The 62,645-nt window shown below is 43.1% G+C and overlaps 1 protein-coding gene across 1 annotated transcript; it reads left to right on the top strand.

The window, feature by feature from the left end:
* Nucleotides 1-12,400: 12,400 nt before the first annotated feature.
* LOC132370144 (transmembrane 4 L6 family member 1-like) lies at nucleotides 12,401-46,618 on the top strand. Its single transcript, XM_059929897.1, has 5 exons — nucleotides 12,401-12,571; nucleotides 21,261-21,326; nucleotides 27,590-27,735; nucleotides 30,866-31,052; nucleotides 46,511-46,618. The coding sequence occupies exons 1-5, from the start codon at nucleotides 12,401-12,403 to the stop codon at nucleotides 46,616-46,618; spliced, it is 678 nt and encodes a 225-aa protein (XP_059785880.1).
* The last annotated feature ends 16,027 nt before the right edge of the window (nucleotides 46,619-62,645 follow it).

The following is a 62,645-nucleotide window of genomic DNA, read 5'->3' on the forward strand; positions in this document are numbered from 1 at the left end:
AAGGTATTTTGAACCCTGGATTCTCTACCCAGACAAACTATCACTTATGTTGAGGGCAGAATAAAAACATTTCTAGGCATTCAGAATTCAAAATTTATTTTTAATATGCCTTCCTGGGGAAGCTATTGAGGATATGCTCCAGCAAAACAAGAGTAAACCAAGAATTGGGGCTTCCCTGGTGGCGCAGGGGTTAAGAATCCGCCTGCCAATGCAGGAGACACGGGTTTGAGCCCTGGTCCAGGAAGATCCCACATGCCGTGGAGCAACTAAGCCCATGCACCATGACTACTGAGCCTGCGCTCTAGAGCCTGGGAGCCACAACTACTGAAGCCCGCGTGCCTAGAGCCGGTGCTCTGCAACAAGAGAAGCCATTGCAATGAGAAACCTGCACACCACAATGAAGAGTAGCCCCCGCTTGCCACAACTAGAGAAAGCCTGCACTCAGCAACAAAGACCCAATGCAGCCAAAAATAAAGAAGAAAGAAAGAAAGAAAGAAAGAGTAAACCAAGAATAAAGAAGATGTGAGGGGACATCCCTGGTGGCGCAGTGGGTAAGACTCCGCACTCCCAATGCAGGGGGCCCGGGTTCGATCCCTGGTCAGGGAACTAGATCCCACTTGCATGTTGCAACTAAGAGTTAGCATGCTACAGCTAAGCAGCCAGTGAGCCATAACTAAGGAGCCAACATGCCATAACTAAGGAGCCAGTGAGCCACAACTAAGGAGCTTGCCAGCCACAACTAAGGAGCCTGCCAGCCGCAACTCAGGAGCCCACATGCCACAACTAAAGGAGCCAGTGAGCCGCAACTAAGGAGCCCACGAGCTGCAACTAAGGAGCCTGCCTGCTGCAACTAAGAGCCAGTGCAACCAAATAAATAAATAAATTTTTTTTTTTTTAAGAAAAGAAGAAGATGTGGGCTCCAAAAAAACCAAAGCAGTGAGGAAGTCCCAGAGTGATGGCCATGCAGCATGTAGAGAGCAGTCAGCAGAGGATGGAGGGCCCTGGGAGAGGGTGTCTGGGGGAAATGGATGGAGGATATTTAATAGAACGCCTATTCAGATCAACACTTGGGAATAAATTAAGGATGTAATAAAAGCCAACAGTACCAGAAAAAGAAAGGAATTAAAGATGCTAGGAAAAACCTAAGAAGTTCTACAAGAGAGAAAATATAATCAGTACAAAATCGGACTCTGCACTAAGCAGTTAAAATGATCTTCAGCTCTTAAACTAAACCCGTAGGCAAAGCACAGATGCAGTTGTGGTTACAATACAGAATATAAATATCCATCTTGACAATATGGAAGTTCGAATGATAGAAGTTGGGAGGTGGAAGGCAGGAAGGAGAGCCAGAAGGAAGGGTAGAAATGCCCTAAAATGTCCCATTTTATAAAGTGGAGAGTCAAAAAAATGTCTATAGCTGAACAAGAAATAAAGTGGTAAGTTTACAGCAAAGTTTCAAAGGAAGCTGATAAAAGAAATAGAATAGTGATATAGTGAAATTAAAAGGTTGAGGGAAGGGGGATGGAGGACGGTAAAATCCTAAGAGATCAATGTCAAAAATTCAATAACTAGTTTCTAAAATTGGTGAATCAAAAAACAAGAGTATAAACGTTTGATTTAGAGAAATGGGAAGTAATACTACAAGAAAGAGTAAAAAGATTACAAGTGGCTGCCCTAGGGAAAAGGATAGGAGTTAGGAAAGGATGAGGAAAGAGACTGTGGCTTTTATTACCAGCGTTCTACACCATTTGATTTATTAAAACCAAGGTCAGTTATTTTATAAATTTATTTTAAAATTTTTTAAGCATTTTAAAGCTTCCCCTGGGATCACTGCCAAATTGCTCTTGGGCCCTAGCTTCATGTACAACCCCTAATTCTCACGGGCGGTGGTCAGGTCCTAGGGCCAAGAATTCCTTGGGCTCATCTCCCTGTCTTTTCATCCATCTTACTGTGAACACCATAAGCAGTGAAGCTTCTGTGATCTTCCATAGGTCAAGGGCTTTTAATAGCATTTGGTATTTATATGTTACCTTTCATCTGAGGACTGCAGTGCATGTTACAACACTATCTCACCATGTTCCCCCTCGTGGAGAGGTAGGAGGTAGGTGCTCTTAACCCCATTATACATATGGGAAAACCGAGGCAAAGTACTCTCATAATCAACCTGCTAGGTTGGTTCTAGCACTCAGAATGAAGGGAATAACTGCTGAGCCTCAGGACCCTTGTAAGGGATTCTGGGAGATTTAACCTGGATTTTTAAAGTCCTGGAAAGGATTCTTTCTGAAGACCCTAGTGAGTGGGCTTACTTATGGGCTTCATCTATTCCCTCTTTTGGCTGAGTGATCTGGGGCCAAAGAAGCGTGGAGTCACGGGGAGAAGGGAGTACGTCACGGAGAGCGGATGGGTATAGAGAAAAAAAGACCCCATTAATTCTGGGGAGTCTTACCCTTAGCTAAATAGATCGGAAAGTATTTATAGCGCTCCCTCATAGGTTTTTGGCTCTATGCTTGATGCCAGGGAGAATTCAAGGAAGAGTAGAACTAGCGCTCATTGATCAGTAGCTCAGAATTTACTTGGATTCATAAGAAATATGCACATTGAAAAAGAGGTAAACAAGGCTGGACTGGGAGGTAGGAACAGAACAGTAAGTGAAATAAGTTTTTAGGGGAGAGTGAGGTGAGCCAGGGCTGGAACAGTCATTTTTTTCGTCTTGAATTTCTTTACTGAGCACCTACAAGCACTCACCAGGCACCATGTTAGAGGCTAATAGGTAATATCCCGTTCCTGCTCTCCTAGGCTCATAGGCTCTCCCTATCTGGGGAGAAATGGTTGGCAGGGGCGTGTGGTTGGAAGGGGTGGTCAGAAAAGCCTCCCTGGGGAAGTAAGATCCATAAATTGAGACCTAAATAAAGCTTGGACATTGTGTCTGTGAATGGACAGAGAGTTTCTGGGCAGGAGGAGGGGACCGCCTGGCAGGGGAGGACCATGGAAGAAAGAGGCTTCAGGGAGAAAGAAGGGCTTTGGCTCGAATTTTAATAACTTTCCCTGAGGTCACCCAGCTTTCTTCTTCTAAGCCAGGACTCTTCCCTCCACTGATGCCATTTTGCCTAATCAAGTTTAAGAAAAGATCCCCTCTCCATCTCCAAATCTATCTTTCTCTTTTTTTCTCTTGCCTTGCCTACCTTGAACAATGGCATTGAGTGGTTATTATTCAAAAACATCTCCTGCCAATTTCAGTAAGTATTTGGTTTTTTTTTTTTAACTATTCCTTATTAAGAATATGTTGTGTTTATGTGACTTCATTGCCCACAACTGTTTCCATCCCACAAAGTTACATCCTGAATCTGACAAGGGACACCAATGTCTGGTCAAGGATCTACTTGCAAGATGATAGATATTATTACTACTAATAATTAAGTTACTATTAGTAAATATTTTACTAGTATAACTAATGTTATCAAAATCACCATAAATGCTTATACTATAATCATTACTAATAGTAGTAAATTTAACTATTTGTTTCATAAGAACCCTGAAGTGTTAATGGATTTGTTCACGAGCCCTCAGGAAATAGGCATGTAGTGTCACAGGCATAATTTTTGTTAAATTAATAGAATTAAAAACTAAATAAGAGAATCTATGTTCTGCTGCTCTTTTCATGCAGTTCTTACTTCACCAGGGTTTTACACTCACATGAGGTCTAGGCTGCCTCTAATAGTCGTATTTGATTACAAAAGAGTACTTCAAGTTCACTGAGAAATCTGATCTGATCTGTCCCTTGGAGGGACATATAATAGCTAGGAGTAGGCCTGTTAGACTCTAGGGTGCCTTCTGATATTTGCAAGTACTAAAGCACCCCAAAAGGTGATGTTCAGTCCAAATTTCTCTCTACTGAGCTTTGGAAAAGGAGCTAAAATAAATTTTTAAAACACACACGAAAGCTATTCAGTAACTTCAGTAGAGAGGCTGAGGTGATAAATTTTCATACTTGAATCAGAAGAGCAGTGAAATTGCAAATGGACATTTAGACTTTAGGCAGAGTCACGGGACCTCAGAGGTGTGAGGGAACCTAAAATCCATCTAATTCAACTGCCCACTTGATCTTCCGTTCCTTCCCGTGGCCTGACTCAGGCACGAGTCCAAGTTGGTGAAAAAAGGAAACAGGCTGGCTGCTCATGGGGCAAAACTAGAGAGGAAGTTCCTATCATCCTTTTTTTTAAAATAAATGAGTAAATAAATAAGAAAAGGCATTATATATATTCTTAATTTCCGATTTAATAATTGTCTAGTTTATTAAAGGCACACGAATCATACATGTGTAGTTTGTGCTTAAAAATCCCAAACAGGGCTTCCCTGGTGGTGCAGCAGTTGAGAATCTGCCTGCCAATGCAGGAGACGCGGGTTCGAGCCCTGGTCTGGGAAGATCCCACATGCCGCGGAGCAACTGGGCCCGTGAGCCACAACTACTGAGCCTGCGCGTCTGGAGCCTGTGCTCCGCAACAAGAGAGGCCGCGACAGTGAGAGGCCCGCGCACCGCGATGAGGAGTGGCCCCCGCTCGCCACAACTAGAGAAAGCCCTCGCACAGAAACGAAGACCCAACACAGCCAAAATAAATAAATTAATTAATTAATTTTTTAAAAAATCCCGAACAATAACTACTAAAAGCAAAATCACTATTTCTGAAGTTATTGTCAATATCGCCTCTCCAGTCTCAGTTCTGAAGATGAACAAACAAGACTGCTAGTTAATCATGAAGGATTGTACCTGTTTGTCTCTGCCCCCTCCTGGAAACTCCCTCCAAAAACACAGTAAAGTAATTGAAAAGGACAGAATAGGAGATGAGATCACAGAGCAAGAAATGCCAATGTATTCTGGGAAGATGGAAAACAGAGGCAAGCGTGGTGTCTAACTTCTTCAGAAGGGAGAAAGCTGAATTCTAAATATCTGCAGAGGAGGACACCAACATGAATCCCATGGAATCCAGCCCTACAATCTGGAAAGGCTCAGGAACCAGAGTTATCTGGTTTAGAAGGTGGAGGCGGAGGCTAAGCTGAAAAAATCTTGTGGTTCAAGCGTCCATCTAGGATCTCTGCATCCAGCCAGCAGACAATAAAAAACAAAGAGGATGGAGAATCACACATGAGAAGTTATCCTGGGCCAGGCCCGGAAGTATTGCACATCCCATGGGCCTACATTCCGCTGGCCAGAATGTAATCACATGGCCACACCTTCCCACAAGGGAGGCTGGGAAAGGTAGGCTACCTCTGTGTCCAGGAGGAAAAGGTTTTGGTGATCATATAGCAGTTCCTGCCACAGGCTAAAACTCTTCTAATTGATAGAGCACGTTATAAAGTTCAAGCAAGGAATTTTACCAATTTCGTTTCAGTTATACCTTCTTAGTGCTATTATGGGTGCTCACTGAACACCACATCCTTTGGTAAAAGGATAAACTACAACTCTTCCAGGGCTTATTTTGTGTGTTTAATAATAATATTGCATAGCGTTTACTCTGTGCCAGGCATGGTTTTAAGTACTTTATAGAGATAACAGAAAGATTTCGCTGATGTAATTATTAGCACAAACGCAAATATAAGCATAGCTCTGAGTTCTGTACAGAGTTCTCCCACGTTTCCAGTTTACTACATAAAATTACTTAATCCTCACAATAACCTCATGAGATAGGTGTTATCATCCCCATTTTACAGATGAGAAAACTGAGGCCTGGAGAGGCAACCATGTAACTGGTCCTGATCACTCAGCACCTAAGTGGCAGAGCTGAGATGAGAAATCAGCCAATCTGGTTCCAGAGTCTATGCTCTTAAATGGAAACACTGACGCAGAGAGTATGATTAAGGATTTAGTAGTCAGTGCTCCCTGGCATGATGTGAGTGGGTAACACTTACTGATCATGTAATCTGCATCAGGCACCGTCACATGACATTTTGTGACTTGTACCTTTCCATTGATAAGTAGGATTTGCATGTACCAGGAACCTTGCATCCTCACCACAGCCCTATGAGTTATGAGGGTTACAATCCTGTTATTATGATGCTCCCCATTTCAGAGATAAGGAAACTGAAACACAAGAAAGTTAAGCGCAAAGGCTCTGTGCTATGCAGCAGCATAAGACATGAACATCGTAAGAAATGTAACAGAGGATCAACAGGGCCTGGGAGGAGAGGAAGCTTGGACTGGACCCCAGTGAAACCACTTCCTTGGCTGTGCATTTACACCGTATCTTTAGAGGGATGGAACTGGAAATGTGGGAGAACTCTCTACAGAACTCAGTTAGAGCTAGGCGTCTATTTGTGTTTGTGCTAATAATTACATCAGTGAAATCTCTCTGTTATCTCTATATATTGTGATCAATGTCTGGACAGAGAGAACTGGACCACTGCAGTCAGGGTTCTGTTGACCCAGGAGGCAGACCTGATGAGCACATCACCCCCATGATGTGTTAATGAGTCTAACATTTGTGGGTGTGCCTTGTGTTTCATGTGCTGAGATATATTGATATAATCACAAGCACACATGAACATGTAAGTGATTATGTGGACAATATTCGGTTGTGAGTGAAATGAGCACACAGACACCTAGGTTAGAGTTCCACATCTTCCATCTATGAATTAATTGTAAGACCTCGGGCAATTTTTTAATTCTCTCTGAAGCTCAGGTTTCTCCTCTGTAAAAGAATACCTCTCTCACAGGGTTGCTATAGTAAATGTATTTGAAACTTTATAAATCAAAAAACTTGATTCAAGAATGTAAGTTATTGGGCTTCCCTGGTGGCGCAGTGGTTGAGCATCTGCCTGCCAATGCAGGGGACACGGGTTCGAGCCCCGGTCTGGGAGGATCCCACATGCCGGGGAGCAACTAGGCCCGTGAGCCACAATTACTGAGCCTGCGCGTCTGGAGCCTGTGCTCCGCAACAAGAGAGGCCGCGACAGTGAGAGGTCCGCGCACCGCGATGAAGAGTGGCCCCCACTTGCCGCAACTAGAGAAAGCCCTCGCACAGAAACGAAGACCCAACACAGCCAAAAATAAATAAATAAATTTATTTATTTATTTTTTAAAAAAGAATGTAAGTTATTATATGTATGATTATTATATTATATTATTATAATATATTTATTAATATAATATATATTATTATATTATATTATATTATATGTATGATTCACTTTGCTGTACAGCAGAAACTAACACAACATTGTAAATTAACTATACCCCAATAACAATTAAAAATTAAAAAAAAGAATATAAGTTATTCACAGGGAACTCTACTCAATACTCTGTGATAACCTATATGGGAAAAGAATCTGAAAAAGAACAGATACATGTATATGTATAACTGATTCACTTTGCTGTACACCTGAAACTAACACGACATTGTAAATCAACTATACTCCAATATAAAATAAAAAATTTTTTAAAAGGATGTAAGTTATTGTATGTATATATATATATATATATATATATATATCTATGTACAACATGCATACTATAACGGCCTGGTTGAAATTTTTATCTTGTTACCTCTGTCTGCCACAAACTGCAAGTGAGATTTCTCCATCTCTCCTTGTCTGTTCCTGGAAGCATATTCATCTAGGAATGAGGTTAATGCTGTGCTTTGGAGGATGTTTGCATTATTTTTGACCCTTAGGCAGTGTGCTCTGGTGAAAAGGCATCAAATAGTACAGACGTTTGCAGCCTTGAATAGGAGATCCTCCAAACGCCGCCTCTACCGGACTGACCTGGGGACCAGATAAAGTCACGCCTTTATCAAAAGTAGTTCCCTCCAGGCTTGAGGGACACTCTGTGGGTGACAAGCAGTGTGGCGGAGCCCAAGTGCCCAGAATGTACTCTGGTGGAAGAGCTCAAGGTCAGAAGGTAATCTCAGTACCACAGAAAGAGCACAAAAATGAGAACCATGAATTCTCTCTTGGTTTCCCTGACCTGAGGCAGGTCACATCTTCTCTGACCCTGTTTCCCCATTTGAATAATGAGGAAAAAATAATATCGGACTGACAGCCCCTTGGGGTTGCTGACAGAGCAGTCTAGGCACAGCATAGCAAAGCACTTTGCTGCCAAGGTGGGTTACCACTTACGATGCACTTAGGCTTTGGGAGCCAGGTATCTGATCATAGAATCACTTGGTTCTTCTTTCTCAGAGGTTTCACAGCACCCTGGGGGTCACTGTAGAGGAAAAATAAAACTTGGTAGATGACCAAAGGGAAATGTGCTCTCATGGGCAGGAAGGAGTGGCAGCGAAAGACCAAAGACAAAGAGGGCTTTCTCCTGCAGCTACACTGCTCACCGACTGGGAAAGCCGAGATGGAGACCGACCAGCGCCATTTGGGGCTCATCCCACTGGGAAACCGGGTAACCAGATTCCTGGCCCTGAGCCCCACACGGTTACACTTCCTCCATCTCTTGCAGCATCAATTTCACAGCGTCAGGGGCTGGAGGGATGGGTGAGAAGCGGGGGTGGGGGGCCACTCGACAATCCATTTCCTTTCCTTGGCTGGCTGGGGGAATCAGGTCTGGCTGGAAGACCAAAGCACAGCCAGGGGGGCGCACTGCACATCTATGTGAGACGCCATTAGCCGACAGCTCGGGGTCTGGAGCAGGGGAGCTGGAAGATGGAGAGGTGTTGAGGCCCTGCTGCAACCCTCCCCGCTCAGTAACCGGGACCTTCCCCACACGTGTTCACGCAGGGCTGGTGGGCCCTCCCCGCCCACCCACATCCCCTCCCCTCCTCCATCTCAGCTGGGTGGAAACACATCCGCCAGGGAAACTTTTCAGAGGTTATCAGGAATGACCCAGAGGGAGGAACGGAGCGCAGTAAGTGCACACGCCTTTGTGGCTGGGTGTCTGAGCCCTTCCCCTGGGGCCGCCTGGCGAGGGAGGAAGTGCTGGCTCTCACTGGGGGAATTTGAGCCACTTTGCCGAGACTGGGAGAGAGCAAGAGAGACGTGGGTCCAGACAGGAAGAGGGGAGCCCTCCGCCCCTCAGAGCTCAGCGTGCTGTCGTGCTGAGGGGCCTCAGAAGGACCTGGAAAGGCCTTCAGACTCTAAAGAGACAAGAGACCTCCTCACAGGGGGCCTTCAGGGAAGAGAAGATGACAGCTGTGATTAGATGCAGAAATTGTCCTGGTGCCTGGGACCTATTGCCGCCCAACGTCTATTAAGTGTTCACTTTGAGCCTCCTGAAAAGTGGAAGGATCCAGGGCTCACCCAGAAACTTCCAGCGGCTGAGCTAGATTCTCTGGAACTGCAACACTGCTGCTGGCCTGGCCGGGCCGGGGTGCCTTGCCCAGGGGAGGCTGCCCACTGGGCCTGTGCCCAACCCCCGCTGACCAGGTACTGGGTGGACGGGTATGTCTGTGTGTTTCTGCTTGAGATTGGGCAGGACTGGTGTTGAAAGCCAGTCCCCACAGCCTGGAGCTGCACAGCTGGCCTAAAACCTCAGTGCAGCAAAACCATGCTGAACAAACCCAGACTTAGGGTGTCATTGTCTGACACATATGAATACGATGATACAGGGAGCATGAGGCATGTTATTTGATGTGAAGTCTGTGATCAAGGAACTCAAGGGCTTGTGCTTGTCCCACCTGTTGAGGCCACAAGCTATGGGGACCGGACGGCCTCAGAAGACGAGCTGCCCCGTTACAAGCTCCTGGGTTCCTCGGAGCCTCAGAATGTCCAGCAGCAAATGAATAAATGAATAAAATAGGCATAATCGTGATGTTTCCGTCACTGAACTATTAAAGGATCGAGTGGGAGCAGGCCTGTGAACAGGATTGCGGCTATTTTTGCTGTGATTTCCGACTCCCTAGCTATATAACCTTGAACAAGTTATTTCAACTCTCTAGGGCTATGCTGACCAGAAAAGGGAGGGACTAAATTTCCACGAGTCCTTAGCAACTCTAACGTTCTCAGCCCAAGAGAATGACTGGCTTCTCACAGTTTTAATTAAGTGCTGTCAGCTGAAAAAAATGCACAACCTAAAATTTGAGAGTTATGTTTTACTCAGCGGACAAAACTGAGGACTTAAGCCCGGGAACAGCATCTCAGATAACTCTGAGGGACCGCTCGGAAGAGGTAAGGGGGGGAGCCAGGATATAGAGGAGTTTCTGCAACAAAGACCAGGTAGACAGAACATCAAAAGATGACTGTTAATGACAGAAAACCAGACATCTCAAGTTAAGGAATTTAGCGCTTTTCTAAGTATGGGAAGATGCAAAGTCTGGGCTCATTTAAACCATTCCTTTAATATGCACCTCAGCTATCTGGGGCCAGTATCCTGTGCTTCTCATCCTGAGTCTCCTCAGGGCCCATCATCAAGGGTGGCTGCAGTGGCTGACGGCTAGATGGGGGGCAAATCCTGCCTCCGTCCTCAGTTCCCTCAGGGCTCACCGTCAGGGTGGCTATAATGTGATGGCTTGATGGCTGCAACATCCTTTGTTTACTGATACGGCAGGTGGCATTTTTAGTTCACGGTGCCAACCTTGGATGCTACATGGTTCCCCTTTCCAAATGTGGCCACAGTCTCAACCCCTACTCCCTTCCCTCCTAAGAAGATCTGCAGTTTTCCAGGAGGGTGACCACTACTGTATTTGTTCCTGTAAGAGCTGGGATATCTAGGTGTCAAGGAGCAACAGGGGCTGTTGGCTTTGTGTCCTTTTGCAGGATGTAAGAAGGCTCAACAGCACTGGATTCTCAGTGCTCCCAGTTGTTAATCATCTGCCCTCACTGGGAATAACTAGAAGCGGACATGAGCAGACCTACATTTGAGGGTCGGCATTGACGTTTACGGGCGGGGAGACCCTGCAATCTTGTTTAACTTCTATAAGCCTGTTTCCTCTCAGAGTTAGGGAGCTATTAGCTCATGGGGATGTTTGAGGATTAAATGAAATGATGCATGCCGTGTGTCTGGACAAGTGGAGGTAGCTGTGTCTTATTGTTGCTCTTCATACGGTATGGGATCCCCGTAAGTGTTAAATTTTCATTACCACTACTCTCAGTGATCATAATGCGAATGAGGTCAGCAGTTTCAACCTCCCTCATCCAAACAGAGGCGGCGCGCCATTCAGGCATCAGCTTTCTGTAGCCCTGAACTTGGATATCAGATAGAAATAAGACCCCAGGCACTACCACCCTGCCTAAGCCATTGTCATTAATAACTTTAACTCTTCTGGGGGAGTAGAAAGCTAAGGCTGGACATTTCTCAATTTTGTCCCTGAAAAGAGGTCCCTGGCTCTGCAAATTGCTCCAGGTCCCCCTGTTCTCCACCCAACGCCCACCGTGGGAAGGGCCATTCGTGGCACCAGGCCTCTGTGTCTGGGAGCCGGGTAGTGAAGGAGCTGCTATTCAGGAGTCAGTTAACAATCTCAGCATGAATCTGAGTCAAGAATGGGCACAAAGGGCTGTGGGGAGAGCGCCACCCAACACAAAACAAGAGCCCTTCCCTGGGTCTCAGAGGAACATTCTGGAGCCCCTGGACCTCGGCGCAGAGCATCAGGGCTCACGCTGCTCAGGCAGCCTTCACCCAATAAACAAGATACTGAGTTTACTCCAAACTCATTTATGCCCAGGAGAAAAAACATGCATCATTATGCAGAGAAAAAACCAAGAGGCAAAACCTTTCCCTCTTTCCCTCTTTCCATGTGCCTCCAGCCTGGCTTCTCAGAAATCTCCAGGCTCAATAATCTCAACTGACAAAGACAGTGAGAGAGGAAATCTGCCACATAAATAAAAGGAGAGGCCAAGATGATTCAGATTCCCTTTAGTTCTTTCTTCTCCAGCTACCACACATTGACAGCCTTGTAGGAGAACATTTTGAAAATATTATTTTCATACCCTCAACAATTCCATAATGTGAGTGCTATTGTCAGTCCCATTTTGCAGGTGAGGAAATTGAGGTGAGAGATGTAAAACAACTTGCCCAAGGTCACACAGCTGCTAAGTGATGGAGCCACAGGGTTTGGATCAGGATCTAGTTCATAATCACTAGGGGAATTCCTCTGGGAGTGGATGAAAGAACCCGAACAGGGTAACAGCAAGTTCCTAAACATCACCTCAATTACCCTAATCCTTTAAAGAAAGCCTATTGAACATCTGCTAGAGCCGGATGCTGTCACGTTGATTTTACTTCCTTTAGTCCACGCACCGCCATCTGTAAAGTCAATGTTTTCTCTGCTTTACAAAGGAAACTGAGGCTCAGAGCGGTGAGGTGGCTGGCTCTCCAGGTCACACCTCTTACCAGTGGCAGAGCTGGACTCACCATCTTTCTCTTGGGGCTCTGAGGCTGATGCACTCTCTCCTGACTCTGCAGTGCCTGGAGCAGGCAGCTTCCTGGTGTTGGTTGTTTCTTTCTCCCTTCCAGGAAGGATTCACCATGTGTTCTGAGATGGGCTCCAGGTACACGGGCCTGCTGCTCTTGGCCTTGGCCATCGCCGCCATCATCGCCAACCTCCTGCTGTACTTTCCCAGCGGACAGGTGCTGGAGCCTGCCAAGATCACAGACTTGGTCTGGTTTTTCCACGGCTTTCTTGGAGCTGGACTCTTGGTAAGAATGAGGTTTAACTACCTTACCTCCTCCAGGTGAATGATGCCCCTAAACAAACTTCAAGTCACAGAGCAATTCATCTCCTCATGGGGCCACGCTCCTAGGGTCCCCAGAGCATGGCCGGCTGCTCCTCATCTGTACCCCACAACGCGTGATACATAAACACCCTCCGCACTGGCACCTTGTACTGCAAACATCTCTTTATGTGCCTGCTTCCCCCATTAGCTGTGAGCTCCTTAAGGATACAGTCCAAGTCTCATTCACTGTGGCCTCTAAATTACCTACCTAGCAAAGTGCCGGCTTAGCCTAGAGCTTAGTATGTGGTTGTCATGAAAGATATGCATTATGAAAAGCACAACAGCAGAGCATTTGTCAGGTCGTCAGGTTTCAAGATGGCCATCTCAAAAAATAAATTGTGTAGCTCCCATCAAGGCTTCCCTCAGCTAGATTATGGGGTTGGCAAGTTTTTTCTGTAAAAGGCCAGAGAGTGACTATTTCCAGCTTTGCAGGCCATGTGATCTCTTGTTTCAACTACTCAACTCTGCCGTCCTAGGGCAAAAAGCAGCCATTGACAATATGTAAACAAATGGGCGGAACTGTGTTCCAATAAAACTTTATTTATAAAAACAGGCAACCTGCTGGATTTAGCCCACAAGTTGTAATCCATTGCCCCCAAGGTAGACACTGAGTGTCTTTCCTTCCTTCCCACCTTTACTTTCATCTGGCTCCTCCTTTCCCAGGCATCCGGGGTCCCTTAGGAAAAGATCATGGGTTAATGTGAGACCCCAGTGCCGGGCACTGAACTCAGCAAATGGAAGGATGAATGTATGAAAGACAAAGAACCCTCAGAAAAAGGTGATCACTTCCCTTCCTGTTTCTCCTCCCCACACAGTAGTAGATGCAGTGATGTCTCAAGTTTCATCCAATGGCCACCTGCTCCTCCCATCCTAGCAGAGCTGGGCCTTCTCTTCCTGCCCAAGAGAACCTCTAAATCAGCAATGCCTCAGCAAAGGTTGTCTGTTTCTCAGCTCAGAGCCCTACCTAAGAGGCAATACAGACCTAGTTGTCTAACATACCCTGCTCAAATCATGAATCTGTCCTGACCAGCTGTGTGTCCTCCCTGAACTTCAGTAAAAGGAGAATCACACCATCTTACCAGGAGGTGGGGAGCATTAAATGAGATAACATACATAGAGAACCCCGCACATACCTGCAGCCAGTAAAATGCAATCTGTCCTCTTTCCTGGCCCAGATTACCAGTTCCTCCACCTCCTCCCTGGATCCAGCCAAGCACCTGTGTCCTGCCTCTTACCTACCTTGCTTATTTCTGCAGGACAGGTCTGCATTTCTCAGTTCCACCGCCAAGCAAATCATTAAACTCCCCTTAGCCTCACTCTCCTCATCTGTAGAATGTATAGGTACATCGGCACCCAAGTTCTCTCAAGATATAGATGAGCAAATTCAGTGACTATTGAAAGGTGTTGAGCAGCTTGAGGGAATTTAGGCTTCCTATTTGCAGAATCTCAGAATGTTCACTGAAAGAGAGTGACCCAGAGAGGACATTCCCTGGTCCTGGGGAAAGTAGAGTGGAGCCTGGCTCAGGCAGGGACCAGACACCCTGTCTGCATAGCATCCCTCCATACCAGCCAGCTGTCCAACCCTCTCTCCAATTTTCCAACACAACCTCCCAGGATTTCCTAAAAAGATGCTTACACTTGTATATTCACGGCGAAATGGGGATAAAATAAACAGGACCAAACCAGTCCATGCAGTTGGATAAAGTAAAAACCAGTGAGCCATCCCCTTTTCTCTTCTTTCTTTCCTTTTCCTTTTTCCTCCTTTTTCCTTTTCTTTGTTCAGTCCACTTTAGTGTCTACTCTATGCCTTCACTCATGCCTGGCTCTAAGACCAACTAAGGCAGTGGCCATGAGGTTGGAGAGAGGAAGGTGCATTTGAAAGGTGGAGTTGGCAGGATCTGAAGAGTGATGGAGGTAAGGGGGCACAAGGAGAAGTCAGGGTGGCTCTGGCATTCTGGCCTGAGCACCTGGGGAGATGGTGGAGGCGTTCCCTGGGGCAGGAACCTCGGGGGGAGGGCAGAGGCTGAGCTTTGTTCCACGTCCCCCCTGAAGGAGCAGAGGATGGTTGGGCTGGGACTGGAGACCTGGGGAGAGGCAACCTTGAGAACCACCATGGAGAGGTGATGTAAAACTCCGGGGACAGTGGGTTTGCCCAGGGCTCGTGAACTGACTGAGAGGAGAAAGAAGCCCAGGTCAAAACCCCAGGGAACCTTGCAAATTGAGAGTATGCAAAGGGAGGGGAGGGGAGGAAGGAGACTGAGAAAAACAGCTAGAAAGTTTCAGGCAAAGCGAAAAAGTGGAAAGTGAGAAAAGTCGGAAAAAAGAAGAGAGAAAGTTTCTAGAAGAAGAGAGGAATCCCAGTGTCAACTGCAGCAGAAGGGACATAGCTGGGACCTGAAAAGCATCTGGTACCCAGCAAGGTGCTGATGGCTCTTGGCTGGCGTGGTCCTGAGGGAGGATGGGGACCCCAGACTGCAGAGGCCTGAGGAAGGTGTGGAGGTGAGGAGCTGGGCTCTGAACGGAGGAAGAGAAGCCAATAGGCAGAGCTGCCTTCCTGATAACAAAAAAAAAAAAGGCCAGAAGGATCTCAAAAGCCACAAGGGACACTGCAGGCAATGACAAGCACACTGTCCATTTATCATCAGCTCCAGGCCAAACACTGTGTAAGGATATGGAAGGGAGAAATCCTGAATTCACAGTTCCTGCCCTTTAATAATCATTGTAACAGGCATTTGCACAAAGGTTTCGAGTGTATCAAATGCTTGTACACATGTTATTTCATTTGTGAGGTGGGATCATCACCTCCATCCTATGGGTAGGGAAATGAGGCCCAAGCAGATTAAGTCATCTGACTGTGGCCACACGGAGGGCGCCCAGCAGAATTAGGACTCAAAACACTCATCTGAGCCCAAAGCCTATAATCTCTCCATTTCTCCCATTTGATGCACACGTGCGCTTGCAACATGGGACACAGAGAAAAAGATGGCACGTGTGAAGCTAAGCCAGCAGAGCCCTGCTCTGTACATGCCCTGATGAAACGAGACAGGAAAGTGCCTGCGGGGGGCTGCTCCAGAAAGTCTGCTTTCCAGATGAGAGAGAAAAACCGGACCACGTGAGTCACTGTCTCCCCAACCTTCCTGCCAGGAGGTCAGCCACTCAGGGGCTGAGTTTATACACACAGGGCTCACGGCCATGGTGTGTAAAGTCACATCCAGCAGTATGTCATCTCCTAGGCGGGGAGGTCCCCTGCAACCTCCCCATATTATTGCTGGAAGGCAGCCTCGGGACCTCAGCAGACTAGTGGTCTCAGCAAAGCCACGGCCAAGAATAACAGCTCTCTGTTCTCATGAGGCCACAGGCCAACCCAGAATGCCTGGCGGGCTTCTGTGGTTAAAACAGGGCACCTGGGACAAGCATGACATAAACCGAATTGGTTGCTCTAGGGACTGAGACGCAGGGCTCCAGTTTCTTTCCGTATGTAACTAATGGCTGTTTTCCAGCAATATTGTTTGCAGACTTGGCAAGACCATTAGGAGGGAGAGGTTAGAACTAGTCCGTGGTGTGGTTTGGGATCACTTGAGGTCTGATTGGAGGTGGAAGGTCTGCAACAGATGGGGGTCTGCTTGACCCAGCAGAGATGGTCCCTATAGGTTCCTTCACCAAGGGAGATGGGAAAACACACAACTAATTCAGCCCAGTGGGGTGAGTACCTGCCACAGTGGAGGCCTGGAGTCTGCAGGAGAGGGAACAGTCAACTCTACCTCTGGGAACCAAGAGAGGCATACCAGAGAAACAGGTATCTGAGCTGTACTGTATAGAATTACAGAATCAGTAGGTATTTGCCAGGCAGAGGAGCATCACAGAGTAAGATGCATTCATGGAAACTGTGCAGTTTGGTGTGACTGGAGCAAGGGCTGCTTACGTGAAGAAGGGATAGGAAACGGTGCTGAAATGCAGACTTGGGCAACATTCCGTTTGACCTTGTGTACCATGCTGAAGAGCCAGCCCCTTACCCTTGAGTAGCTGACCCACAAATATTCATTGAGCATCTACTATGTGCTAGCACTGTTCTGGGTATTAGCGATACAGTGGAGAAAAAAAAGCAAACAAAATTCCTACTCTCCTAGGGCTTACAGTCTAGCAGAGATGAGAAAGATCATAAACAATCAACTGTGTGGTGATGTCAGGTGGTGAGGACTAGGAAGAAAATAGAGCAAAGGAATAGATAGACAGCAAGATACTGGCTGAGGAGGTGGTGTTTGAGAAGCCACTTGAATGAGTGAAGAATAGCCATGCTGATATTTGGGGGAGGAGCATTCCAAACAGAGGGATTGGCACATTCTAAGGCCCTGAGCTGGGAATGGGCTGAATAATTCCTAGATCCGCAAGAAAACCAATGTAGCTAGAACCACGTAAAAAAGATTTGGAAGAGAGAGTAGGAAATGAGGTCAGGGGAGAAATGAGCATCCACTAGAACTTTTAAGCAGGAGAGAAGCATGCCCAGGTGCCACCAAGCTATGACAATTCTGACTTGAATCCATCGCTTCATCCTGACCCCCATGTTGGAGCCTGGTTTGCTGGAAATGCCAAGCTATGCTCCCCAGAAGGTGCTTGGAAACACTCTTAGCACCCACCTCCTCCAGGGTGGTTCCAAAAGCTCTCATTTGTCAGGCCCAAACTTGTACCCTTGCCACACAATCTCCAGTTGACCCTCCCATTTGACTCAAGGGAGCTTTGGGCCTCCCAAAGGCCCAGGGTAAGACAGAAGAATCAGTAATTCCTGTTGCCAGAGAATCATCAGAACTAGGAAAAGAAACTCAAAAAAGGGAGAGCATTACCTCATCTCCAGGTTATGAGTGTACAGCAACCTGAGGCTCAAAGCTGCCCTCAGCCATCCCCCAGGGAAGCCAGGAGTCCCGGCCCATCTCTTCCTACCTCGGAGGTTCCCATCAACTCTATATCCCAGCACAGAGTTACCATGAGATAACTTTGAGAATCTGAGATTTTTGTGAAAATACTTCACTTAAAGAAATATATTTCATTGAATAAATGGGAAATACACACGCCCATCACACCAGTCAGGTTTCTCTAGAAAATTTTAATATGCCTCATTCGTGCAATAAACAGTGCAGGGTATACCGTCATTCAGTAATTTGCATGAGGTCCGCAGAAAGCACCAGCAGTTCTGATCTTTGTCTTCTCCTCTGGGGCTAAGAATTCAAGTATGTGACCTTGAATTCTTGAATGCATTATATCAGTGTAGGGAAGAAAGAAAATACAGCCGAAGACCAGGAAGGGAAAGGGAAAGAGTGGGCTGGCAGACCCTTAATAATGCTCTTCCTCTCCTCTCTCACCTCCTCAGCTCAAAAATCGTACTCTGTTTAAGGCATCTTGGAACTGAACATTTGAACTGGAAAGAATCTTAGACATCAATATTTTAACAGTTCTTATTTTATAGATTTTTTTGTGTGATGTCATTTCCTGCAAATGAAAGTTACCATCCCTTTATTCCTCATCTAGCCTTGATTTATGCCATCTCATTCAGCTTTAGGTTTTTTTGTTTGTTTTTGTTTTTTGGCGTGGCTTGTGGGATCTTAGTTCCCCTGACCAGAGATTGAACTTGGGCCCGAGGCAGTGAAAGCGCAGAGTCCTAAGCAAGTCCCTGGTTTCTTTTTTCTTCTTTTAAATTTTTAAAAAGATGTCATTGAAGTATAGTTGATTTACAATGTTGTGTTAATTTCTGCTGTACAGCAAAGTGATTCAGTAGTACATATATATAGTCTTTTTCATATTCTTTTCCATTATGGTTTATCACAGGATATTGGATATAGTTCCCTGTGCTATACAGTAGGGGCTTGTTTTTATAGAGTTAAAACAGAGATCCAAGAGTGGTTAGGCTAGATGCAGATCATAGAGCTAGTATACGGCATAGCCAGGTGTAGAATGCAGGTCTCTGGGCTCTCATCTGTTGACGCTTAAAAGATGCCCAAAGCAGCAGACAGAGGTGGCTCAGAGGGGCAGTGCCTTGGTGGGGTCAGTTCTGGCCAAGGTCTGATGGGCAGCATTGCAGATCAGGAATTCCATCTTGTCTGTGCACAAAGTAAAACCTCTCAGGGAATCTGATCAACACTAATCAAGCTCACCAAAGCTCAACTGATAAAAATGTCAGTGTATTTATCCCAAGGAGAACCAAGGAGAAATACTCCTGCCAGGAAAAGGGGTGGGGGGCGGGGAATGCAGGGCTTTCTCTCCCCTGTGTCCATGGCCGTGGTATGCAGGGTGGTGGGAGCCAAACGGAATTGGGTTTGAAACACACTCTACAGCAGGCCAGCTGAGAGATTTCAGGCAAGGCACTTGTCTCTCCAAGTCTCAGTTCCTCTCTCGGTGACATGTGGATATCAGTAGTAGCCACAACCTGTGGTTAGGATGAGCATTGTAGGAGATCATGTGGAGAGCACTCGGTCCCAAGCCCAGCTCATGGATCGTGCTCATTCAATGGCCACTGTAAGAGAACGGGAGCAAGGGATGCCTAACCATCACTGTACCTAGTGTTATGGAGTTGCCCCATTTCCACTAAAGAGAGCCGATGGTAAGGCAAACTCAGCACACTCTTCCCCAACACAGCAGACACGCACAGGCAAGTCCTAAAACCGTGGTTCTCCTTTTACTAGATGCTGTGTCACTGCCCTGGCGCCCATCAAGTCTTCCTAAAGTTTGCAGAACACCGGGGCGTTGGCCAGAGTTTGGCGCAGTGCCTGTCTGTTTTGCTTTACCAGGAATTGGATACCTTTAGGAGGGGTATGCATCCTCCCGTTCTCTCCACAGTCCCCACCACTCCCTATTGTCTCATACCAAGACACGTTTTCTTATTTAAAATTACCAGCTTGGGAATTCCCTGGTGGTCCAGTGGTTAGGACTCCACGCTTCCACTGTAGGGGTCACGGGTTCGATCCCTGGTCGGGGAACTAAGATCCCACAAGCCACGCGACTCAGCCAAAAAAAAAAAAAAAAAAAGTTACCTGCTTGGCCACTAAAGGCATGAGAGTTTGCAACTGCCACCACTACCTTAGACTGTCAGGTGAAAGAATACATCCGTGTAGGCAACAGTCATCTTTAGCATCAATCACATACCCATACATTCCCCAGGGTACGTCTTGGTCACCTTGGTGAGAAGTAGGGATTTCCCAGATGCCTGCATCAGCAAACACATTTACCAACTATCTCTCAGGGTGAGGTGATTTTTTTCATAAAGTTAAATTCATCCATTATGTATTTATTTCTTGCTCCTGACCCATGGCCCTATCATGCCCCTACCTTCCTCCTACCCCACAGTGCCAGAAGAAACATGGCGAAATGTCATCATAGATTTTACCACCATACCACTGAGTCCTGATTGATTCCATGTTGGGCACCGTGGTAGGCGCTGCTGAACCAGCACTCAGAACCCAGTGGTAAAAGGAGAATGAGCACGCTCAGTGCGACAGGATGGAGTGACTGGAAGGAAGGAACCATTCATTTTGCCAGGGGTGGATGAGGGGGTCACGGAACACTACAAAGAGGAGATGTATTGGTTTCCCATAGCTGCTATAATAAATTACCACAAACTTGGTGGCTTAAAACATCAGAAATCTATTCTCTCACAGTTCTGGAGGCCAGAAGCTCTCAGTAAATGTGTTGGCGGGGCCCCCTGTTCTCAGCTGTAAGGGAAAATCATTCCTTGCCTCTTGCAGCTTCTGGTGGCTGTTGGCATTCTTTGGCTTGTAAAGACATTACTCCAGTCTCTGCCTCTGTCTCCATATCACCTTCTCCTCTGTGTGTCTCTCAGAACTCCTTCTGCTTCTCTCTCATAGGGATACATGTGATTGCATTTAGGGCTCACCCAGATAATCCAGGATAAACTCCTCCTGTTAAGATTCCCAACTCAGGGACTTCCCTGGTGGTGGCGCAGTGGTTAAGAATCTGCCTGCCAATGCAGGCGACACGGGTTTGAGCCCTGGTCTGGGAAGATCCCACATGCCGCGGAGCAACTAAGCCTGTGCGCCACAACTACTGAGCCTGCGCTCCGCAACAAGAGAAGCCACCACAATGAAAAGCCCACGCACCACAACGAAGACCCAAGGCAGTCAAAAATAAGTAAATAAATAAATAATAAAGATCCCAACTCAATCATAACTGTTGTCATATAAGGTAATATTCACAGGTTCCAGGATTCAGAAGTGAATATATCTTTGGCGAGGGGGGGGGGGGGCGGGAAGCCTTTTTGTTCAGCCTACTACAAAAGATAACATTTGAATTGACCCTTTGTGGGTGAATAGGAGTTTATCTGATGGCAAAGGGTGAAGGGCATATTCAAAAGCCCAGAGACAGGAAGGTCCCAGGTCTCTCCTGGGGGCCCATAAGGTGTTGTGTCAAGAGGTCTCGATGGAGGAGAGGTGAGGCTCTGGTGGCAGGTCAGGAGCAGGGCATGAGGGCTCACGTACAATGTCCAGGACCTGTGTTGTGTCCTACAGGCAATGAGGAATCATTAGACATTTTTAAATAGCTTGAGTTTTGGAACTTTGTTCTGAAAAGGTAACATTCCCTTCATTACAAGAGCATCTTCTTTGCCACAGGTTATGGTGCCAGCACTGATGCTGTTGAGGGGAGGTGGAGAGGACTGCTGTGGTCACAGATGTGGGGTAAGTACTGTGGGGTCTACAGAATGTTTAGACTCCCACCCATACCCCCAAAAGGGCTTACTTCCTAGGCTGCAAGCTTTCTCTCTTCTGAAGGCCAGACTATTAACCCATTGACTATAGTCTAGTACTTCTAATACCCTCCTTTCATTTATTTAGCTTTATTGAAGTATAGTTGATTTACAATATTGTGTTAGTTTCAGGTGTGGAGCATAGTGATTCAGTATTTTTGCAGATTATACTCCATTACAGGTTATTACAAGATCATGGGTATAATTCCTTGTGCTATATGGTATATCTTTGTCGGTTATCTATTTTATACATAATAGTTTGTATCTGTTAATCCCATATGCCTAATTTGTCCCACTCCCCTTCCCTCTCCCCTTTGGTCATGAGTTTATTTTCTGTACCTGTGAGTCTGTTTCTGTTTTGCATATACATCCACTTGTATTATTTTTTAGATTCCATATCTAAGTGACTAATACTTCCTTTTAAAGTACAGTGATATTATGCAGGGCTCTCTCCAACAGTGATGAGGGTTATTGCATGAGATCCCAGGAAGAATGAGCCTGGAGAGGGTATAAAGAGAGCTGTTAACACGCAAAGCCTGTGAGCTCTGGTGGACCGGCCTGCCAGGGTTTGGTTGGTTGTTTCTGTCTGTCTGTGGGAAGGTCTAGGACCCTCCATCCTCTGGCTTTCTCATTTCCCTAATAGCCAGTAGATTAACACATCCTAGAACTGGGATTTGAGCAAGAAGGGAATTGGAGATTTTACTGTCAAAAACTCTTTCACAGATACTCTCTTACAATCGCCCCATGAAGAACAGAAGGCTGACACTCTGTAAGTGTATCCATTATGTATTTATGTCTTGTTCCTGACATGTGGCCCTCTTATACCACTGCTCTTTCTACTGCCCAACACTGCTGGAAGAAACCAATGGAAATGTCACCACAAATTTTACAAACTTGTCTACATTTGATGAATAGGAAAGGAAAAGCCCAGAGAGGCTGAGTGGCCTGCCCAGATTCGCATGGCTGTAATCTTAGAGCTGGAATGGACATATACGACTATTTACACAACTCCAGGAAGAGTATACGGTGCTTTCTTCAAGGCAAGGTCCACAGTTATCATCTACATACTCCCAGATGCCTGACACACGGTCGGCTCTCAAGACACACCCAGTGAAGTCAGGTCTGGCTGAGCTGGGACTCGTCTTGGTCTCCTGACCCCCAAGATCGTGCTCTTTCCCACATACAAACCTGCTTACCAAGGTCCCTGCTCACAGCAAGCTGTTCACTGTTCTTATATTCCTAGTTCATACACTGTCTCACTTCTTTTCTCCTCCCAGAGTCCCCTCTCCCAACCCTTGCAGTCCCCAGTCAGACCCTCCACAGAGACCTTAGCCACCAGGTCATTTGAGGACCATCTCCAAGGAGCTCCCTGAGTCATTCCATTCAACTCCAGCCAGCCCCTCCCTCACTTCCTGTGGTAAGAAAGACACAATATGGGCGTGTCAGGAATAAGAGCTCATGCTTTGAAGCAAAAGAGTCCCTCAGCTTTGCCCCAATTTAATGCACTAATATGCCAGAAGGTCGCCTCTCCCAGACACTTGCCTCACTGTCACACTCATTCACCCATCCAGTCAACACGTTTATGGAGTCTGTACACAGTACAAGGCCCTGTGTTGACCGCTGACTCAGGCATTAGAAAAATGACTATTCATTTATTCATCCAATCATACAACACTTACTGAACACCCACCACCAGGATGGCGAGTTGGTTTCATTTAGTTTCAAACAAACCCAATACCAATTGGTCAGTTGTTCTGTTTTGAGGACTGTGGTGCTTTTTCTTCTAGGGGAAGAGTGCTGAGATCAATTACTGATGTCTGCTGTGAGTGCAGACTAGGAGACTAGCAGCACACCTATATTACGTGCCAGGCAGTGCGTAGGCTCTAAGAGTTCAGTGATGAATAAGTTACATTTCCTGCTCACAATTTTGTAGTGTGTGATTTCATTTGTTACAATTGCAAATGGAACACCGATGTATGATAAAAAACCCTCCAGAAAGTAGGCATAGAGGGAATTTACCTTAACATAATAAAGGCCATATATGACAAACCCACAGCCAACATCATTCTCAATGGTGAAAAATTGAAACCATTTCCTCTAAGATGAGGAACAAGACAAGGTTGCCCACTGTCTCCACTATTATTCAACATAGTTTTGGAAGTTTTAGCCACAGCAATCAGAGAAGAAAAAAAAATAAAAGGAATCCAAACTGGAAAAGAAGAAGTAAAACTGTCACTGTTTGCAGATGACATGATACTATACATAGAGAATCCTAAAAATGCCACCAGAAAACTACTAGAGCTAAACAATGAATTTGGTAAAGTTGCAGGATACAAAATTAATGCACAGAAATCTCTTGCATTCCTATACACTAATGATGAAAAATCTGAAAGAGAAATTATGGAAACACTCCCATTTACCATTGCAACAAAAAGAATAAAATACCTAGGAATAAACCTACCTAGGGAGACAAAAGACCTGTATGCAGAAAACTATAAGACACTGATGAAAGAAATTAAAGATGATATCAACAGATGGAGAGATATACCATCTTCTTGGATTGGAAGAATCAATATTGTGAAAATGACTATACTACCCAAAGCAATCTACAGATTCAATGTAATCCCTATCAAATTACCAATGGCATTTTTTATGGAACTAGAACAAATCATCTTAAAATTTGTATGGAGACACAAAAGACCCTGAATAGCCAAAGCAGTCTTGAGGGAAAAAAACGGAGCTGGAGGAATCAGACTCCCTGACTTCAGACTATACTACAAAGCTACAGTAATCAAGACAATATGGTACTGGCACAAAAAACAGAAACATAGATCAGTGGAACAAGATAGAAAGTGCAGAGATAAACCCACACACCTATGGTTAACTAATCTATGACAAAGGAGGCAAAGATATACAATGGAGAAAAGACAGTCTCTTCAATAAGTGGTGCTGGGAAAACTGGACAGCTACATGTAAAAGAATGAAATTAGAACACTCCCTATCACCATACACAAAAATAAACTCAAAATGGATTAGAGACCTAAATGTAAGACCGGACACTATAAAACTCTTAGAGGAAAACATAGGAAGAACACTCTTTGACATAAATTACAGCAAGATCTTTTTTGATCCACCTCCTAGAGTAATGGAAATAAAAACAAAAATAAATAAATGGGACCTAATGAAACTTCAAAGCTTTTGCACAGCAAAGGAAACCATAAACAAGACGAAAAGACAACCCTCAGAATGGGAGAAAATATTTGCAAATGAATCAATGGACAAAGCATTAATCTCCAAAATATATAAACAGCTCATGCAGCTCAATATCAAAGAAACAAACAACCCAATCCAGAAATGGGCAGAAGACCTAAAGAGACATTTCTCCAAAGAAGACATACAGATGGCCAAGAAGCACATGAAAAGCTGCTCAACATCACTAATTATTAGAGAAATGCAAATCAAAACTACAATGAGGTATCACCTCACACCAGTCAGAATGGGCATCATCAGAAAATCTACAAACAGCAAATGTTGGAGAGGGTGCGGAGAAAAGGGAACCCTCTTGCACTGTTGGTGGGAATGTAAACTGATACAGCCACTATGGAGAACAGTATGGAGGTTCCTTAAAAAACTAAAAATAGAATTACCATATGACCCAGCAATCCCACTACTGGGCATATACCCTGAGAAAACCATAATTCAAAAAGACACATGCACCCCAATGTTCATTGCAGCACTATTTACAATAGCCAGGTCATGGAAGCAACCTAAATGCCCATCAACAGACGAATGGATAAAGAAGTTGTGGTACATGTATACAATGGAATATTACTCAGCCATAAAAAGGAATGAAATTGAGTCATTTGTTGAGATGTGGATGGATCTAGAGAGTGTCATACAGAGTGAAGTAAGTCAGAAACAGAAAAACAAATATCGTATATTAACGCATGTATATGGAACCTAGAAAAATGGTACAGATGAACCGGTTTTCAAGGCCAAATTTGAGACACAGATGTAGAGAACAAATGTATGGACACCAAGGGGGGAAAACCGCGGTGGGGTGGGGATGGTGGTGTGCTGAATTGGGCGATTGAGATTGACATGTATACACTGATGTGCATAAAATTGATGACTAATAAGAACCTGCAATATAAAACACACACACACAAAAAAAATCAAAGAAAACCTACTAATACTAAACTTTCTTTGGGTTATTTGTGTAGAAATAAGTTAATATAAATGTTTCAGACATTACATGAAATTTCTAAAAATCTTATATGTTCTGGTATAATGTTATAAGTCAGAATTCTAGTTATTACTTTAAAATGTATATCATCTCAGAAATAACTAAATTTCCTTGTCAATTGCATTATTATGAACTTTCATCAAATCTTTAACCGTGGTCATTTTTAAGCCTTTTGTCATTTACAGACAGTTCTGGGTGTACTCTGATGCTTTTGCAAATATGTTCCTATAAAAGGGTTTCATCTTCAAGGAATTCATGGAAAAGACTCTGACAAGTACAGGTTTCTGGTAACTGATTGTACTGCTGAACTGAATGAATAAGCATTTTCAGAACTCTAATGAAAAACTGATGAACTCATAAAAGTGCTAACAAAAGATCAAGATGAAAAAAAAATTAATTACATGGGACTGAGTGAACTAATGAGGATGATTATAATTTTTGTGACTTTCTGCTTGAATAAAAAAAAAAACTCTTAGAGGAAAACATAGAACACTCTATGACGTAAATCACAGCAAGATCCTTTTTGACCCACCTCCTAGAGAAATGGAAATAAAATCAAAAACAAACAAACAAATGGGACCTAGTGAAACTTAAAAGCTTTTGCACAGCAAAGGAAACCATAAACAAGACGAAAAGACAACCCTCAGAATGGGAGAAAATATTTGCAAATGAAGCAACTGACAAAGGATTAATCTCCAAAATATACAAACAGCTCATGCAGCTCAATATCAAAACAACAAACAGCCCAATCCAAAAATGCGCAGAAGGCCTAAATAGACATTTCTCTAAAGAAGACATACAGATGGCCAAGAAGCACATGAAAAGCTGCTCAACATCACTAATTCTTAGAGAAATGCAAATCAAAACTACAATGAGGTATCACCTCACGCTGGTCAGAACGGGCATCATCAGAAAATCTACAAACAGCAAATGTTGGAGAGGGTGTGGAGAAAAGGGAACCCTCTTGCACTGTTGGTGGGAATGTAAATTGATACAGTCACTATGGAGAAGAGTATGGAGGTCCCTTAAAAAACTAAAAATAGAATTGCCATATGACCCTGTAATCCCACTACTGGGCATATACCCTGAGAAAACCTTAATTCAAAAAAAGTCATGTACCACAATGTTCATTGTAGCACTATTTACAATAGCCAGGACATGGAAGCAACCTAAGTGTCCATCGACAGATGAATGGATGAAGAACATGTGACACATATATACAATGGAATATTACTGAGCCATAAAAAGAAATGAAATTGAGTTATTTGTAGTGAGGTGGATGGACCTAGAGTCTGTCATACAGAGTGAAGTAAGTCAGAAAGAGAAAAACAAATACCATATGCTAACACATATATATGGAATCTAAAAAAAAAAAAAAAAAAAGAAGGTTCTGAAGAACCTAGGGGCAGGATAGGACTAAAGACACAGACGTAGAGAATGGACTTGAGGACATGGGGAGGGGGAAGGGTAAGCTGGGGAGAAGTGAGAGAGTGGCATTGACATATATGCACTACCAAATGTAAAATAGATAGCTAGTGGGAAGCAGCCGCATAGCACAGGGAGATCAGCTCCGTGCTTTGTGACAGCCTAGAGGGGTGGGATAGGGAGGGTGGGAGGGAGACGTAAGAGGGAGGGGATATGGGGATATATGTATACGTATAGCTGATTCACTTTGTTATACAGCAGAAACTAACACAACATTGTAAAGCAATTATACTCCAATAAAGATGTTTAAAAAAAAGAATTGCAAATGGAGCAGATGAATGGACATAGGTCTTCTCAGCTCTAGTGCCCCCATTTTTTTGTGTGCATTTGGGAAGCAAAACAAGGATGCCCACCAGATCAATTCCCCTCTTCAGTTTGCCAGGAAACTCAAGATGGATCTTTCAAAAGGACCACCACCTCCCTCTGCATTGCTGCACTGAATTTCTGATTCTGTTCTATTTCAGATGCTGTTCCCTGTGCTCCTGGCCATACAGGGCACCGTGGGCGCCGTGTATTGTGTGGTCATTTCTTCCCTGGGTTTGCTCAGTGGCCCCCTCTGTGACACAGGCAGTGGAAACTACACCTACCCGTTCAGGAATTACTCCCTGGAGTGAGTAGCATTTATGGCCTTGGGTCCGTGTCTAACATCTAAAGATGATACCGTGATGACCACCAAGAGTGTGTGCTCTGAGAACTGACTATGCAGTAGTGGGGCCAGGTACCTCCATTCATACTTGGTGTCTTGCTCCTCTCTCTGTACCAGATTGACACTTTTATTCCCAAATCGCCAATCTCTAGAGGTGATTGGCCAAGGCAAGGTGTGCCCATGAATTAGGCAGTTCACCCAAGGTATTCAGTACAATACCTTGACTTCATTTGCCCCCATTATTAAACACAGGTGAGCATGTGCTGAGGGCTTGCTTAGTACTGACTAGGCGCTGTGATAAGAGAAGGGATTCCAAAAGAGGGATAAGACCACTTGCCTATTTACAACTTGCCTGTTCACAGTCTAACTGGGGAGAGAATAGTCAAATTTGGGGTTTGTTTTGTGACGATCTCAGCCTATCAATAAGCAATGTTGTGGTTGGACAAGGCCTTGTGGTTCTTATTATGATTGCAAGACACCCTTTAGCAAGAACCATCAAGAAACTTTGAAAAAATAAAGATTTCTTACATACAGGACCTGGATATTACACAGCACACCTGGGGTCACACAGCAAGGTCAGGGGGGAGGGGAGGTGGGGGTTAGGGAGCACAGGTGCGTGGGCCTGGGGTTCTGCTTTTATCGGGTTTGAGGCTGGGGGTCTAGTGTTTTGCAGGCTCACTCTTTACTGATGAACTTACAACATAAAAGCAGGAATTTAAAGCACAGGAATAGAAAAAATAAGTGGCCCAAAAGGTCAGTTATTGAAATCAACCAAGATCACTAAAACAAAGGAGCCTCAGTCAGGCTTTTACCTAGGTGTGAAGCTGGCACTGTGTTGATCTGAGATAGCCCTCTTTCAAGCGGATGCCTCACTATCAAAGCTTAAATCAGGCACTTGAATTACGAAAAGAAAAACCAACTGTCAGGGTTTACACTGCAGGGTTGCACAAATATCCTTAAATGGCAGCCCCTGTGATGCCCACTGATTTTCCTAAAGGAATAAGGAAAGAAACTCAGCACCACTGACTGAGAAAGACACTGCTTCTCTTCTCATTTCACGTTCTCTCCCTGGTAGAGCTCATCCATCCCCATGGCTTTCAGAACCCTCCATCTACCCATATAAATAATCCCCAAATGTCTATCTCCAGCCCAGATCTTTCTTCTGAATTCCTGACTCAGATACCAAATTACCTCTTTGAAATTTCCTCTTGCGAATTTCAGATCATTTCAATATTTAAATGTCCAAACCCTTGATGTTCCCTTGCCAATTTCCTCTCTGTCATCCCCAGCCCATTAGATGGCACCCAAAACCTGTGGGTCATTGATTATTCTCCCTTCTGCATCCCAAGTTCAATCCACCACCAAATCCTGTGAGTTCTACCTCACCAGTGCACCTTGAATCTGGCCGCTGCTCTTCGCCTAGTCTGTCATCACCCCGTTCCAAATCTGCAACACCCTTTGCTTCCGTGTCTACACCAGCCCTCCAGCAAGCATCCCAGCTCCATTTTCCCCTTCAATCCTTTCGCTGTAGATGAGCCCAGAAGGGCTTTGTAAAATGTAAAAGTACTCATTAAGGCCAAGAAATCTTTACATTTAGGGAACTTGCAATCTCATTGAGAACTCAATAGACGAGTATGGATATGGGTGAAGACAGAGATACCAAATAATATATAACTCTATGAAACAGGGCCTGAAAACCTATTCCGTTTTCTCTTTGTCCAACGAGAACCCTCTGATTCCAAATATTCCTTAGAGTTTTTGCTTGCCTGCTGTTTCCTCTTATAATGCACTGCGTTCCCCTTGGCTGCTGCCTCCTTCAAGGCCAGGTGACTCCATCCTTCCCCCATGAAACCCTCTCCAGCTACTCTAAACCTCTAGACCTCCCCGTTTTATGATAATAATTATAAATATATCGCCCACAGTGCCTACTGCATGGCAGACACTGTGCTAATATCTAATCCTCCCAACCCACTCGATGGTATTGATGTTATTTTTTAGCCCCATTTTACATATAAGGAAGCTGATATACAGAAACACTTAGGAAACTATTGGGGCCAGGGAAGGCTGCATATTGACACATATATCAATCAATGGTATATTGATTATTTTGAGTGAAAGTTACTTAAGAAAGAGATGATGCAAGAAGCCCATTCTGACCCTCCTCTCCTGTCGCCCTGAAAGCAGGAAATAAATCTCTCATATGAAAGGTGCACTCCCTACATCTGGGGCTAGAAGGACACCCTTATTGCCAGAGATAGAGAGTTCAGGGCCAAGGAGTCTGTATGAACAGGTCTTGTTACTTCCTTAATTTACTACCAAGCTCGAACTGTTTAGATTCTTTACTAATTAAGCACCCAAACCTAAGTTTCTTTGTCCTGTCAATTTCTCTCAAATTTGTTTCTTTGTCGGAAGAGTGTAAAAGCTGCCTCCTTTGGGGAATTCCCTGGTGGTCCAGTGGTTAGAACTCTGTGCTCTCATTGCTGAGGGCCTGAGTTCAATCCCTGGCTGGGGAACTAAATTCCCACAAGCTGCGTGGGGTGTGGCCAAAAAAAAAAAGCTGCCACCTTTGGCCACTACTTTAGGTCTCATTTCTACGAGACCTCCAGGGGCATGCATTAAATTTTGTTTCTCTTTCTCCTGTTAATCTGTGTTGTGTCAATTTTATTATTAGTCCAGCCCCAAGAACTCAAGACATGTAGAGGGGGACATTTTACTCCCCCCGCCGACAAAGCTTATCAAGAACTTCCTAGTGAAGAAGCTGGAGTTAGGATCTGGGTCTGTGGGACTTCAGAGCCCGAGCTCTTAACCAATCCTTACTGCCCCTGAGATCTTTAGAGCAGTTCAAATCTTGCACCACACAATTTCCCGCTTCTTCCTGGCTATGTCTATACCCACAATGCCTTGCTCAGATGCTGTGCTGTTACAGGGAAAGATGGTGTGTTCGACCCTCGACCAATGGGCAGTCATGAATGTACTATCCTTATGAAGATGAGAGCGATGTAATAGACTAGTGCCTCTCACATGCTTGTAAATGGCAGCTCTCTCCCTTTCCTGTCTCTCAAAGCCAGGCTAATTGTCTCCCCTGTCCTGGCAGGAACAGCTACTTACTCAACCAGCCCACCTGGGCTACCTGCCAAGAGCCTGAGCACATCGTCCTCTGGAACGTGGTCTTGTTCTCCATCCTGCTGGGGATCGGCGTGGTAGAAGCTGTCCTTTGCCTCAGCCAAGTCGTCAGTGGACTCTGTGATATCTTCTGTGGCACATGCGTCCGAAAAGGACAGGTTGGTGCTTCTAGAACCCAGGAATGTTCAAGTCATTTCCCCTGACCTGTTTTTCACATCTCCCTCCTGCCCCAACCTCACACTCCCAGAGGTAATCCAGTAACCAGGAAGTGCCTTTTGAAATGTCGAACTTCATTTGCCACTTGGGTCTTAATTTTCTTTCAGGTGACCATAACTGGCTTATGACCAGCCTAAGAAATCACAACTGATTGGCAGAGTTCCCCAGCTTCAGAAGGACTGGATTTGGTGAATATTTCAGTGATATCATATGGTATTTGTCTTTCTTGAAACAAACACTTTTAAGAACTCAATCTACCATACAAGCCATGGCAGTTCCCAAAGAGGCATCAGATAGGGTTTCTGCTTCAGGAAGCTTGCAAGCTAATGGATCTTGCATAGCTGACTGCTTCCACAGATGATATCCAACTTTGTACAAATAAGAAAAAAAAGCAAATGCTATACAGCTTGGTAAGTAAACAGAGCCAATGGCAAATTTTTAAAAGGTGCCTTCTCCTCCAGGTTGATGCCCATTTGGGGTGGAATAATGTTCCCCCCAGAATTCGTATTTAACAGGAACCTCAGCAGTGACCTTATTTGGAAATAGGGTATTTGTTGATGTGATTAAAATGAGGTCATACTAGATTAGGGTGGACTCTAAATCTAATATGACCAGTGTCCTTGTAAGAAGAGAAGAAACACGCACAGAGAAGGCCGCATGAAGATGTAGGCAGAAATTGAAGTTATGCTGCCACAAACCAAGTGATGCCAAAGATTGCTGGCAACCATCAGAAGCTAAGAGAGAGACATGGTGCAGATTCTCCCTCTGAGACTCCAGGACCAGCCACATCTCGATTTCAGACTTCTAGCCTCCAGAACTATGAGTGGATACATTTCTGGGGTTGTTTGTTTGTCTGTTTGTTTGTTTTGGCCATGCCATGCAGTTTGCAGGATCTTAGTTCCACGACCAGGGATTGAACCTGTGCCCTCGGCAGTGAAAGCACAGAGTCCTAACCAATGGACCACCAGGAAATTCCCAAGTTTCTGTTGTTTTAAGACACCCGGTTAGTCGTAGTTTGTTACAGCAGCCCTCAGACACCCATACACAGTCCCACACCAGGGCGCAGGCGAGCCGGGCACAGGCTGGATCTCAGCCCCCCACTCAAGCTGGACCACTGCCTTGTACAGAAATGTTTATCCTACTCAAATGAAGGTAGCCCTGCTGATGTCACAAATGCCCGGCTGCCCTGCTACCCCAGGCTGTTCCTTCAGCTTCCCTTTAGCCCTCCCACTGACACAAAGCAGATATACAACCCCCAGAAAGAGAGGTACCCAGAGCCCTGCAATGAGCCCAGAACTGAACTGGCGCCCGAGACTGTTCCCTCAGCCCTGACAATGCTGAGATTGTCATCCCTGTAAGAAAACTGGGCTTAGGGAGGGGTAGTCTTTAAAGTTGGTCCGTCAGATTGAATGGCCCTATATGGCCCAAATACTGTTTCCCTGGGAGGGAAAAAATCCAAAGCAAAAAGTTTTATTAGCTTTTCCCCATTAAAACAGCCTCTGTGTAAAGTGATAGATTTGAAGCAAGGGAGGAGAAAGGTTTTCTGCCTCTGGCAAAAGTCCCTCTTGTGGTTCTTCCTTTGGTGAGTAAAAGGAACTTGGAGTTAAAGACACCAAAGTACAAACATTCTGTGGCCAATAAAGTGGGCCCCAGCTCATAAAGACAACAGAGTTCGGCTAATGTGCTCCATCAAGGGCTTTGGAGGGCGGAAAGAGCCAACATTTTAAATGTAGGGCCAGCTATAAAATGAGTCATGATTAATCCACTAAAAAAGTGTTTATTGCCAAATGAAAAATAAATTAAAATACATCTGAAATTAAATAGAAACAGTTGATTTTTGAGGCTGACTTAGGTCTACTTCAGCTACATGACAATTATTTCCTGAGTTCCTACAATGTGCAGAGCAAAGTGCCTGGAGAAAGGAGGGATGGATGGGGCTCTCAGTTCTGAAAGAAGGGGTTTAAGCAGAGGGAATTTTTTCAGTGCACAACTACCCAGATGTAAGGCAGAAGCAGGGGAGGTGGTAATTTCCACTTCAATCTCTGTGTCTTCAAGCATATCCCATCTTTTTAAGTTCCTTACTTTCTCAAGAGAAACCACATGTTTTCCAGATCAGAGTTGACTGACATTGCTTTTTCCAAACTCATATTCTGGATGTTTACAGTGTTTATATAACATGGTGCATCTGTTACTGGAAATATGAAGAAAATAGCTCTTCATGGTGAGTTTAGAGATTCTTTACTCTTTACACTTTGCTATAGTATAACAATTTCCACATTTTCCAGAATGAGCACTTAGACTTTTAAAATTATAAAACATGTGAAAAAAGAGATTTTACCATTTTATGAAAATGATCTAGAACACTTATCTGTCTGCCATGTCTGGCAAAAAGCTCTTATAGTTATGACACTGACTTGAGAGAAACGTCATGGTTCAAAGGCTCATTGACAAACCAACATCCAGTATTTCTCCGAAGTCAAATGGGAAGAAATAATTTTAAAGGAGGGAGATGCCCTATAGGGGGGAAGAAAACAAAACTAACCTAAATAGCTTTGGAAATTTTGGAAACCTTGATTTGACTAGAAACTATAAGGCTAAGGACAAAGGGAATTACATATAAACACTGTACTCTAAAACTGCTTCTCACAGGGGTATGAGTTAACAATTATGAAACAGCTATGCATATATAATGGTGTTGAATGGTGGATGGTGGGAGCCAGGTTTCTCACTGTCATAGGGATAATTCCCACAGATAAGCAAAGAGGGAAGGCTAGAATAATCCATGTAGTACTGGATTAGAGTCAAGGACATCAATATAAACTCATGTTTGGCTTAACATAGATACAGATGGATAAATACAGAAATATGTGTGTATGCATGGGTTATTATACATATATATTTCCTGCTGAGAGAGCTAGAAGCAGTGACAGCCCAGTAGCAACGAGCACACCCAGTGCCAAGGTCTTGGTTTCTAATGCCATTCTCTACTAAAAGCAACTAGGGCTCCTTGAAGAAATGACTGATTCTAGGGGTGAGAATGAAGAATAAAGATGAGCTTGGAGCATATTGCTGTGCCAGAAAGCAAGGAAGTGCTCAAAAAACAAAAAGCAGGACATGAAAATAAACAAACCAAGGGGACACAGGAGCCAACCTGAAATGGCTCCCAAGGGCCAAAGCAGAAACAAATTGAGCAACAAAATAAATAACATAGTATTAGATTATAGCCCAAGTATAAAATAAATATCTATGAGTCAACGCTGATATAAATAAATGATTGATTAAATAAATAGGGAGAAAGAGACAAATCTTCCTTAGAGATAAATTTCAAATAATTTATATAGATACTCCTGTCTCTTTGAAATGGAGCTCAGTACCCCACCCCTTTTAGTGTGGACTGAGCTTCCAAAAAATAGAGTATGGAAGGTGGGGGAAAAGTAATTTTAGAGTGAGGAAAACTAGAAAATACCACTTTGGCCAGGAGACATTTTAATTGAGATTAACATCATCAGTGATAAATCATGTTGATAGCAAGTACTCTTGATATTATATGATAAGGGCACTTCAGCTGTGTGACCTCCCAAAATCCATAAACCTATTCTAACTATGAGAAAAATATCAGACAAACAAACTGAGGGGCATTCTGCAAAATATCTGACCAACACTCCTCAAAATTGTCAAGGTCATCAAAAACAAGGAAAATCTAAGAAACTGTCACAGCCAAGAGGAGCCCAAGGAGGCATGACAACTAAATGTAATATCAGATCCTAGGTGGGGTCCTGGAACAGAAAAAGGACATTAGTCAGAAAACTAGTGAAATTCGAATAAAATGCAGAGATTGGTTAATAGAAATGTACCAACACTGATTTCTTAGTTGTAACAAAGGTACCATGGTAATGTAAGATGTTCACATAAGGGAAACAGGGTGAGGGGTATATGGGAACTCACTGTACTATTGATACAATTTTTCTGTAATTCTAAAACTATTCTAAAATAAAAAGAGACATAGTATAAATTCATGTTTAGCTTAATATAGATACACATGGATAGTTACAGAAATGCAGATGTGTATATACGCATGGGTTTATTATACATACATTTGACCTTTTGTATCCACAGGTTTTGCATCCACAGATTCAACTCAGATTGAAAATATCTGGGAAAAAAATAACTCCAGAAAGTTCCAAAAAGCAAAAATTTGAGTTTGCTACAACTTTTTACATAGCATTTACATTGTATTAGATATGTAAGTAATCTAGACATGATTGAAAGGATACAGAAGGATGTGTATAGGTTATATGCAAATACTATGCCATTTTTATATAAGGGTCATGAGCAGCCTCAAATTTTGGTATCTGCTGGAGTCCTAGAACCAATCCTAGGCAGATACCAAGGGACAACTGTACATATATTTCCTTGCTCTGTATCTTGAAAGAGCTAGAGGCAGATACCCCAGTAACAATGAGCATGCCCAAAATTATTTGTTTCAAATAATTTATTATTTTAAATTTAAATTTTTATTAAACTTATTGTTATTAAAAAAGAAAAGAAAAAACAGCTAAATGGGGTTTTTTTTAAGTTTTTTTTTTTAATGTGGACCATTTTTAAAGTCTTTATTGAATTTTGTTACAATATTGCTTTATATTTTTGGGGTTTTGGCCGCGAGGCATGGGGGATCTTAGCTCCCCGACCAGGGATCAAACCCACACCCCCTGCATTGGAAGGCGAGGTCTTAACCACTGGACCACCAGGGAAGTCCCAGAAATGGGTTTCTTTAACTATGAGGCTTTGAGCTTCCCAACCTACCCAAGCTGCAGTCTAGGAGATGTAAAATTATCCAAAATTGGAAACAAACTTGTAGGGGAGCAAAATTTGCCACCCCAAAATGTCTTTTCGTCATGTGGATTATTTCCAGCTGAAAACAATCAAGGCCCAAAGGGACTGAGGAAGAGACTTTGACCTTCACCCTAACTTCCTAAAATAATTTAGATAGAGGGCCTGTTCCCAGAATAGAGCATCACCAGAGATATCTTCAAGGAATATGGTCTGGGGTGGTGGGGAAACTCTAGGCCGGGGCTAGAGATCAGAATCCACCCTGTGTCCCATTGTCTCTGCGTGGCCCAGCAAACATTTATTTACCAAACATTTGCTTTTCCATCTTCATGTGCATTACCTTCCTCCCCTTTGAAGTCCCAAACCACTATCCCCAACACCATATTTTTTCTTTAGCCGAAGATGATATTTAAGGTCAGGCTTTCAGCCATTTTGGTGAGATATTCAGTTTTCCTGGGGCTCTCCCGTATATACATGTTATTAAACTTTTGTTTCATTTTCTCCTGTTAATCTCTCTCCTATCAATTTAAATCTTAAGCCAGAAGAACCTAGAAGGGCAGAGGAAAATTTCTTCCTTCCCAACAGATTCAACTAGCTTTCCCTGTGTTTGAGTATCAGACCTTATCCACAGATGGCTAAAATGAGTAAGACACAGTCGAGAAACACAGGGATTTTTATGTAGGGACCCTGACTTGGCCTCTTCCTCCAAGGCTATGCCGAGAATAGGTCTAAATAAATTACTTCATGTCTGAGAGAGTGGCATGGACATATACATATATATATATATGTGTGTGTGTGTGTGTGTATATATATATATATATATATATATACACTACCAAATGTAAAATAGATAGCTAGTGGGAAGCAGCCGCATAGCACAGGGAGATCAGCTCGGTGCTTTGTGACCACCTAGAGGGGTGGGATAGGGAGGGTGGGAGGGAGACGCAAGAGGGAGGATATATGGGGATGTATGTATATGTATAGCTGATTCACTTTGTTATAAAGCAGAAACTAACACACCATTGTAAAGCAATTATACTCCAATAAGATGTTAAAAAAAAAAAATTACTCCATGTCATGGAGACAAGGACCAGGCCACCCGACCCCTGATAAACCAGCAATTCAGCCCTAAAGTGACTGAAGACATGGGTTCAAGAACAGAACAGCAGAGTCCAATGGATTCCTTTATCTTAAATGTTTTCTTGCCTTAACACATGCTGTCACACACCCACTGTACCCTCTTACCCTCCATGCAAACAATACTCTGAGAATAATTGGTAACCCCTTGGTTTGGACTAGGTGTTCCCTCCACCCCTGGACATATCTCGTCATGGCACCCATCTTGCTGTCACACAGGATTGCTCCACCCAGCTGTGATTCAGGATGTACCTTATGCACCATATTCTATCATGCCCAGGGCATAATGGTTCTCATTAAATGTTTAGTGAATGAATAAACAAAAGAATGAATGAGTAAACGTTCCAAACCTGCAAAGGGAAGGAGTTCCGGAAATGTAATTATACAAAGTAGTATATACAGACAGAATGCAAAGCTCTTTAAAAGCTCAGCTTCCTTCTTTTTTCTCTTCCCCCCTTTCATCACCCTGGCCCAGGTGCTGAGGTTCCTAAAAGGAAACAAAGCCAGTTCTGGGCAGAGTTTCATTTTGCAATTATAGTTGAAATGTACTCTGTCACTCAACCACCACCCATCACCTGGGATTTATATGAAGTTCTTAGCATGGGCCATACTGTTCTAGAGGCAGCCCTGTGAGACTGTGTGATTGATAATAAGAAATAGGTATTTCGGTCTTTCTCCATTTCTGGCACAGAGCTTCTAAAACCCGTGGAATTTCCTAAGGGATAAAAGCGATAAACGTGCCTTTTGTTATTCATCACAAGACTCTCTCAAACCACAGCTGAGTTTGTGTTAATGAGGTGACTTTTGGAAAGCCCCTCAGGTTGGTTCCTGCCAGGGGAACCAACCAGGATTAGAGGGTTGAAATTTTCAATTCCACCCCCAATGCCCACCCCTGACCTCCAGGAAGGGAGAGGGGCTAGAGACTGAGTTCAGTAACCACTGGCCAATGGTTTAATCAATCATGCCTATGCAATGAGCCTTCCAGAAAAAAAACAAAAGAAGAAGGTTCAGAGAGCTTCCGGGTCAGTGAACACGAGGCGGTGCTGGTGGGAGAGTGGTGTGCGCAGCCCAGAGGGGCCATGGAAGCGCCACAACCCTGCCCACATACCTTACCCCGGGACTCTCCTCCATCTGGCTCTTCCTCGGTTATATCCTTTATAATAAGCAGGTAAGCTAGTAAGTAAACTGATTTCCTGAGTTCTCTAAGCCAAACTATCAAATTAATCAAACCCAAGAAGGGTGTATAGAAATGTCTGATGTATAGCCAGTAGTAGGAATTACAGGCAACAAGGGGAGGGGATGTCTTGTGAGACTGAGCCATTAACCTGTGGGATCTCATGCTATCTCCAGGTGGTGTCAGAACTGAGTTAAATTGTCAGACACCCAACTGGTGTCACAGAATTGCCTGGTGTGGGAAAAATGACCATACATTTGGTGATGAGAGTACAGAAGCGTTCAGAGTATCGTATGGAATAGTCTGAAGGAAAACAGTGAGTGTGTTTTCCCTTTACAAGTATAACACACAAAAATCCTCTAATGATAACGTCTGGGACCTTTGCATAAGCTGAATCATTTCCAAAGCCCTTTTCCTATACGGTCGTATCTGACCCTAAAATAGTCATGTCTCATTGTCCAAGGACAAATGGTTATCAGCATTTTACCAAGAAGGAAGCCAAGGCTCAGAGGTGGTTGCCCAAGATGAAGCAGACATGAGGCTCAAAGGTGAACTTTTGACTCCAAGTCCATGGTTCCTTACATGGAATCTCACAGATCAGAACCTGGTTGAAAAGATAAGACCAGTACCAGAGAAAGACCCAGAGAGGAGAGAAGCTGGAGCTGGGGAAAGGAAGGCCATTCCAGGCAGAGGGGACAGCAGCAGCAAAGGGAGGAAGCTGGACATCTTAAGGCCTCTAGGAGGCACACGAAGGAGGCCAGGTAATAGGGACAGTGGCATAACGCTATGCATCCCTCGGAGTGGAGAAACTCGTCTATTTGTGAACTTGGGAGGTATGAACTCTCCCACAAAAGCAAAGCTGAACTCCAGAGCCAAAGTGCCTGTGACCAACACGAGGTCTCAGCAGTGGTTTTGCCTTCTGACATATTGGATAGTTCTAAGAATTTACTAAGATTATGAAGAAGAGCATCTTTACAATGGAAACAAAAGTAGGATTAAGAAGGAGGTTAAAATGATAAGAAAAGGATAATGTTGCACATTCTAATGGCTGAGACCTTTGACAGTAGGAATGATTCTCAAAATCAAAGAAAATTCTGCCACATGTGAGGAGTGCTATAACCTTGCAAACACATGGCAACCAGCAAGACATGAGGAAAAAGGAGATGAATGAAATAGACAGCTTTTGAATATGCCGCTTGAAGATTAGCATGAACTCTGAATATGCATTAGACTAATGTAATTAGAAGTAGGCTAGGACTTATTTATTAAGTCATTCCGTAAATATTTGCTGAGCATCTACTATGGGCCAAGAACTGTTCTAGACACTGGGGGTAGAGCAGTGAACAAAATGAAGTCCCTGCCCTCATGGAGCTTTTTGTTAGTAAGGAGAAATGAATGACAAACACATTTATTGGTGCTGTTAAGTATTATGGAGAAAAATAACAGGGCAACTGAATCAGGGAGTAATGGTGTGGGCAAAGCAAAGGCATGTTGGTATTTATTTATATTCAGTGGGTGGAAAGACCCCTCAGACAAGGTGGCTTTGATCAGATAGCTAAAGGAAGCAAAGAAGTGATTCTTTGAGATCTACAAGTTTAAACACAATGAAAATGCTGCCAATAAAACTTTCTGAAATTTAAAAATTTTAACTATTTAATTTTTGTTTAAATTTTGTTAAGTTTTTGTTAATTTAGTTGGGGGGAGCAATGGACTTATATTACAAGACACAAAAGTACAGTAGGTTCAAAGCCCCCAGGAATGTTGTCACATCAAAAAGACCTATAAACCGCAACATGAACGGACCTAGAGAATATTGTGCATAGTGAAATAAGTCAGACAGAGAAAGACAGATACTGTATGATATCACTTATATGTAGAATCTAAAAAATACAACAAACTAGTGAATATAGCAAAAACAGAAGCAGACTCACAGATATGGAGAACAAACTAGTGGTTACCAGTGGAGAGTGGGAATGGGGGAACAGCAAGATAGGCATGGGGGATTAAGAGATACAAATTACTATGTAAAAAATAGATAAGGAACAAGGATATATTGTACAGCACAGGGAATTATATCCATTATCTTGTAATAACTTTTACTGAAGTATAATCTGTAAAAATACTGAATTACTATACTGTACATCTGAAACTAATATAATATTGTAGGTCAACTATATTTCAATAAAAAATTTTAAAAGACCTGTGGCCGTTGTATGAACACGATAGCTGCTAGAGTTTTCTCACATTTACAGAGATTCTCAAGGACCTAGTTGTCTTGCTTGCTTTGCTTCTGCTTCATCCAACTGCCAATGGAGCAGAATCAGGTCGATTTGGGGAAAAGAAGCACGATAATACAGCCATCACTAATAGCTGACAAGTGTGTCTGATTTTAAAGCTTAAAATTAGTTCACATTTCTATTGGGTAGAAATAATCTGGGAAATACCAACTTAAACCCTTTTTGTCACTTTGGTCTTGAAAGTTTTGCTCGTTGCTGAGTGGTAAGTGGTGACAATTCATTTCCTTCTCATTTAGTCCTTCACAGAAAACAGAGGCATCTGCTTCGCCTTACAGAGGCTGCTGGTAAATCTCAAATGCTGGCATTTTCTGTAGCTTCTAATTAGCCATATGAGCGCTAAAGTTAGCCCATAGGGAGCATTCCTTCTCATTTGGAGAGCGTGTTGGTCATGCATCATGCTGGCACCAGCCTGCTATAATGACTCTCATAATTCAAATCCAGTGACATTTTTGTATGACGAGACAGCAGCAAAACAAACCAAGCTCAGAGGAAGTACAAAACCGGCCCAGCTGCCACCCCAGCTGGCCTGACTCCTGTCCTTCATGCCCAGGGGAAGTTGGATGGGCCTCTGGTGACCCTCTCACAAGTCAAATCAAGCACTCTGAGCTGGACTGTTCTGGGAGGAAACTGGGAACTTATCCTTTAATTACTTAATATCCTATAAGACTCTAGAATCCGTCCCATTCATCATGGGACATAAGCTTTGGGCTACTACCTGGCATTCTATCTCAGCTTCGTCCCTGACTGTGCGACCCTGGGCAAACTGCCTCAGTTTCCTTACCTCCTAGGAATGTTGTTAGGATAAAATGAGCTAAAATGGGAACCTACTGTGCATCAGAAACACAGTAAGCTCTGAATCGATGTTAGTTGGTGGTGTTGTTTCTGCCCCTCGTTAGTTCTTGCCTGACCTATTGCAGTGGCCTCTTCACTGGTTTCCTGCCTCCAGTCTCCACCTAAATCCATCCCACACATTGTTGCCAAAGTCACCTTTCAACACAGAAGACTGATTCTAAAACCCTCCAGTGATCCCCATGCCAAGATACAGCCAGACTCAGGCGTGTGACCTATCAAACCCTCTATCATCTGACACCTCTGCCCCTGTGCCATGCTGTATGCTCAGCCCAGAATGCCTTGTCTCACCTTGACCGCCTGCAAAACTACGCATCCGTTAAGATTAAACTTAAGCCTCATTTCCTCCGACCTTCTCCTGCCACTCCAAGCATCTTTTTCTTTGCTTCCTGTAGAACATTCGGTGTTGGCTTTTATGATGGCTCTTAACTGCATTATGCTGTCAATGTTGGCCCGGCATGCTTTCCTTCTAGACAATTTAGTTTATATAGACCACGAGAGAAAGGTCGGCTTCAAGGACTATAGAGAATAGCAGCGCAGACTCAATAGGGATGCTTTCACTCTGGTTTTCCAGCACTTCTGCCAGCTAGCAATGCAGAGGATACACACAATGCAATGTTATGCTCTCTCTGTGATGCTAAGGACTTCAGACTTTATTCTGAAGAGAGATAGTTGTAAGAAGGGGGAGTGAAGTGATCAGTTTTACACACCTAGCTAGAGAATTGAGAACTGATTGTAAGGAGCAAGACCGGAGTCAGGAGATAAAGGCGTAAGAGGTTGCGGTTCCCCAGACAGGAGAAGTTAACAGCCTGAACTAGGGCAGTGGCAAGGGGTTGGAGAGAAGTGAAGAGATATGAGAGAAATTAAGGAGGAAGAATGTGATGACGGTTTGTTTGGAAGCAAGAGTGAGGAAGGAGTTGACTGAAGATACTATTAATTGAGGTAGCCCAGAAAGTAGAAGTCTGTGAGAAGAGGATAAACTCAGTTTTTTAAAAAAAGGATTTACACAAAATCAAGGGTACATAATGATGCAAATGGACAGTGACACTCCCCAATTCCCACAGAGAATGCCCAAAGGTCAGGGGTCTCAGCAGACTGTGGGGAGAGAGGAATTTGCTAGGTCAAGGAAGCCCGGAAGTGAGGGTCTGCTGCCTTTTATTCAATTTTAGAGCCAGAACAAGAGTAATACAAGATCCCATCACTGGTTCTAATGTCTGGATGTCAGGTTCACAATATCCTGCTGCCCCAGTTATACAAGCCTTTTACTTGCACAAATGCAAGGTTTCAAGGTAGTAAGGTAGTAGGCCTGACCTTGGCTTGTCACACTGTGAATATTTTGCCCTATCTATCTATCTATCTACCTATCTGTCTATCCATCTATCAATAGATTAGATGGTAGGTGCTCAACAAATATTTGTCAGATAAATAAATCAATGGCATCTATAAATGAATATAATAATACCGACTTCATAAGGTTGTATAAATTTAATGAGATAACTAGGTAAAGGCAGACTACATTTTATACATAGAAAAATCCTGGTGGCATTTACTAGATATTTAAGTAAACATATTTAGCCTTACTCAAAGGGAACTAAAATATTTTATCATATTTATTCATTCAATCATTCATTATGTCTGTTGAGTATATACTTTGTATAAGACATATCGAGACAAAAACATATCAAAGAGACATGTAATCTAGTGACAAAATACCATGAATAAGAAAAAATAACAGGATGAGATTGATAGATGAGGACAGTTTTGTATATCAGGGAAGGCTTCTCTAAGGAGGTAATATTTGATCATGTACTTAAAGGAAATGAGGTATTATGCAGATATCTGAGAAAAAGAGTTCTAGGCTGAGATAACAGCACATGCAAAGGCCCTAAAATAGCAACAGCTATGGGTTGCATTTTTCTGTTTCTTGGCATGTCTAGTCATTTTTGTTTGGAAGCTAGATATTATGAATTTTACACTATTGAGTGTTGAATTTTGTTCTATAAAAGTGTTCTATAAAAAGTGTTTTACATTATTGAGTGTTGAATTTTTTCTGGCCAGTTTGACAAATTACTTGAAGTCCAGCTTGATCTTTTTGAGACTTGTTTTTAAGTTTTGTTAGTGTGGATCTAAAGTAGTCTTTACTCTAGGGCTATTTTAGCTCTATAAATATATGGTATTAGCCTTTTGAGATCTATACTGAATGCTCCAGGAATTCGGTAGTACTATCCCTTGACTGATTAGAACACAAACACCTTCCAGCTTTCCAGGTGTAAGTTCTGGGAATTTTTCAATTTCTAGGACTCTAGCCATTTTTTGCCTGACCTCATGGAGTTCTACCCTATGCACGGTTTGGTATTCAGCAACAGACACAAGGGGCTCGCTCCTCCTCTTCATTATTCTGATTTTAAAATGTTAGCAGCCTCAGCCTCTCCCAACTCCAATCTCTCCTCAGCTCAGCAGGGTCACCATGTTCTGCTTAGATTCTCCCTCCCTGAAACACAGTCTGGAAAGTACTTCCAGACAGCAAGCTGGAGTGGTCATAAGGCTCACCATGTTTGTTTCTAGTTCTCTGATTTGCAATTCTAAAAGTCCAGTCTGGCTGTTCTGTGAATAGAATGAAAGATAGCAGGAGTGGAAACATGAGATCAATTAGTAAACTACTAAAGTAGTCTGGGTAAGAGTAGAGTGGAGCAATGGAGGAAGTGAAAAGAAGTTAGATTCTGGATATATTTAGAAGGTATAATCCACAGGGTTTGCAGATGAATTATACATAGAGGTGAAGGAAAGAGAAAATTCAAGGATGATTCCAAAGTTTTTGTCTTGAGTAACTAGATAAATTGTGGTACCACTTACAGAGATGGAGAATACTGGGGGAGAATCAGCCTTAGGAACTGGGGAAAAGATGAAAATTTTGGTTTCAGGCATGTCAAGTCTGAGTTTCCTATTGGCGTCCCTGGGGAGATGATACATAGTCAGTTGGTTATATGTGTCTGGAAAGCAAGGTGAAGGTCAAGATTGAAGACATAAATCTGGAGTACAGAATGAACTTAAAGTCAGGACTAGATGAGCTCACCTAGAAAATGAATGTAGCTAAAGGACAGATTCAAAGCCTGAGGCTCAGGGGGCTTCAACACTTAGAAGCCAGCAAAGCAAAGTTATATATCCTCCACATTTTCACAATGTCATTTCCCAGTGACAGCTAAGATATGAGGCTTCCAGAAAGAAAAAAAATACAAGGCCCTTGTCTCAATGCAGCCCCAAAGAGTCATATCTTATGCCTAATAACTCCAGAAAGTACAACTACCCTCTATGGCCCACATGTGACTGAGACCCACCTAATCAGCCCATGAAGGACCAAGGTGAGTTTATAACTTAAGTACAGCATGATGTGGTGACAAATGCACAGGAATAAGCATCAAGAGATGTGAGTTCCTGTCCAGACAATGGCTCTAATTAACTGAACTCAAGCAAATACCAACCTCTCTAGACCTTAGTTTCTTCACCTATAAAATGAATAGATTGAACTAAGTGATCCTTAATGTTTCTTCCAGCTTTTTATTTTAAAAGTCCTAGAGAAAAAGTTCTAAGGACAAGGAGAGAGATATTTGTAATTCCATCCCCCACAAAAAGATCTGCCAAATGTTCTCTCCAAATGTTCAGGAACAAGCAGTGCCTCTTCATGTATCTAACTGCTCCTTGCACCCTATGCTTCCCTTCCAGAAAGGTGGTTACCCAGAGAGGACCCACCAACCACTACAGAGGGAGAGACTTCTCATTAGAGCTCTGAAGGTTTTCTAAGACTCAGGGTATCCGAGTGCAGTCCACACCACATCAACTACCATACCAGTTATTTGAACTGAGATGATTTAATATAAAGAATGGTTAGCTAGGGCTTCCCTGGTGGTGCAGTGGTTGAGAATCTGCCTGCCAATGCAGGGGACACGGGTTCGAGCCCTGGTCTGGGAAGATCCCACAGACCACGGAGCAACTAGGTCCGTGAGCCACAATTACTGAGCCTGCACATCTGGAGCCTGTGCTCCACAACAAGAGAGGCCGCAATAGTGAGAAGCCTGCACACCGCGATGAAGAGTGGTCCCCACTTGCCACAAATAGAGAAAGCCCTCGCACAGAAACGAAGACCCAACACAGCCATAAATAAATAAATAAATAAATAAAAATTAAAAAAAAAAGAATGGTTAGCTAAATGGAATATTACTCAGCCATAAAAAAGAATAAAATAATGCCATTTGCAGCAACATGGATGGACATATGGAATATCATACTAAGTGAAGTAAGTCAGACAGAGAAAGACAAATGTCATATGATATCACTTATATGTGGAATCTAAAAATATGATACAAATGAACTAATTTACAAAACAGAAATAGACTCACAGACATAGAAAACAAACTAATGGTTACCAAAGGGGAAAGGGTGGGGGAAGGATTAATTAGGGATTTGGGATTCACAGATATACACTACTATATATAAAATAGATAAACAACAAGGACCTACTGTATAGCACAGGGAATTATATTCAAAATCTTGTTATAACCTATAATGGAAAAGAATCTGAAAAAGAATATATCTATAACTGAAAAATTTTGCTGTATACCTGAAACATTGTAAATTAACTATACTTCAATAAAAATATATAAATTTAAAAAATTATCCTAAGTAAAAGAATTCAGATACAAAAAAAAAAAAAAAAGTTAGCTAGGTTTGAAGACCTGAAAAGGCAAAAAGAGAAAACTAAGATATAATAGAGGTAACAAGTGCAGGATGAAGCTTCAACCCCTAGGGTGCATAAACAAAGAGAAGAGGATGGAATGATTAAAACCTAGGAGCTTGGAGGAGAGGTGCCTTGGGGCTGGGATCCAGACCTCTGAGGAGGAGGCACTGGCCAACTGGAGTTGATGGCCCAGGTCAGGCGGGGAGAGTGTTGCCGTGAGGCTGATTCTGCAAACGTTGGGAAAACTGCAAATTGGATTCACCTGCTGATTGGAACAAACTGGCCCTGTCGAGGTGAAGAAGAAGCCTTGCTGGGGCAATGCTGAGAGGCACCAGAAGCAAGTAGATAGGGCCATGGCCATGTCCCTTTTTCCTCTTCCAGCCCTCCTCTAGCGCCCCCTACCAGCGCTACCCAGAGCAGCTGGCAAAGGTGCTTTGCCAAAAGGTGATTTGTAGAGCCCCAACCCCAGAGCCAAGTAGAGAAGAGTAGGCTTGCAGCTCAGAGACAATAGTTCAATAACTGACACAGTTATTTTGAAATTAAAAAACAATACTGGGTTTGTAGTCTATCGATATAATACATAATGTAGTATTTTTTTTTTTTACTTCGCTACTGAGCAACCTAGAGCTTCCTTTATTTATCATTAATGGATCTGAGTTCCTATACTTAAAGGTATGCTTTTAAGACCAGTAAATAAATGCTCCCCACAATACCCAGAAAGTATCTACTGGTCACTGTTCATTAGACATCCAATTATTCTGTCACCCAGTCAATTGTCTGAGTGCTTATCATATATCACCTGTTATTCTAGGCACTGGATTCTTAGCAGTGTGATTTGAGAGTCACCTGAAATGGAGTTCCTCTGAATTGGATAATGAAAGAAATGGTACTTTCTCCAGAAAATGTAGTTAAAATGTTGACTTGAGTTGGCATGTTGGTTAGTCCTCTAACCCCCTCCCAACACTATTCACAAATCCCTTCCTCCATATGGCCCCTTACATTCACATTCGTTATCCCACTGATCCACAAAACAGCTTGTGGAAAAGAGAGATATGAATATACCCATGTCTACAATTGAAGAAAGCAAGGCTCAGAGAGGTGGTCAATTCACATGCAGCTTTGTAAGAAGCTGAGCCATTATATTATATCCAAGTCTTCTGACTTAAAATCCAGAAGTCTGCCCACCACACCAGGACGTCCTTCGCACAAATGAGTTTATCAGATTGGCTGATGGTGTAAACTTTCTGGGGAAAATTCAGAAACTATTCCACACTCTCCCCAAGCAGGCACAGAGCACCTGTAGCTCCACATCATTATAGCCAACTAGCCCAGCCACCTCACTTGGCTGAACACAGATAGCATGTCATCTGAAATCCTACAGGGAGGACATGCTGGGCCGCCTGGCAACCCAAATGGCAAACTAAGGACAATGGAGAGCCTCACCAATGGTCATGATGAATAAAATCTGAGAACTGCCGGAAATGAAGGCCTGGGACACCCAGGGGGTCTTTCTATCAACAATGACATTGCTCAGCCAGTGAAAACAGTAAAAAAAAAAAAAAAAATATACATATATATATATATATATATATATATATATATATATATATATATAATTAATCTAATCCTGGGCCTGCCTTGGGCAAGTAAGTGCCATGGCTTCTGAGAGGTGCATGGAATTCTCCCAGGCATTGCCTCAGAGGTGCAAACCCATTCCCAGACCTGGTTTCTTAAGAATTCAACTTTGGTCCAAATGCCTAGCTCAGGTCCACAGGCCCTTCAGGAGAATGTTCACTGTAGCACTGAATTTTGACCTCTTTAGAGCTGGGAACCTTATTGTCGTTCTGTGTTTGGTTTTCATTTCACACCCCAACACCAACACACACACACTTGCCCCAAGTGATAGGAACTCCCATGCACTGACCATTATGTGCTCTGATTGGCACACAAAAGAGGAAGAAGAATGCTCCATTCCTCTCCTTTTCACCACCTCTATCCTTCCACCACTCCGCACATGAACATGCATGGCACCTCATAACTGCATACCTAATTAACAGAAGAGGGAATTAGCTGAACGAAGAAAACCAGAGCCAGTGAGGAAAGCCAGATGAGCCCCATCCTCATAAAGAAAGGAAACATTTATAGAGCTCCCATTATACATAAGGGACACTGAGTTAGGTAGTGAGGATAACACATCTCTGTATGATGTAACACACCTTTGATGTTCACAGGTTATTTAATTGCCCTCCATCCCCAAGAGCAGACAAACAGATCAACGAGAACTAGCAAAGCTCCTTGAAAAGCGGGGTGTGGCCTTTCATCTCAGAAATTTCAAAGACTCTTTGCAAACATTCATTAGGCCCAACCTCATTCCATAGGCAGTGGGTGGAAAACCCAACCCTAGCCATAAACTGAACTCTATATATATCTCTTCCAGCCCAATCACACAATCACCTCTCTCCAGCAGGGTCTGATTAAATATTTTGCTCTACTCATTTACTTCTTCTTCTATTCATCCCTCAGGGGAGCTAGCCAGGTGCTATCTTTACGAGGAAGTAGTCATGTTCCTACAGAGTGGTCTTCTCCTTTTCCAAGGAGTGTAGGATGATCACTAGGACAGAAGATACAAGAAAGAGTAGCAGATACAAACTACTATATATAAAATAGATAAACAAGGTCTTACTGTATAGCACAGGGAAATATATTCAATATCCTGTGATAAACCATAATGGAAAAGAGTATGAAAAAGAATATATATACATACATATATGTATAACTAAATCATTTTGCTGTATACCAGAAACTAACACAACATTGTAAATCGACTATACTCCAATAAAAAAAAATTTTTTAAAGAGTGTCAAGGATCAAGGTGAGTCTCTGGCTTTTCTCCTCAGGGCATTAGGTCATCCCCAGAAGCTAAAGAAGTATCAATCTCACCACACTCCATATATTCTATTTATCATAGCAAGTAGCTTATTTTGAGTGCCTACTGTGTTCTCAGTGCTTTGCACATGTCATCCCATTATCTGGCTAAGAGGTTACCTCTGGAATCAGAAAGATGTAGGTGTTGATGCATCTTTGTCACAAAATAGTTATGTGACCTTAAATAAGATGAGTTACCCTTGGAGCCTCAGTTTCCTCATCTGTAAAATGGAAATGATAATAATATCAATCCCATAGACTTGTTGTGAGAATTAGATGAGTAAACTCATGTGAAGCACTTAACATATGCCCAGCAAAGTTTAAATGCTCAACAAATACTAGCCAATGTTAAAGTTCATCACAACCCCATGAAGCAAATATTCGAGATAATTGGACCCTCTTTATAGATGAGGAAACAAAGATTCAGAGATAAAGTCATTTAAGGTCACCAAATATAAGTGACAGATAAAGGTAACCAAACATAAGCGACAGAGCCCAGACTCAACAGAGGTGTGACTGACCCAGATCCCATGCTGGGATCACAGCGTACAGAATGGGTCACAGTGCCACAACCCAGGAGCTTATGGTCACCATTCCAATCTAGTCATGCCCCAGTCAACCTGGCAGAGATGTGCAAGGAACACTCTGGACAGAGCAGAGATGGGAAGCAAAAGGTTAGAAGACTTGGTTGACCCAGACATAAAGCTCATGGGCATGGAAAGTTCTGAACATCCTGTAGCCATTTGGGTGTTGTTGGTTTTTTTTTCAAGAACTGGAACAGGATCAGCTCAGACTATTGAGGGGAGAAGTGTATTGAAAACACCATTTTATGCCCAGATGTGAAGCTGTCTGCAAAGCTCATCAGGAAGATAGATATAATCTGCCACTTGAAACCAGCCTTTTGGACACTCCAAGAAGAGTAAAGAAGCACCAGGGCTGAGATGACAGCCTCAAGGCCTATAAATTTTATGGAGGACTCAGAAGTTGTATCCCCCTGCCTTTACCTAGCAAATAACAATAATACATAATAATGGTACAGAAAGACATAAACTCAGATGACTCAGTTTGATTTAACTCCAAACCTAAAGCTATTTTTTCCTATGATTACATCTATTTGTTTGCTCCAAGATGATTTACTGACTAGTTTTTCTTTATTGCAGGTACATTTTGGCCTCTGTGCTGTAATTAGGGTGCTTAATATCCCACCAGCTACTAGCTATAACAAGCTTTCATCCCTCGGGTTTCAGAGTCTTTTCTCTTGAAGTTTTTGTAGTCTTTTTAAAGCAAGCAAAACAAAAAAGCAGGACCAAATAGGAGAATCATGAGTGGAGAAACATCTGCTTTGAGCCAGATCTTCCCCAAGTTGTAGCCATAGATGGTGGTCCACATTACAGAATGATGCTGAAGTTTGGGCTTGAGATCTGGATGGCTTGGCTGTAATGACAAACAGAAGCCAGGTTTTCTAGGCCGAAAGTTTGGATATATGATCTGATGCCAGACTATAACATATTTGGAAATAGCATGGTTATAGAAGATCTGGTACATCAGTTTACTAAACTTGCAGACAATTCACCAACATGACTCTCCCACACACTGGAAGAAAAATAGCAGCAGCATTCCAGGGCTTCCCCTGAGCTGTCTTTGTGGCTGATCTCATCAAGCTCTGAGGGTCCCCTGAGGAATCAAGTTGAATAGTGTTTAGCATACAGGTGAGCATTTGCCATTCCCCAGTGTTTAATATCAGAGATGTGATCCAGCACCACCACAGGAGGTTTGCTTTGAGGAAAAGAAAGGGCCTGTGAGATGTGGCTGTAGCTGGTAAAAGAGCACTGGTCCACTCTAGAAACACGTAACAAGGATTATACACCATAACCAAGAGAGATTTATCCCAGGAATGTAGGGTTGGTTTTACTTCTAGAAATCAATCAAAGTAATATTCCATATTAATAAATAAAGGAAAAAAACACATGAGCATCTCCATAGATAGAGAAAAAGTGTTCGGCAAAATCCAACACTCTTTCATTATAAAAACATTCAACAAACTAGAGATAGAAGGGAACTTCCTCACCTGATACAGAGCCTCTTCAAAAACCCACAGTTAACATCACACTTAATGGTAAAAGACTGAAAGCTTTCATCTTAAGGTCAGGAACAAGGCAAGGGTGTCCACTCTCTTCACTTCTATTCAACCTTGTACTAGAGATTCTAGCCAGGGAATTTAGGCAAGAAAAAGAAATAAAACACTTCCAGATTAGAAAGGAAGATGTGAAGCTGTCTCTATTGACATGGTCTTGTAAATAGAAAGTCCTAATGATGGTAATTAAACTTATTGTAGTGATCATTTTGAAATGTATAGAAATATCAAATCACTATGTTGTGTAGGTCAATTATACTTCAAAAACAAACAAACTCATAGAAAAAGAAATCAGACTTGTGGTTACCAGAGGTGGGGAGTAAGGGGAGGGGGGAATTCGATGAAGGCAGCCAAAAGGCACAGACTTCCAGTTGTAAGATAAATAAGAGCTATGAATATAACGTACAACATGACAAATATAATTAACACTGCTGTACGTTATGTATTAAAGTCATTAAGAGAGTAAATCCTAAGAGTTCTTATCACAAGGAAGAAATTCTTTTCTATTTCTTTAATTTTATATCTATATGAGATAATGGATGTTCACTAAACTTATTGTGCTAATCATTTCATGATGTATGTAAGTCAAATCACTATGCTGTGCACTCTTAACTTATACAGTGCTGTATGTCATTTAAATCTCAATAAAACTGGAAGAATAAAAAAAAATTCTAAGGAATTCACTAATAGATTATTAGAACTAATAAGTGAATTTAGCAAGGTTGCAAGGTAGAGGATCAATAAGCAAAAACCTATTGTATTTCTATACACTAGCAATGAACACTCAAAAATAAAATTAAAGAAATTTCATCTATGATAGCATAAAAAGAATAAAATACTTCAGAATAAATCTAACAAAAGAAGTACAATACTTGTACACTGAAAACTACAAAACATTTTAAAAAGAAACTAAAGACCTATATAAATGGAAAGACATCCCATGGTCATGGATTGGAAGACTTAATATTGCTAACATGGCAATACTACCAATATTGATTTGCAGATCCAACACAATTCCTATCAAAATCCTGGCTGGGTTGTTTGTTTGTTTGTTTGCAGAAATAGGCAATCTGGCTCTAAAATTCATATGAAATGCAAGAGACCCAAAATAGCTAAAATAATCTTGAAAAAGAACAAAGTTGGAGCACTTACATTTTCTAATTTCAAAACTTACTACAAAGTTATAATTATAAAGACATTGTGGTACTGCCATAAGAATAGAAATATAGATCAATGGAGTAGAACTGAGAATTCAGAAATAAACTCTTACATTTATGGTCAATTGATTTTTGACAAGGGTGCCAGGACAATTCAATAGGGAAAGAATATTCTTTTCAATAAATGGTGCTGGGAGAACTGGATAGCCACATGCAAAAGAACAAAGCTGGACCCCTGCCTCACACAATAATACAAAAATTAATTCAAAATGGATCATAGCACTAAATGTAAGAGCTAACACTAAAAAACTTTTAGAAAGAGACATAGAAGTGAATTTTTGTAAACTTCAGTTAGACAATGGTTTACTAGATATGACACCAAAAGCATAAACAACAAAAGAAAAAATAGATAAATTGACTTCATCAAAATTAAAAAGTTTGTGCTTCAAAGGACACTATCAAGAAAATGAAAAAGGGACTTCCCTGGTGGTCCAGTGGTTAAGACTCCGTGCTTCCCCTGCAGGGGGTGCAGGTTCAATCCCTGGTCAAGGAACTAAGATCCCACATGCCAGGGTCCAGCTTTATTCTTTTGCAAAATATGGCCAAAAAAAAAAAAACAGAAGTGAAAAGACAACCCACAGAATGGGAGAAAACATTTGCAAATCACATATCTGATGAGGAACTTGTATCAAGAATATGTAAATAGGGACTTCCCTGGTGGCACAGTGGATAAGACTCTGAGCTCCCAATGCAGGGAGCCTGGGTAGAATCCCTGGTCAGGGAACTAGATCCCACATGCATGCTGCAACTGAGAGTTCACATGCCACAACTAAGGAGCCTGTGTGCCACAACTAAGGAGTCCGCCTGCTGCAACTAAAACCTGGTGCAGCCAGATAAATAAATAAATAAATATTTTTTTAAAAAAGAATATGTAAATAATTCTTACAACACAACAATAAAAAGACAATCTAATTTTTAAATGTGCAAAGGATTTGAACAGACATTTCTCCAAAAAGAAGATAAACAAATAGCCAATAAACACATTAAAACATGCTCAGCATCATTAGCTATTTGGGAAATGCAAAACAAAACCACAATGAGATACTACTTTACATTCTCTAGGATGGCTAAAGTCAAAATGACAGATAATAAATAACAAGTGTTAGCAAGAATTTAGAGAAATTGGAACCCTCATAGGGGGTCTTAGCCCTGCCCCATAATAAGTCACTTTGCTCCCCACCTTGGGAAATGGGTCCTTGGCTGGCTCACAGAGGTTTGGGTTTTCTCTGTGGTCTGGGAAAATCTTGGGCCGCTGCTAAGTTAATCAGTGCAAATTAATTAACAATGATGAGCATTTTTCTCCCCTCCCTTCACACTTAGTGAAATGCCTTGGATTAAGCAGATTATTCATGATACATAAAACTGCCACTTTTCAAGTCAGATCATTCTGGGGGTATGTCAAAAGAAGGTGGATAAGAGAGATTCAAATCACATTTAGGATGTCTGTAGATTCCCAAGGCATTAAAGGTTTCTTGTGTGGCCAGACTGGAGGTTGTAATGTCTCTTGTCTGGATGGGGAGCTGTGATGCAGTTAAATAACTTAAGAGGGCCATCTCCCAGTGTGTTTGAAGAAAAAAATACCATTAATCCTAATGATGGGGGTACTTACATGGGCCTTTCATCTGTGCCTTTCAAAGTATCTTTAACCCCCATTAATTATACCTCCCAACATACCTCTGAGGCAGGTGAAAACTATCATACCCATTTTACAGGTGAATAAAGGACTACCAGGGAGGGGAGGAGGAGTGAATTATCTGGAGCCACACATAAACCAGTGGCAGAGCAAGCAATTCCAGCCCCCGGGTCAGAGCCTGGGCTGCCCTGTTCTTGTTGGCTCTTCCCTCTGAAGGACGGGGCTCTGGGAGAGAACAAAGATGCTATTGTGATGCCACTTCTAAGGGCCAATGGAATTGATCACTCTAAGCCTTAAAAAGGAAAAGTGGCCTCTTTATGGAAAGCATAGAAGCAGAATATTCTCATGCCTTGGGCATTGTCCCTTATGCTAAAGGTGGCCAGTGATTATCGGGATGTTTGGGACACATCTTAGACTATGACTCAGCTGCTCTGGGCCCTGACCAAGATGCTCCTCTCAATGGAGTCACAGAATCGGGTGTCAGAGTCAATCTGAACAAGAAGATGTTCTGTACAGCAGCTCCATCCTTATGTCCAGGGCTTCATCTTCTCCCAGTGTCTCCCCCTTGGCTTCTCGGCTTTGGTTCCCCATCCTCACACCATAGGAGCACATAGCAGGGATGTCTGACCTAATCTTGGAGACTCAGGGAGAGCCCAAAAGAAGAGCATGAGTAAGCTGGCAGAGGGATGGGGTCTAGAGGTGAGAGAGCAGTAGTACAAGGGACACAAGGAGTTCTTTAGAGAAGGTACCCAATGCGTGCGAAGGAAGAGTGAGTGGTAGGAACCAAAATAAGGAATTTTACAGAAGGGCGTCATTAGAGAGTGGTAAGCTGTGTAAAAACACAACCAAGTCTGGATGTTTGGAATAGTTTGTATATCGGAAGCTCGGGAGGAGGCCCAGGTGTGGGTGGAGAGCTGAGCTCATGGGCTCATGTTAACTCTCAGAGCACCCAAGTGCAGACAGCTGGTGGGCTTCAGGTCCAGAGGTCCAGAGGTCAGAGTTGAGCTAGGGATGGAGACTTGGGGTCATCAGCTATCACTGATCCTCAGGTGAGGATGGGATCACCAAAAGATGTTAAAGTGAGAAATGAGAGGCCTGAGGTTGCAACCCTGAGGTCAACCAACGTAAAAGAAATCTGTTCAAAAGCAGGCTTCCTTAGAGAAAGAACCATATAAACTGTGTCCTTGCAAAAGGACCAGCAAGCACAGTGTCTTGCATGTAAATGTTTGAGGAAGGAAGTGGGGACAAAGGTGGGAAGGAATGAAGGGAAGGAGGGAGGGAGGGAGAGAGGGAGGAAAGAATAATTTCTACAGAGCTCCTTATCAGAAACTATAATCCAAGAGGCAGCATTGCACAGTGGTTAAGAGAATCAGAGGACCTAGATTTAATCCCAACTCTGTCACTGACTAGCTCTGTGGCCTTCAGCAAGTTACTTAATCTCTCTCTCTTTCATTTTCCTCATCCATGAGTAACAATAATTCCTACCTCGGAGGTTGTTGTGGGAAGTAAATGATCTAAGACAAACCTGTTTTTCTCACAGTTTTCCCTATCTCATGAAATGACAATTCCATCTTTCCAGTTTCTCAGCCCAAAAGCCTTAAAACCACCCTGGACTTCACATTGTTTTCCCTCACACCCTACATCCAAGGGATCAACCATTCACGTTGACACTATCTGCAAAACACCTCTAGAATCTGACCACTTCTCACTACCTCTGCTGTTACCACCCTGGGCCATGTCACCATCTCTTTCCCGGATTTTGGTCATAGCCTCCTAACTGGTCTCCCACCTTTTGTCCTTGCCCCTTTATGATCTGTTCTCAGTGGGCAGCCAGAGGGCTCCTGCTAAAACAGAAGTCAGACCACTTTGCTCCTCTGCTGGAAACCCCCCAGCAGCCCCCATCTCACTAGCAGTGCAAGCTGGAGCCCTAGGCTGGGCTATGAGGCTCTACCTGATCCGGCCCCACCTCCTCTCTGCCCTCACCTCCCACCCTTCTTCCACTCATTCAGCCTTCTGGCTATTCATCTCTCAAGCAAGCCCTGCTCCCATCTCAGGACATCTGCCCTTCTGTTTCCTCCACCTGTAAGCTCTTGCCCCAGCTGGCCACATGGCCTGCTCTCTCACCTCTTCAAAGCCTTTGCTTAAAGTCACCTTCGCATCAGACAATCCCAATCACCTATTGAAAACTGCAGCTTCCTCTCCTGCCCATATGCCAACCCACCTTAGCCAGCTTCATCTACCGCCCCCCCACCAGCCCCAACCTCATAGCTCTCGATGGCTTTAGTCTCACAAATCGTTTGAAACTCCCTGGATAGCTCTAAAATATAAGCTAAGTGAAAGCAGGGACTTTTACCAGTTGTGCTCTCTATAGTGGAACAGCTCCTAGTACATACTAGGTGATCAATGAATATTTATTGAATAAATCACTTAAACAGTGCCTTGTGCATGGAACATATTCAGTTTTAGCTAATTAAAATTGATCCACCAAAAAGGTATAAAGATCATTATTGGAACAAGTAGGAAATTTTGAATATGGATTATATGTTATATAATATTACTGTACCAATATTAAATTTCTTGAATGTAATTATGTAAGTTATGAAAGAAAATGTCCTTGTTCTTAAGAGATACAGACTAAAGTATTTAGAGGAAAAATGTCATCAAACCTACAACTTACCTTCCAATGTTTCAGCAACATACATAAATATTGAGAGGTGAATAGAGGAAAACAATTAATGAGTCTAGATGAAAGGCATACTATGTTCAGTGTTCATTGTACTGCATTTTAAAAATCATCTTCAGTTTGAAATTCTTCAAAATAAGGAGTCGATGCAGTTGTTTTGTAATGTGTCAGCTTGGCTCGGCTGAACTACATTTCCCAGAATTCCTTTTCCTGTATGATTCCAGTACAGATGGGCCACAAGGGAGACTCTGGTGCAAGATGTGGAGGGCGGAAGTGGAGCAGCAGCCATTATGCAGCTCACACGCCTTCTCACTTATCTGCTTGGTCACCTCATTGGCATGAGGAAGGCGTTTCAACTGCTACCAACCCTGGGACTCCTTTAAGAGTCTCTGACTCCCAGGCCAGGTATGTGTGTGTTTTAGCTCCATGAAGAAGAGCCCCAGCTGCTGCAGGATACCCATCCCATCAAGATCAAAGGCAACAGGTACTCCTGGGCTTCAGCCCATCCTTATGGGCTCCAGCTCGCTCTGTGGGTGCCAGCTTGTTCTTGCCTTCCTCCCCTTTAAATCCATCTGCCTGTCCCAACTGCCTCCCAAGCATCGGCATCAGATGAAAAGGAAAAGGATGATAAGCATCCTTACAGAGACTGCTTAACTAGCTCCCACAATTGCATAGGATCATGTTCTTCTAACAGATCCCTTTACACACACACAGATCCAGAATTTGGTGTCAGGAGTGGGGTTTACTCCATTAGCATAAAAAGCCACATTCACAAATCTCTTTGAGATGAGCCCTTCTCTACCTTGGCCTTCTACTGAGACCCCTAAGGAGCAACATTCTTAAGCTTCCTAGAAGCCCTATTATTTGGCTGAGAGGATCTGTAATGCACACTCTTAGTCTTTCTAGAGGGTCTTTTGCTTGATGAAATGGTACTGTGAGGCACCATCTTTGATATTTCTAAGACCTTAACAAAAGGTTTACAGTCATGCCCTTGGCTTCATCTTCAGGTTTTCCCGGCAGTGTCCTGGATTTGATCTCTGCTTAGAAGCCATTTCTTAGTTTTAGCCCCATTTGCCATCTGGAGAGGCTGAGAATCCTCCAAACCATCAAGTCCCAGCTTCTTTTTGCTTAACAGTCCTTCCCTTGATTTTTCCCTCTCCTCTCACATTTTACAATAAGCAGCCAGGAGAAATCGGGAGGTACCTTTCACTCTTTACCTGGAAATCTCATTAAATAGATCACTTCATTAAGTATATTTTCTACTTTCAACCTTGCTGCAGGCCACAGTGTTCCTAATGATTTCTGCTGCTACATAATGAAGATCTCCTTTCTTCTTTGAATTTCCAATAAGACCTTCCTTACTTTAAGCCCTCAGCAGCAGCCTCTTCAAAGTCCAAAATTCTACAAGCCACGTGTACCTAATGCTTTCACTAACATTCTCTTCAAAACCCACAGCCTGCTTCCAAAGGCACACCCACATTTTAGGGTTTTGTTATGGCAGCACCCCACCTCCAGGAACTGTAATCTGCATTCGTTATCTACTGCTTTAGAACAAATTACTCTAAAACTTAGCACATTAAACAATAAACAGTTTAAACAGAATAAACTCACACAGTTTCTGATTGTCAGGAATCTGGAAGCAGCTTAGGGTCTCTCACAAGAAGCTAGTTAAAGTGAAAGCCAGGGCTACTGTCACCCCTAGGATTGGCTGGAACTGAAGATTCTGCTTCCAAGCTCATTCTCGTGGTTGCTGGCAAACCTCAGTTCCTCACTGGCTATTGGCTGGAGACTTGAGTTCCTTGCTATGTGGGTTGCTTCATAGAGTAGCTCTCAGCCTGGCAGCTGGCTTTGCCCAGAGTGAGAGATTCAAGAGCATGAGAGAGAAAGAGAGAGAGAGAGAGAGAGAGAGATGGCCCTCAGATTTCCTCCACTCCAGCTAGTTTAAGTGGAAAGGGATTTGTTACAGAATGACTTACAGAGTTACTTCTGGGAGACACAGAACTAAGCTTGACTGCTACAAATTCAGGACAAGTCATCCAAGAGATACAAACAACCACACCATGAGACTATTCTAGTAGAAACCCCACCGCTGCTGCTGTCTGCACTTCCCATCTATGGAGCAGGGACCAGAGAATAGATGCTCTACCACAGCACCCAGGAAGATCCAGTCTCTCCACATGGCCACCACCTACATTCCTCACTTCTGTCATCCAAGTCTCAGAAAGCACATCTAGGTCACATGCAGAACCCAAACTGCGGAGAAGTCTGGAAATTATTATTAGCAGTATCATTACTGCTACACTGAGAACCTGTGTCTGAAGAGGTATAAGATGATGAGAGACTTCAACAGGCTCATTCCCCAATGACTATGGGTATCCGAGGCCTTGTAATATTCCAAATAGAACACCTTAGAGCCATAAGGTAAAGAGACCCTGGAATGAAACAATAGAAGGTGATAGAAAACATTGGGAAACTGGAAAAATGCAACGGTTTAAAACAGAAAAAGAACTAAAAACTCTTTATACTGATATACAGTCTTAGGATGGCCCATTTATAGAAAAAACAGTAAAACTAGAATGTTCTCAATCCTTCCCAATTTCAAATAATCTCTCTCATAGTCAACGTATGTACACATACTTTTGACAGACATTGGGTTGTAGTTGTTTTAATACTATTTTTATGCCCCTCAATTTCCATATGGTAGCCCTGCCACAACCATGTCTTTGGGGAACTCTCTTCTTTGGCCTCTTCAGAGAATAAATCTCCTATCTTCTGCCTCACTTTGTGGGTGGAGGAAGGCATCTGGAGTCTAACACCTACTTAAACAGACTTGTAGCCAATCCTCCAATGTTTAGCCTCACCTTTATCCCTCTTTCCAGAAGGACTTGGTGCCACCAATGTCTGAGTCTTTGGAGGGTCCTGTGGCATTAAATGGGTCCTTGGCTTTTCCCCAGAATTTTTCTTCTGCTGACCCAGAATTAGCTCCATTCCTTTCCATCTTCCAAAGCTTTGTTTCTATCATGTCTTTTCTCTTCTATTAATCCTTAAGAGTGTGTGCCTTTTTTTTTTAAAGTCCTCTTCCCATTCTTAATTTAGAGAGATTTCAAGAGGGAGCAGATATGAATGGGTGTGTTCAACCTGCCTCCTTCAGTCAGAAGTCCAGACCCTGGGTTTTGGTCCCCATTAAGTTAGCTTCAATTACATTATCACTTTTGGTTGAGCATCCTTTTCCTTAAACCTGTCCTGGAATCTTTCATATTCTAAACCTGGGTCTGGGAGCAGAATGGATGGTGTTCATCATCTGAGAAATGTGACACTTGTCTCCACTACTTTCCATGAGAATTTCAGGTGTTACCCCAAAAAGGACTTGCCTTTAATGGCACACACTTTGGAAATATCCTTTTTAGCCTAAGTATCTCTCATATCCATGTTTAATCACATCATTTACCAATCAAATGAATGGATTGGATGAGCAGTTAAGAGTGGGACTCAGTGATCTTTCTATGGGGAGATGTCTAACGCAGAGACTCCCAAACATCTGTCCACAGGCGTCTCCACCAATCCACAATAAAATGAGAAAAATAGAACGTTGTATTAATGTTCATTCAGCCAAATGCATTCAATGTATAAGGCTATTTTGTGATTAATCCTTCCCACCTTGGTGTTAAATTTTTTAATGCCATGCTGGAAAGAGTGGATTTTAGTTAGGGTTTATTGCTTTGCTGATTTTTGTTCTTTCTCAGCAAAATAAAACATTGTAGGCCTTATTTTAGCTAATTTTTAAAAATTTTGCAGTTCCATGAAATTCATAAGCCTGGGAGCTGTGGATGTAATAAGAGTTCTCAGTGGAGAGGACTTTCTGAGTCATGGAGGGGGCATGAATGGGGCCAGCAGTGGATAAAACAGTGGCATCAGCCTGCTGTGGTTTTGATGCCTTCCCACAGCCGCCCATTTCACTCTTCCTCCTCCCTCCCATGAAGCCTTTCTGGGGTCACACCCAGCTCTAAATGCCTCCCTTAATGGCCGCACTGTCCAGACTTGAGAACTGCCTGTCTCCTGTGACTGCTGTTGCATGTTGAGAGGTGTTCAGGGAAAGAGGCTGGAGGAGCCTTACTCATCACTGTGTGTCAGGTTTTATTACCTTGCCTCTCACTGGGGTATTTCTACCTCATCTTGGCCCCATATTCTGGGACTTCCTTTCTATATATATAACTTGACACACTCTTGCTATGAATACAATGTGTTGCAAGAGAAAGAACACTGGACTCAGAGCCAGAGACTGGACACCATTTTCCAGCTGTGTGATTGAGGCAACCTCTCTGAACCACAATTTCCTCATCCCCAAAATAATGATGCCACCTTCACAGTGTTGTTGTAGGAATTAAAATTTTTTTAAATGTACGTTTTAGTCCGTTTGGGCTGCTATAAAAAATGTACCATAGGCTGGCTTAAACAACAAACATTTATTTCTCACAGTTCTGGAGGCTGGTTAAGTCCAAGATCAAGGCATCTCATATTCTATGTCTGGTGAGAGCCCGCTTCCTGGTTCACAGACGGCTGCCTTCTCTCTATGTCCTCACATGATGGAAGGGGGCAAGGGGACTCTCTGGGGTCTCTTTTATAAGGGCACTAATCCCATTTGTGAGGGCCCACCCTCATGACCTCATCACCCACCTCCTAATACCAACCCATTGGGGGTCAGGATTTAACATATGAATTTGGAGGGGACACATACACTCAGTCTACAACAGGATGTGAAAGCAGGTGTGGTCTCTGGCATCTCAAAAGTGCTCAGCAAACATTGTTTGAATCTGATGGTAAGAATACAAGAGCTGGGACTTCCCTAGCTGTCCAGTGGTTAAGACTCCGTGCTTCCACTTCAGGGGGCATGGGTTTGATCCCTGGTCGGGGGAACTAAGATCCCACATGTTGCAAGGCATGGACAAAAAAAAAAGAATATAAGAGCTGAGAGCAGTTCTTCCCCCAGACTCCATTTCCCTTTTCACATAGGACGAAATGTTGAAGCAGAAGTAGCTAATGGTGAAGTTGCAAATGTGGATGACAGGTTACGAGGGAGCTGTGAAGCAGATTCTGACTCCTCAGCTCAAGCCCTTCAGCCAGTCCTTGTCTTCCCACTGTCTGCTCACAACCTCCTCACACTTGAGTCCCCTCAGTCACTGACTCGCTTGGCTTCCCTCTTAACTCTCATCCTCATGTTGTAACACCTGGGATTTAATAACTGGGGCAAGAACCTGGCCTGAAAACCTACTGGGCTCCGCTTCTGTTGTTCCCAAAATTCATGGGTATCACACATCTACTCTGCCCTCACCCAGACCTCCCCTCTGCTCCCCTCACACAGCCCATGGGGGAAGCCAAACCACAAAAAGAATGACAGTGTAACATGAGAAACCAGAATCACCAGGCTTTTGGTGGGCCTTCCTGCCACTGTGCCCAGCAAAGCCCTTCTTTTAGGGTCAAGCAGGGCCCATCCCTAGCAGGTGCAGGTGGCTCTATCAGAGGGCATTGCCTGCCCAGGTATGTTTGGTCTGATTCCTTAGTCTAAACTTGAGTTACCACAACTAGCTGGTGAGGAGGAGATATCAGTTATAGGAACTAAAAAGCCATGTTTTCTTAGCACATCTCAGTGTAGCATGAAAATGTTGACCCTACCTCAAAGAGAGGGTGGGTTATTCATTTAACAGCTGTCTCTCCTACTGGACCTTGCTGGTTTTACTCACTATTGCATTCCCAGAGCCCAGCATGTAGTAATAATTAAAATTTTTTTGAAGAATGAGTACATAAATGAACAAAGGAAAGAATGAAAGTGTGGGTGGATAGAATCACCTTGGCCGAAAGAAAAGATAACTCTTCTAGCATCACGGGAGGAGAGCAGAGGGAGGATAGATGGGAATATGAGTGATGAG

This window comes from Balaenoptera ricei, chromosome 8 (genome assembly GCF_028023285.1).
Source record: "Balaenoptera ricei isolate mBalRic1 chromosome 8, mBalRic1.hap2, whole genome shotgun sequence".
NCBI classification, from domain to species: Eukaryota; Metazoa; Chordata; class Mammalia; order Artiodactyla; family Balaenopteridae; genus Balaenoptera; species Balaenoptera ricei.

Excerpts from the sequence above, each read along its gene's own strand:
- LOC132370144 (XM_059929897.1), top strand. The coding sequence starts at position 12,401 with ATGTGTTCTGAGATGGGCTCCAGGTACACGGGCCTGCTGCTCTTGGCC. Across the intron at positions 12,572-21,260 it reads TTCTTGGAGCTGGACTCTTG|GTTATGGTGCCAGCACTGAT; the intron begins GTAAGAATGAGG and ends TCTTTGCCACAG. Across the intron at positions 31,053-46,510 it reads CATGCGTCCGAAAAGGACAG|CCCTCCTCTAGCGCCCCCTA; the intron begins GTTGGTGCTTCT and ends TTCCTCTTCCAG.